This window comes from Quercus lobata, chromosome 6, assembly GCF_001633185.2.
Source record: "Quercus lobata isolate SW786 chromosome 6, ValleyOak3.0 Primary Assembly, whole genome shotgun sequence".
Lineage (NCBI taxonomy): Eukaryota > Viridiplantae > Streptophyta > Magnoliopsida > Fagales > Fagaceae > Quercus > Quercus lobata.
In genome coordinates, this window is record NC_044909.1 from 6302079 (window position 1) to 6374167 (window position 72089).

Sequence of the window (72089 nt, forward strand, 5' to 3'; positions counted from 1 at the left end):
TAGTCCTTTTACTAACTGTCGTTAGTGGTGTTAATTACGTGGCTAACGGAACAATTACTTTGCATTATTTTTAATGATGTGGCATTTTTTTAATTAAAAACTTACCATAACTAATTTCCACGTTATCGGGGGTGTTGTCTCAGTCTAGGGTTTTCTTTGAGCAGTTTCTATTGGAATGCCCTAGAGAAGAGAGGATTCAACGAATTTTATCTATGGGTTCAATGGAGAGGCATAGTAATGGTAATAATCACAACAACATTCACATCAATGGAAATGGAATGGCAATGCCAATGTGGCTGCTTTGGAAATAGAGAAGGCGCGTAGCAAGCATCAATTCCACCATAGCCAACATAAAAGTTTGCAGTTTGCTATGACAACCCCTTTTTCACATCCTTCCAATACTCCATAAAGTAGGAATACAAGGAAGAGATTCCTAATGATCATAATGATATTGCTCACATCCAATCATCATCGTCTGATTATCTTGGTTGCCTGGATCGAACGATGGCATTTGAATCACTGGATCACATATCTGTCTTGTCATCAACATTAGAGTTTAATAATGGGGATGTGATTTCTCGGGATATGGTTGACTTTGGTGAAGATGATTTTTTGATGGAAGATTTCTCTTTGTAAGTCTCATAATGATGATTTTTCTTTTGTCATGTCTATCCCAGTTGTTTCATGTGATTCATTAATGATTTTTCAACTGTTTCAGTTTGCTTTAGATTTGATCTAACATGGAATTAGTTATTTTAAGTTTTTAAATAAAAAAATGTCATATCATTAAAAGTAATGCCAAGTTATTGTTTTGTTAACCACATAATTAACACCACTAACGGCAGTTAATAAAAGGATTAATACAACTCATTTTTTAAACTTGAGGGACCAATTTTGCTCAGTTGAAACTTGAAGGATCAATTGCGCACATAGAGTAAATTTCAGAGATTAATAGTGTTGTTTCACCAATTTTATTAATATAAGACTTAAAAATTGATGTGTGATATTTTCATTATGTTGTTAAAGTGGCACCAATCATGTTCTTGTTATATCAATTTATTAGGTTTTTGTGATAAAATTGTTTGTAATAGATGGTATAATTACATTTTTTTACCTTAAAGAGTTATATGGGTTGAAGAGTTCGAGAGGATTTTTGTTGTTGTTGTTGTTGTTGAGTGTTGACCCTATATACATGCATGCTTTTGATTGAATGCTTGCAATGGCGTTGTTACTCTTATCTGAATATTCAATCTCTCTAGCTGTCCTCTTTTTTCCCATGTGCATGCTTTTGATTGAATGCTTGCAATGGCGTTGTTACTCTTATCTGAATATTCAATCTCTCTATCTGTTCTCTTTGTTCCCATGAGCATGCTTTTGATTGAATTAATGCTTGCAATGGCGTTGTTACTCTTATCTGAATATTCAATCTCTCTAGTTGTCCTCTTTGTTCCCATGTACATACTTTTCCAAAATCTCTCTTTTTGCCTCTCACTGTCTCGGCCTATATTTCTAACCCTTATCTCTGACTCTCACCACAGCCATTGATCAAAGCAATGCATTTATTTGTGTGTGGTTTGTTTTCATCTTTGCTCTTTCTCTTGTCTCCACTTGTGTTTTGTTTGGATTGATTGGTGGTTGATTGTATGGGTCTTGGTGATGTTTCATCCTCTTCTTTTTTTCTTTTTTCACCCAATTCTACAAAATTTTGAACACCATAACCATGGAGAAAATGGGCAAATGCCCCTTTCAAAAAAAAAATCTAGCATTTTGTCCCATTTCTCAAACTAATTAGGGAAATGCCCCTCTTTTGAAACTCGATTTTCTTAAAATCAAGTTATTAAAAAAAAAAAATTCTGGAGCCCTATAGTGGCGTTTTAAGGAGCCTAGAGTGACGTTTTAAGGACCTATAGTGGCGTTTTGTAATTCGAGCTCCATGAAGTCGAGTTACATGCAATTTTTTTTCTTTTTTTTAACCTATAACTCTATTTCATGGAAATCAGATTACAAAATGCCACTATAGGTCCTTAAAATGTCACTATAGGATTCTTAAAAACGTCACTATAGGGCTTAACTCGATTTTGAGAAAATCAAGTTTCAAAGTTTCAAAAGAGGGGCATTTCCCTAATAAATTTGGGATAGAGGGCAAAATACTGGATTGTTTTTTTTTAAAGGGGCAAAAGCCAATTTTTTCCCCATAACCATTGACATAGACAGCAGGGTTGAAACTTGAAACAATCTCTCTCTCTCTCTCTCTCTCTCTCTCTCTCTCTCTCTCTCTCTCTCTCTCTCTCAATATTAATAGGAAAAATTTAACGGATGTCTTTAAAGTATTGGTTTATGAAATCTTTTTAAAAATTCTCTTTACTACTTTTTGTATTTTCCATAAAAATGATATTAATTGTTTTCTAAAATGGTCAGTTAACAAATGCTCTAAGGGCACATGTTAATATGACCCATATTAATATATCTAAATAGTCATGTAATAGATCCTAAAGGAATAAATAGTGATGCAATAAAGTTTGTGCATGAGTAGGGTGCTAATAAAGTACAATGTTAGTGTAAACACAAAATTTTCCAATTGTAGAAAATTAAACAATTGAAAAGAAATATGGTTTGCAATAATAATTCGTATTGATGAATAATGAGTACAATCTCTATTTCAATTCTTTTACAAAAGAATATCCTCTAATTCTATCATCATTAAACTTGACTCAAACAAGGAATTTCCTTGACTTTAATTGGAAGATGGATTGAACGGTCTTCACAACAAATCTCTAGCTTTGAGCTTATTAGAGATTTATTATTTTTCAAGTCTTTGAATGTGAAGGCTTTTAGGTTGAAGTTCTTCGGGGCTTTAGAGGCTTGATTCATTGAGCTTCAAGGATTTGAGGTTTGTTGAATTTTATGGAGGCCTTTTCAGCTTAATTCCAATAGAACTTCAAAGAACCTATTTGAATGTTCTTCGTGTGTTCTTGAGGTAGAATTTCTCCAGAACTTCGATGTCTTAGCAAAATTCCCTGAATGAGAGGAGGTATGCCCTCTATTTATAGTGGTTTCAAAGGATAAGTCCCACTTGGGATTGACTTCCTTGTAGATAATTATCTCTATTTTTATTTATTTATTTTAATAGAGATAATGACTAACTATTATCATTCCAATTTAATTGAGATATTTATCTCTATTTAATTAGAATAATTATCATCAAGATATTTATCTCTATTTAATTAGGACAAATATCATCTTAAATGACACATGTCAACAATTGATTTATCTAATTTAATGACATATTAATTTAAATTTTGTCACTAAATTTTGATGTGGCATTTTATGATTGGCTTAAAATTTTGCCTCCTACAGTTAGGTAAAAAAATAAAATGGTCAGATAATAAAGTTAGTGCATGAGTAGTATAGTTAATATAAAGTAATAAGTCTCTGATGATTGAATAAGAGATTTGGGTTTCAATTCCCACTTGCACCAAAAACTGATTGATGTTGTGTAAGAGTGATTAATATAAACTAATAAATTAAGGGTCATGTTAATGAATGCTCTTAGGGCAATTGTTTTTTGATACATATGGTAATTGTTAATAAACCATAATAAGAAAATTTTGACACCATTTTCATGAGAAATATAAAAAGCTGTCAATAACATTTATTGTTTTATTATTCCTCCAATAAAATGCTTCTAAAAATAGCTCCTAAACTAATTAGATGAAAGCTCATCCATTTAACTTGACATATAAATCAATATCTTATGACTATAAATTCAAGTAATTAATCTAAAATATAGTAAAATAATATGCATGCTTATTAGGCCCCAAATTGACTCTTAATCAAATTGTCCTCCTAGGAAACACGTGAGGCTCATGTGGGGAGCACATGCATATTTTCCATACAACCTGTTTCGCATAATCGTAACAAAAAGACTAACATGGACATTTCTTAAAATTTAAGGGACTTCCAATTTCAAATTAGAGTTAAGAATTACAAGGGATTACTTTGATTTTGATTGAAAATTTAGGGTGATTTTGTTGGTTTTTTGATGTCCTGTGTCACTGGTTTGAACCTTACCTCACCCTCCTCCCACTATCTACCAATAAAAAATAAAAAAATAAAGGTGCATACTATTTTTTTTTTTAATGGAAGATGCATACTATTTAGTTCAATTCAAGATGCATTATTGAGTTAGTGTTTGTTTGATATGAATCATAATATTCTGGATTTTGCATCATTTCAACCAAAATGAACAACCATATAAGACCATTTGCTTGAGATGTGAGTATGAGCCTCACAAGATTCCAATATAGAATTAATGTTTGTTTGATATGGATCAGAACATTCGAGATTTTGCATCCTTTCAACCAAAACAAACCATATCGGCATCTTCTTGAGATGTGAGGTATGAGCCTCACAAGATTCAAATATATATATATATATATATATATAAAAGATAATCTGACAACAAAATAACGTAAAACAATAAATATAAAAGGCCTTACAAACCAAAAGCCACCAAGCCCTGGTGATTATACTTTAGAATTTGTTGGTTTCTTTATTTGGAATTGAGTAGAGAAGGACCAATCAATCAAATGATGGCAATAGGGTGCGGTGCGTCGGTGGCAATAGGGTGTGGTGGGTTGGAGAAATGACATTTCATCTCAAACCTTAAGGGGAAAACCATTTTTCCCCTTTCATATCTGTTTGATCAAACCTTGTTAAATTGATGTTAAAAATGTTGTGCACTAAGTTCATACGTTTTGGTGTTGTATTTTTTAGTTCCTCATTACAAGTAGTCTCTCTCTACAATAAAATTTAAAGAATAAATATTATATATATATATATTCAGTATAAGTTTGATATGAGTTTTGATTATTATTGATGGTGTCACAAAAAACATCCAACTCCTGAACTCGTCCATATGGCCTGTCCAACGGAAGACAAGCTAGGACAAACCAGACAGGTGAAGTGATCGTCCCAAGCGTGTCCATCTTTGGACGGACGAGATCCCATCGGAATCTTATCCATCCTTCATCATTTGGACAAGGACAAGCCGTCCTAGATGGTCTCGTTCGTCTTTAATGAAAGATGGATGAGTTCACTGAATTGAACTACAACTACTATTGAACGAGCTGTCCAACTGAGGTAACTTCCATGGCGGTTATGGAAGTTACCCCCAATTCTTTGGACTCCTCGATATTAGGAACGGTTATTAAACAGATAACCGTTCCACACATACTATATAAGGATTCTTCGATGAAGGGTAAGGCATTCAAACATTTTTATTCAAGAAAATACTCCTTCCTTATAGAGAATTTCAAGTTCACTAACTTCACCATCGGAGGACTTTTGGCCGGTCCTCACCGGTCTCCTCTGATTCAGTGTTCTTGTTTTACAAGATATAGCCCAAAGATCATCATCGTTCGAGACTTGTCAACCTACTGATATCTAAGGAATTATCAGTTGGCGCCGTCTGTGGGAAGAGATTGTTTTACAGTTTACTTCTCTGTGACAAAAGGTTGATGGTTCGGACTAGATCGAGGGCTATTAGCCTAGGCCATCAAGGAAGTAGCAACCCTCATCGCGATCGCCAGTCTGCACCGGTGATGCAGACATCATCTGTCCAACATGCGCAATCTATGGCAGTTGCTATGGCGGAGTTGACTTGCCAAAACTAAGAGTTAAGAATGGAGATTAATATGAGGAGGTAGACATATAAAGAACGTGAAGAAGGAGGACAAACACAGAGTCATGGTGATAGAGAGAATATTGAAATTGGAAGTCAGTTCAGAGGCACCACTTCACGAACGGTACCACACTTGAAAGAAGAAATGGACCAAATGAAGAAAGTCATGGAGGAAATGAAAGAGAATATGAGGAGGGAGAATCCGATAGAAGATTTGGTTCACAGAATCCCCCTTCACGGCTTCCATCAACGGTCACCCTCTACCATCAAAGTTCAAGTTGCCTTCTCTAGATTCGTATGATGGAACACGCGACCCATTTGATCACATAGCCACCTTTAAGACCACCATGCATCTTCAAGGGGTGCCTGACGAAATAATGTGTAGAGCTTTCCCTACCACCCTCAAGGGTCCAGCGCGAGTTTGATTCAGCAAAATACCTCCGAATTCGGTAAGTTCTTTTGAAGAGTTGAGCAAGTTGTTTATTAACAATTTCATTGGGGGACAAAGGCACAAGTGTTCCTCGTCCAGCTTGTTGACCATAGAACAGAGGGAGAACGAGAGCCTTCGGTTATTCAACATCCGTTTCAACAGAGAAGCCCTAAGTGTGGACGAAGCAGATGATAAGCTCCTATTGGCGGCCTTCCATAATGGGGTGAATTCGGATTTGTTTATACATAAACTCTATGAAAAAGAACCTCAGTCCATGGCTGAACTTGTCCATTCGGCTCAAAATTTTATGAATGCAGAAGACGCGATCATTGCTAAGAAGAGGAAGAGGTCTAAAAGAGTGGACGCAAATCCCAGTTGCCATCCCGAGCAAGGCCTTCGTCCAAAGAAGGGACGGATGGAAGAAAGGAAAGACCAAGATAGTAAGAAGCCAAGCTCTTCAGCACGGAACCGGCAATATACCCCTTTGAACATCCCACTTGAGCAGGTCCTTATGCAGATCAAGGATGATCCTTCCTTGAAATGGTTGAAGAAAATGAAGGGAGATCCCAATAATCGCAATAGGAACAAGTATTGTCGCTTCCATAGGGATCATGGTTATGATACAGACGACTGTTTCGATTTAAAGCAGCAAATTGAAAATCTTATAAGGTAAGGGAAGTTGAGGAGTTTCCTTGGACGAGACCACAGGGACGAGAAACAGAAAGGGAAGATGGAAGAATCATCACGACCACCGCTCAGGGAAATAAGAGTCATTATAGGGGGAAGTTCAATAGGCCAGTCGTCTAAGTCCAAGAAAGCATACTTGAAGGTAGTACAGAGTGTCCAACTTTCTGGACGGTCACCGAGAGCAAGGTCCACGGACGAGCAGTCAATCACCTTCACGGACGAAGACGCTGAGAGAATTCTTCACCCCCATGATGATGCTCTCGTCATCTCCTTATTAATTGCTGACTACACAACTAGAAGAATGCTTGTGGACAACGGAAGCTCGGCAGACATTTTATATTATCTAGCTTTTCAGCAGATAAGTTTAGGATGAGACCAGCTCCATCCAGTAAACTCCCCCCTAGTAGGTTTTGGTGGAATGAAGGTGCAACCCGTGGGTACTATTTCCTTATAAGTGGTAGTGGGGGCATACCCACGACAAATCACCAAGGATGTGAACTTCCTTGTGGTAGATTGTCCATCCTCCTACAACGCCATAATTGGAAGACCAACTTTGAATAGTTGGAAGGCTGTTACCTCTACTTACCACTTATCAGTCAAGTTTCCAACAAAACACGGAGTAGGGCAGGTACAAGGGGACCAACTAGCAGCAAGAGAATGTTACCTGGCCATGTTGGTCATGGATGAACAAGTTCAAGCCATGAATATTGAAGAAAAAAGAGTTGTAGCAGAGCCTACTGAAGTATTGGAAGATATTTCCTTGGATGAAGATAACCCTGAGAGGTGTACTAGGGTCGGAGCAGATCTAGAAGAGAAGATTAAGAAGGACCTCGTCTAGTTTTTGAAGAAAAATATTGATGTGTTTGCGTGGAGTCATGAGGATATGCCGGGTATAGACCCTAGTGTCATTACCTACCGTCTGAATGTATATCCTTCCTCCAAGCCTGTGCGGCAAAAGAAGAGGGTGTTTGCCCCTGAGAGAGATGGTGCTATCAAAGACGAGGTTTAAAAGTTGATGGTAGCGAAGTTTATTCGAGAAGTGTACTACCCGGATTGGTTGGCCAATGTAGTAATGGTCAAAAAGGCAAACGGTAAGTGGAGAATGTGCGTAGATTTCACTGACTTGAACAAGGCTTGTCCCAAGGATAGTTATCCGCTGCCACGCATTGACCAGTTGGTAGACTTAACTGCTGGCCACAAGTTGCTTAGCTTCATGGATATTTTTTCTGGATACAATCAGATAAGGATGGACGAGGCAGACCAAGAGAAGACATCCTTTGTCACCAGTCAAGGCTTATTCTATTATAAGGTGATGCCATTTGGCTTAAAGAACGTAGGGGCGACATATCAGAGATTGGTCAACCACATGTTTCGTCTGCAGATTGGGCGGAATGTGGAAGTTTATGTAGATGACATGCTGGTGAAGAGTCAGGACGAGGGAAGGCATCTAGACGACCTACAAGAGACATTTGACACACTAAGACAGTATCACATGAAGCTGAATCCTAGCAAATGTGCTTTTGGAGTATTATCAGGGAAATTACTTGGCTTTATGGTCTCCCACAAGGGAATTGAAGCGAATCCTGATAAAATTCAAGCAATACTGGACATGAAGCCTCTGCAAAATACCAAAGAAATCCAATCCCTTACTAGACGAGTTGCTGCACTCAACAGGTTTGTCTCTAAAGCCACTGACAAATGTTTGCCATTTTTTAAAGTTCTTAAAAAAGCATTCGAATGGACCGACGAGTGTCAGAGAGCTTTCGAAGATTTGAAGGCATACCTCACCATGGCTTCGCTGCTGAGTCTGTCAGTGGTGGGAGAGGAGTTATATTTATACCTAGCAGTAACCTCGCATGCCATGAGCTCAGCATTGATAAGAGAAGAAGATAAAGTACAAAGACCTGTGTACTATACGAGCAAGGCATTGAAGGGAGTGGAAGGACGGTATCCACAAATGGAGAAATTAGCCTTCGCATTGATCATTGTTTCAAGGAAGCTGAGACATTATTTCCAAGAACATGTCATTAATATCATGACAGATCATCTGCTCAAGAAGACAATGAATAGACTGGAAGCTGCAGGACGATTAATCCAGTGGGCTGTAGAGCTCAGTGAGTTTGACATTAGATATCAACCAAGGCATGCCATAAAAGCTCAAGCACTAGCAGATTTCATTGCAGAGTTTACCCCAAGTCATGATGAGTCAGAAGACAGTAAAGGATGGGTCGTCCATGTGGATGGTTCGTCTACACAGCATGCAGGTGGAATTCGTGTGATCTTACAATCCCCAGAAGGAGACAAGCTGAAACGTAAAGTTTGTCTACAGTACCAAGCAACTAACAATGAAGTCGAGTATGAAGCCCTTCTCAAAGGGCTAGAATTGGCTAAGTTTGTGGAAGCCAAGTCTATACTTGTCTTGGGGGATTCTCAGTTGATCATGGGGCAAGTAAATGGGATGTATGAAGCAAAGGAAGAACGGATGAGGAACTACCTTAGTAGGGTGATGCGCCTTATGAAAAAATTTGAAAAAGCTGACTTCGTTCAAATCCCAAGGGAAAAGAACGTGGAAGTTGATACCATAGCAAAAGAAGCCTCAGCGAATGAATCTATGGACGAATCTGATGAAGTTTAGAATATGCCAAGTATAGATATCCCGGAAGTACAACAGGTGGATAGCAGAGGAAATTGGATGACCCCGATTATATCGTACTTGAAAGACGGACGACTACCAGAAGAGAAGGACGAAGCTGGGAAGTTGAGGGTGAGATCGGCTAGGTACGTCCTTATGAACAAAGTGTTATACAAGAGAGGCTTTTGTCAACCTTATCTTAGGTGCTTAGCTCTGGACGAAGCAAACTATGTACTGAAAGAAGTTCATGAAGAAGCATGTGGCAATCACTTAGGAGCCAGGTCACTTGTCCGCAAGGTCGTCCGTGCAGGGTATTACTAGCCAAACATGCAAGCTGATGCTAAAGCATATGTTAAGGTCTGCGACCAATGCCAACGGTTTAGTAACATCCCCAGACAACCATCAGAATACCTCACCCCGATGGTGGCACCGTAGCCCTTTGCACAATGGGGAATAGACATTTTGGGTCCCTTCCCTCTAGGCACAAGGCAGATGAAGTTTCTAGTGGTGGGCATCGATTATTTCACCAAATGGGTGGAAGTTAAACCGTTAGAAAATATCACACAACAAAATGTAAAAAATTTCGTGTGGAAGAATATTGTGTGCAGATTTGGAGTGCCGAAGGTATTGGTGTCTGATAATGGATAACGATTTGACAATGCACTCTTCAGGGACTTTTGCTTACACTTTGGAATTCAGAACCATTATTCCTCGCCTGCACACCCCCAAGCCAACGGCCAAGCTGAAGTTGCAAACCGATCCTTGTTGAAAATCATCAAGACTCGGCTTGAGGGGTCAAATGGAGTATAACTAGATGAGTTACCAGGAGTTTTATGGGCGTACAAGACCACCGTGAGAACCCCTACGGGGGAGACTCATTTCAAGCTAGCCTATGGAAGCGACGCAGTCATACCTGCAGAAGTACATATGGCCAATCACAGGGTGATGATGTATCAAGACAAGGATAATGAGGAGCAACTCCATTTGAACCTCGATTTGATAGACGAGGTAAGGGCAGACGCAGAACACAGGGCAGCAAAATACAAGAACCTCATGGCTAGGCAGTATGATGCGATGGTGAAGCCAAGACATTTCAACATAGGAGATCTCGTCCTGAGAAAGGTCTCTTTATCAACCAAAAACCCAGCACATGGGAAGTTGGGCCCAAATTGGGAAGGACCCTATAGAGTTATCAACTGTAAAAGGCAAGAATCCTACTACTTGGAGGCCCTGGACGGAAGAAAATTGGAACATCCTTGGAATGTGGAGCACCTGAGGAGGTACTATCAGTAAAAGTGAACCTATGGACGAGCTTGGACCTTGTCCGTCTACTTACGTTCTACTTATGTTTGATGTTGTTTATGTTTGATACTACTTATGTTTGATGCTGTTTGTGTTTGAAGTTTGAAACTACTACTTTATTATTTGTTATGGTTGTGTCATGGTTATGGACGAAGTTATGAAGTTTGAACTTATTAAATAAAAAGGCATTAGTGTGCATGTTCTTTATTTGTAAACAATATTTATGTTATGTACAAAATGTTGTGTGAATTTTACATCTCCATGATATTTTCATCCAAGCCAATTCATAAGGGGATTGAAAGATTCAAGACGAATAAATTCTCTGAACGCAGAGATGTAACATCTAAATTTTCCTAAGTAAAACAAGGAAAAAACCATAGGTACACTTGTCCAACTCATGGACGAGGAAAAACCTTATATAGCATTTTTGTCTAAGTTAAGGGCGAGAATCAAAAGCCAACTGAAACAATCCAAACTCTGGACAAGAGAAAATTTAGGCAAAATAAATTGGATGGTATGTAAAATCAGCTTGTAAATCTTAAGACGAATAAGGCTGAATAAAAATTCTACCTGCAAAGACGAGTTAGACTAACAAATAATATGAAGAATATATATTTTCGCCATGGACGAGGCAAAGTTAGAGTTGAATTAAATAGCATAACAGCACTCGTCCATGCATAGAAAATGAGACTTCATTCATTTAAAGGGTGGACGTCCTATGTCCAAAAGCCCTTGTTTAGTCCAAAAAAAACTGAAATGATTGTTTAAAAACCCCATCCTAAAACCATGGATGAGGCTAGTGTACTTTGGTTACATAAGAAGGTCCTAAAACAGAGGACCAAACAAAAACCAAATAAAAGGAAAACAAACAAAGATTGCATTAAGTGTGAAGGTCTCATCCTTAAGCAGAGGGAGCATTGGCATTGGGGTCGTCTTGGGGTGGCTGAGTGCTGGCATCGTCCTTCACATTGACGTCATCAGAGCCGGTCTGAATAAGAGAGCTGGTGGCAGCAGCAAGGTTAAGTTTGATTGAGCTAAAGTTAACTTCAGGGAAGTTCTCAATAGCATCCATTCTAAAATCCTCAAAACCAGCTGCATAATTACGATCCAGGGTGTCCATATACACTTTGGACGACTTGAATTCAGCCACAGCGTCCTCTTTTGCCTTGGATAGACGAGTATTTAGCTCGTCGTTCATCTTTTGCAAATGGTCAATATGGGTATCTTTCTCCAGTGCATCAGTCCTTAGCTCATCGATCAGCTTGTTATGCTCAGTGACTTCCTCCTTAGCTTTTGCAGCAGCCCCATCTCATTTTTTGCAGTCAGCATTCACTTCTTGAATCCTTGTCTCCAACAAGACCCTCGTCTTATCTAGTTCTGTTGCCTGTCTGGACGCTGCCATAAACTTTGACATGGCCTATGAATAGGTAAAGAGCATAGGATGGTTAAATGAAGAAAGGTTGTTAAATGAACAAGGACGAGAAATGACTATTAACATACCTTAAAGAGGTCATGGACGCCAAAATGCTCAAACTCCTTTAAGCCCATGTTATAACACATGTTTATGTCTTCGTCCAAGACAGCCAATTGAAAACGTTCCCAAGCTAGATCTTCATTTTCAATGATGTTCGTAGAGGGCTGGGACGAGCCAAGCGCAGTTGACTTGGACGGAGGAGTCTTGGACGGTGTAGACTCGACCGGAGTGGACGAGTCCACATCAACTATCTGGATGGAAGGCTGAGACTGTGGAGGTTTAGACTTAACCACCTTGGACGAACTGTGCTTCACTCTTTTGTCTCGACGACTGGGGAGCCCTTCTAAATCTATGTTTTTTGGCAAGAACTTTCTTTTATCCCCAGCCGTAGGACGTACTTGAACCTTAGGACGATCCTGGGGCTGAGCCTCAGGACGTTTTCCCTCACCCACAACTTCTTTCCCTTTGTTTTCTTTCATTGTTGACATTCCTAAAATGAGATAATAAGCAGATCAAGAATGTATAACATAGAACTTTCAAAAAAAAAAAAAAAAAAACAAAAAACAAAAAACCCTTAGCCTAAAGCTTACTTTTGCGCACAATAACCTCGTGTGCAATAGCTTCGTCTGACGGCTCAGGACCTAAACCCCACTTGGCAAGATGTCTAAGAGTGACAAGAGAACGAAAGCTCCTATCTGTATGAAGACGAGCCCTGTGGACACGGTCACGATGAAATTTGCTCAAAGACGGACGCTTGGCAGCTACAACACAATGAGTAAACAAAGGTTAGAAATTGTAAACAGATCAAATAGAAAGAGAAGGATAAAAATAAATAAGGGGAAGGGACGTACCTTCTGGACGAAGGTTTCCTAAGTCCCCAGTATAAGGAGGAAAAGGATCCCTGCCAATGTCCACAGGGTTCCCTGCCCAGAAGACAGAGACAAAAATGAATTCCGTCTTCCATTTTCTATCAGACGAAGCTAGGGACTTGATTAACCTATAATCATTCCCCTTAGCAATAAACTAGTAAAAACCCTCAGACTGACTTATTTCAGAAGGCTTATAACAATAAAGGAACTCGTCCACAGTAAGATGACGATCCCCACCAAAAACTTCCCTCCACAAAATTTGCATGGAGATAACTAATCTCCACGCATTAGGATTAAATTGACAGACACCTAAACCTAACTTGACCAACAACTCTCTAGCAAAGGCATTTAATGGAAACCTAAGGCCACCTAGGAAATAAGCTTCATAGACGCCTATTCCAAAACGTGGATCACAACACCACTCTCCACGGACGGGCAGCCTAGGGTTAAACTTGTTCGGAATTTGATACTAAGATTTAAGATTATTTAATCTTTGTTCATTCGTCTTAGAATGAACGCCTACTGCACAACTAAAGACGGTCTCCTCCTCGTCCGTCGGATTGGATGGAGGTACGCTGGATGGGGAGCTAGCTTGAGAGTCAGAAGCTCTTCTAAGTTGTTTCTGGACGACTTCAATAAGGAGCCCAGGGGCCCTAGAAGAATAATTCTCATCTGTACTTCCTCCACTACCATCACTAGCACTGCTAGAACTAGACCTGTCACTACTATCCTCATAATACTCGTCTATAGCCTTATCAAGACTATCAGTGGACGAAGAAGCAACTGACATTTTTGACAAGAAACTCAGAACCTAAAGACAGAGAGAAGAAGAATACCTGGCTCTAGATGGAAGAAGACTTTAGACGCAGAGAAACTCCTAGACAAGGCTCTAGACGATGGATGTTAAGGAAGAAAATCTTTGAAATGAAAAGGGTTAAGGGAGGCATTCCACTATTTATAGGATGCTGACCTGGGCATTTGAAATGACTCTACCAATACGAAAATGACACGTGGTATCTACCTCGGAAAACTAAATTGACGGGATTAGTCGCCAATAAAAAAATAACACGTGGTGCATTGATTTATTAACCAATTATATACATCCAAGGACGTGTCGGCAGCTCACCTAACTCATTGAATGACCCACATGGACAAGGGGGCAACTGATGGTGTCACAAAAAACATCCAACTTCTAAACTCGTCCATATGGCCCGTCCAACAGAAGACAAGCTAGGACAAACCAGACAGGCGAAGTGATCGTCCCAAGCGTCCTAGTTAACCTCGTCAGTCCAAAGACGGACGAGATCCCATGGGAATCTTATCCATCCTTCATCATATGGACAAGGACAAGCCATCCTAAATGGTCTCGTCCGTCTTTAATGAAAGATGGACGCGTTCACCGGATTGAACTACAACTACTATTGAACGAGCCGTCTAACTGAGGTAACTTCCATGGCGGTTATGGAAGTTACCCACAATTCTTCGGACTCCTCGACATTAGGAATGATTATTAAACAGATAACCGTTCCACACATACTATATAAGGATTCTTCGATGAAGGGTAAGGCATTCAGACATTTTTATTTAAGAAAATACTCATTCCTTACAGAGAATTTCAAGTTCACTAACTTCACCATCGGAGGACTTTTGGCCGGTCCCCACCGGTCTCCTTTGATTCAGTGTTCTTGTTTTACAGGATATAGCCCAAAGATCATCATCATTCGAGACTTGTCAACCTATTGATATCCAAGGAATTATCAATTATGATAATTTCTTTTAAGAGAATGAATAATTTATTTAAATAAAAATTATACATATATACATACATATATTTATTTATTTATTTATTTTGCTTAAATGTATAATCAACCTCATGCAATTCATTTAAAAGCAACGACGTTAAAACAAATAAATAACTGCTCTAAAGATTACATTTGTATATTTATAGCCTTTATGTTTATAAAGACTTTCACTTAAATTTAGCTGTACCGAAGTGAACTGAAGTGCTACGTTAATATGGCTCAACAAAACTGTAGTAACAATAAATGCTATGTTTAAAATTTTAGATATTACGAGTTTGAGATTTATATATATTTTTAATAAATTTGGATTTAGAATTGGTACTTTCAACCCAAACATATCTTTTCTCATTATGTAAGTACACAAAAATAGATCGAAGTGGACCAAAATGGACCGAAATGGAACAAAGTGGACTGAATGGACAAAAAAGGATTGAATGAACTGAGTAGGAACAAGGTGGACCGAATAGGACCAAAGTGAACTGAATAGGACCTAATAAGACCAAAGTGGACCGAATAACAATGGATAGATTGAGATTAGGACCAAAGCAAACAGAATGGACCAAACATGACCAAATTAGACTGAAGTGGACCAAATAGGACCAATATGAACTGAATAAGACCAAAGTGGACAAAATGGACTGAATAGAACCAATGTGGACCAAGTAGAACAAAGTGGACAAAATAGACCGAGTAAAACCAAAGTGTAGGGAATGGCCCGAATAGGACTGAAGTGGACCAAAGTGGACAGAATGGACCAAATAGAATGAAATAGAATCAAAGTGGACATAATAAACCGAATAAGACTAGAGTGGACAAAATAGACCGACTAGGACAAAATTGGACAAAATGAACCGAATAGGACCAATTTAGACTGAATAGAACCGAAATGGACAAAATAGGACCAATGTGGACTGAATGGACCGAGTAAGACTGAAGTGGATTGAAGAAGACCAAATGGACCGAAGTGGACATAATAGACCAAATAGAACCAATGTGGACCAAATAAGATTTTTGAATATTTATAATTTTTATTGCATTTTTGGGACTCATATTTCTAATTTATAATGTCTATTTTTTGTTGTTGTATTTTTTAACTCAAAACTAAAGAGTTTTGTCCAAATATAATAAAATTTCATACTTTTCAACCCAAAACTTAAGGAAAAAAATTGAAATTTTGAGCTAAATTTGAAAAGAAAACCTACAAAAAGAATCAACTTAAGACCCAATTAGTTTAAAATGGACTGAAGGAGACCAAAATTGATTGAGTGAACTGAATTGGACTAAGTGGACCGAAGTAGACCTAATTGGATTGAATAGAAATTGTTTAATTTTTAAAGAGAACAAATTATCTTCAACAAATTTAGAGAAATAAATATTATACATTATATTATAATATAAAATAATTATATATTTCCACGTATTGCGTGAGTCTACTACTAGCATACATAAAAATAATTTCAAATGAAATTATAAAGTAGTCCGTGCATCGCTCGAGATATTATCTAGTACTAGTGTGTAACCCCGTGCATATGCACAGGTACATTTAAAAACAATTACAATTACATATTATATATATATAGATATGAGATGGGTTCAAGTTACACCTGATGTAACTTCATAAGAGTTACACATTTTTTGAACCATTGTTTTGTGTTAGATCTAAGGGTGAAAAAAAAAAAGTAATGGTCATGTCACTATTGTTCCCTAGAATTTAGTAATTAAGTCATTAACTCTTCTTATTAAAAAAAGAAAAATAAAAAACAGCATTAACTCTCTACTCTCCATCATTAGCTTCATCTTCTCTCCCTCTCTCACACAGTCTTTGTGTAATACTACCTCCGACCTAGTTTGTTTGTCTTCTATTTCATTTTGGAATGTCCCAAAATATTGTCCTGTTTCTATTAAAAATTATTAGTTTACTAATGTTCTTATTATATCCCTACTTTATTTTCAAAACTATTTGAAAAGAAAACTAACTAATATTTTAAAAAATCAATTTAATTGGGACATCTTTTTAGCTGCCTCATTAAGAATAACTCTTTTTCAAAAAGTTGATAGATTTATTTAAGAGTTTTTGTAAACTTATACATTTTTATAAGGTAGACAAGACAATAAATGATGTTCCCTTAAAAAGTTTGACTTTTAAAACAGGACAAACAAATTGGAACAGAGGGAGTAATTCTCTATGATGAATTAACACAAAGATAACTGGAAGTTTCCCAACTGCTGGGAATCATTTCTCACTCTCCCCATGCATATCTCCTCTCCCATCTTTCGCTCTCTCTTACTACATAGCTAGCCAACATTGGTTCATTCACAGGGTGAGCAAATTCCATATCTCAAAGCATCCTTCATTATCTGTTTTCAAGTACTAACTGATCAAGTGTGCCTGCGAGGTTGGGTCTTGCCTTTTGTGTTCCATGTCAAGGGCGGACTTAAACACTATATGTGTATCTTATAACTTCGCAATTCAGTGTTTGGACTTTGGATAACTAGGATGTGACTAGTGTGGTAAGGTCAATCTTGTTCTACACTTATCCATCCTGTGCTCATACTCAACAAAAATTGAAAAATATATATAACTTCTGACTCCACGCCAATTATTATTTGGATTATTCGTGTTTATATATATTTATTATTGTTTTCTCGTTTCTTGTGAATTCTTTTATGTAATTTTTTTATATATTAATTTTTTATTATACGTATAATAATTTAAGTACTCTTACCTGTTTTATAAGTCAGAATTCATTAAAAAAAAAGATAGAAAATATTTCCAATTTTATTATTGTCTTTTAATGCGCAAAACCTATAAAAATAGAAAGAAGATCAAGAAAAATAACAAAGAAAGACTTTTAAAATAAGGGGACAAAATTATTGTTCTCTTTCTAAAGTAATTAAAAAAAAAAAAAAAAAGGCTAATAAGACTTTAAATTCTTTATGTAATACTTCCTCCATTCCAATTTGTTTGTCCTGTTTGAAAAGTCAAACTTTTGAAGGAAACATTATTTATTGTCTTGTTTGCTTTATAAAAATGTATGAGTTTACAAAACTACACAATGAAATTGATTTATTTATTTATTTAAATATTAGTTAGTTTTCTTTTCAAATAGTTTTGAAAATAAAGTAGGGGTATAATAGGAACATTAGTAAACTAATAATTTTTATTTTTAGAAATAAGACAATATTTTGGGATATCCCAAAATGGAATAGAGGACGACCAAACTGGGATGGAGGCAGTAATATACAAGACCATGTGAGAAAGGGAGAGAAGATGAAGATGATGATGGACAGAGAGTTAATGCTGTTTTTTATTTTTCTATTTTTAATAAGAAGAGTTAAGGACTTAATTACTAATTTCTAGGGAGTAATAATGACATGACCATGAATTTTTTTTTTCACCCTTAGATCTAATAAAAATCAATGGTCCAAAAAAGGTGCAACTCCGCAAGAGTTACACATTTTTTAAGGCATAGATTTATGAGAGATCCAACGGATAAAAACAAGACACCATTATCCATTATAACATTAAATACTTACCTAATTGATTGTCTCCTCATTAAATATTTCTTATGTCTCTTTTTCTCTCTCCTTATTAAGTATTTCTTTCCATTTTCTTTGCAATTTCTCCTATGTTTCTACGATCCAAAATAAAGAAAAAAAAAAAAACCATTCACATTAGCAACTAAAATGAAACAAGACATATAAATTTTGAAACTTTTAAAATTAAGAGAGAAAATTTTAACCTATGTTTTGTTTCATTAAGCCATTCAAGGAGAGGTAGGTAGATACTTGTGTCATAGCTATTGGACATGCTCAGTACGTAGTGCCATCTCCACCATAATCCTTTGTTTTTGACCAATTATATAAATAAAAAAAGGAAAAGAATTAGTAATAATTAAATGTATATGTTTCAGTAAAATATAGGTTCCATATATTTCACTAAACGCAAAGATATTATTGAAGCAATATGGTGATTTGGTGTCACAAACACAGTCTTCACGATAGGGAGAATAAAAATGTACATGCAATTGAAGTAAATGAACATTAGCTATCAAAAGAATTTGGCAAAAGTCCATTCAAATTCAATAATTGCATATAATATTTATATTGAATCTTCTGCAAAAACATAGGGATTTTAACAATGACCTGTGACAGAAGAAGGGAATTGCATCGGCATCACAATTTTTCTAAAAACAAAACATAGGTTATATGTCTTGCTTCATTTCAGTTGCTTCATCCCTGAATATCAACTTCATCGAACTATCAAGGAGAGAGAAAAAGGATTATGGTGGAGATGGCACTACATACTGAGCATGTCCAGTAGCTATGATACAAGTATCTACCCTACCTCTCCTTGAATGGCTTAATGAAACAAAACATAGGTTAAAATTTTCTCTCTTAATTTTAAAAGTTTCAAAATTTATATGTCTTGCTTCATTTCAGTTGCTAATGTGAATGGTTTTTCTTTTTCTTTTTTCTTTCTTATTTTTATTTCGGAACGTAGAAACATAGGAGAAACTGTAAAGAAAATTGAAAGAAAGACTTAATAAGGAGAGAGAAAAAGAGACATAAGAAATATTTAATGAGGAGACTATTAATTAGGTAAGTATTTAATGTTGTAATGGATAATGGTGTTTTCCGTTGGATCTCTCATAAATTTACGACTTAAAAAAAGTGTAACTCTTGTGGAGTTACACTTGAACCCATCTCATATATATATATATATATATATATATATATGATTTGAAATCTAATTGGATCTAAACTCTTTGGTTTTTGCCCTCAATAATTCACTTGTCACAAAAATTAACAAATTAGATGGGACACATGACACAAAATTGAATTTCAATTAAAATTCTGAATTTTAATTGAATTTAGACCTTTTGATTTTTGCACCTAATAATTTATTTTGACACAAAGGTTTAAAAATTAAATGACACATGACACAAAATTAGACTCCAATTTAGAATTTAATTAAATTTTCTCTCTGCTTTAGCTATTAATATATATATATATATATATGTGTGTGTGTGTGTGTGTGTGTGTGTGTGTGTGTGTGTGACTTATAATTTTGAATTTTTTTTAGTTATATGATTATGTTTTTTTTTTTTTTTTTTTTTTTTTTTTTTTTTTTTTTTTATGGTTTATTATATTGGACTCATCGTTTTCTACATTAAATTAACTAATTTGGCATAAAAATTTAAAAATTTAGATTAGATGGAACACGAGGCGCAAAATTAAACTCTAATTGAAATTCAATTTTGACCTAAATTAACTCACTTGGCATAAAATGCTAAAATTTAGATGAGATGAGACATGTGGCGTAAAATTAGACACTAATTGAATTCCAATTTGAAATTTAATTGGATTTTCTCTTTACTTTACCTATTATTATATACTAACTTGTAACTCCATGCGTATGCATAGATACACTTAATAATATACAATAAGATGCATAATATAATTCATATATATAAATATAATTTAAATACTATTGATAATCATTTTTTTTTTTTTATATTTTGTTAACTTTTTAAAAAATTTTGTGAGGATATTATTAGCTATAAAATGTAAATTGTCAATTTTTAAAAAAAAATATTATTGTGAAGCACTTTTTTATTTTATTTTTATGATTCATTTATTCTAGGGACACAGTACAAAATTAGAATTCTAATTTGAAATTCTAATTTGAATTTCTCTCAACTTTACTTATTATATATATATATATATATATATATAGATTAATAAAAAGGGAAAGAAGTGTCATTTTCTTCTGACCTCAAGAGATGTGAGTATTTCAAAAAAAAGTTTAGAAGTAAATGTCATTCTTCCAAACTCAAGGACAGCCAGTGTAGTTTGCTTATTATTATTTTCATTCATTTCTTTTGCTACTCTAAACGACCTGCAAAAGAATTTGAGGAGGTAGGACTAGGAGGGACCAATGACCATCAATTGTGAAACTTAAACAAGCATGAATGCTGATTTGAAATTTCAATGAGGTAGGGGTAGGAGGTACTATTGTATTTTGGAGAGAGAGAGAGAGAGAGTTCAACGCTTTGGAAGCCCTGGCACCAACTCCTATCTCAGCTTCCGCCACTTTTACTCTCTTTCCAATTCACACTCTCTTTCGGTGTGTTGCTTTCTCCAAAGTCTCTGTCTTTTTGGTTATCTTGAAGTGGGTATTTGTGTTTCTACTCAGAAACGAGGTATGAATTTCCTTCATATACTGCTTCTCTACAATAGTAGGGTTATTTTTCAATTACTTTGCTTGCTGTTTCTTTATGGGGTTTCCTTTAAATATGGAAGTCTGAATTTGTATGCTAAATCCTTTCAGTTTACATTGTGCTATAACAATTCAATTGTTTGGTAATCATAGGCTTGAGAGTAAATTTTCGATATCTTGTTGTATTCTAAGCAGTAGTGATGCCTTAAAAAATTATATTTCTTCTGCTGAGATATATAATCTAGTAGTGAATAGAAGCTTCCCTTTTATATTTTTGGATGAATCAAATTTAAGCATTATAAAGTAAAAGTCTTGTTGGGCTTTTTGAGTTCAATCAGTTACGGACAGTACTGCTAACAAGGTGACAAGTTAAACATGCCACCGAGGGCTGCCTAGGCACTTTTTCAGTATTGCATACATGTTTGTAGGCTATGTTATGTAACTCTTCTTTTTGTTTTTACTTTGTTGGGACTAAACAAAGCCGTTATGCCAAAGAATTATATGTACTCTTTCACTGTGTAAGCATGATAGATAACCAATATGCTTTAGCTCAAATGACAAACCAGCGCTAGACATATCTGCACTTACACCTTAAAAAGACTGATCGAGTTGCAATTGCAGCTCCTTGTAATCACTTATAAACCCAATATCCACCTAATAAACACCTAATGTGGAACTCAGCACATGCCCACACAACACACTCAAACAATTTGGGGTATCCGTATGGACTGTATCACAGAACATATCCATTTCAAATGTAGCTTTTGCAGAAAGCCATCCTGCCTCCCCTGATATGGTTGGTTGTTTACTGTTTAATTTCATCTGTGTTCTGATTTTTGCATTAACATTTAAACTTATATCTGTCCCATTTTTCTATTAGTTATTTCCCATGTAATTGGAAAGAAATTCAAGTTCCTAATCCTAAGTAATGCTAAAATTTAACTAGCGATTTTTCTCATACATAAAGGGGACAAAATCTTTTGCATACAGAGGAGGGCAACACATTCCAATCAAGTGTGCCATTTTCGCACTGTATGTGGTTCCTAAAGATTAGTGTTGTTGTGACAACAATTTTATGTTCCAGTTACTTTTGATTGGAAAAAAAAAAGAAGGTTTTTTAAACCGAACTTGACTAACTTCTCACACGTGCTTTTCTTCAGTTTGGGCAGTCTTCCACATGAGAACCCATGATGGGACCAAGTTTGCTGTCACCCAGAGACCTGTTAAACAGGTGAGACGAGATTTCTACACAGAAACAGCTGAAACCTTCATTGAAGAGCAGAAATGTAGATGGGGAAAATGCTTCTAGGTTTCTTTGATGAAAGCCGACTTAGCAATTCGGCCTCTAACCTTCTGGATGCCTTGTTTAGTGATGATTGATTGAAGAGAGTTAACCATGAGATATAATTGGCCTCAAACATTGAGCATAGTGTGGCTTGTGGGTCTATATTGCCTCAACTGTTGAAAAGTAAAATACAACTCATGCATAAGCAGTGACACGAGAAATTTTTTGTAACTAATTGATTGAGAGAAAGTTCTTGTTTGAGGGATTTGTTGCAAATTACAGTGATAATTTGTTGCAGTTGCAATGAGACAATGAGTGACTGAGGACATTAAAATGAACTTTTTATCTATTTTGGTTGGATTACCTCTGTATGTTAACTGTAGTAGTAAGAATCATATTATTCTTATTATTTTCTTTCTAAATAGTTATGACTTATGAGAAATATTTGAATATTCAATCCTCTCCTATTGCTGTCTCTTTTCTCATGTGGTGTTAGTTTAGAGGTCCTCTCTCTCTGTCTCTCTCCCTACCTGCCCTTTTGACTTATTGCATGTTACATGAAAAAGACCTGAATGAAGCCCATTATCCCACAAGTCACTACCAAAAAGTTGCTTTATGCTGACCCCAAAAAATCAACTATTATACATGTCATTAACCTCCTTAAGGCAGCAATCACCCTCAAATTCCGCAACCAACGCACCAGTTTACCATCAACTTTTTTTTTTTTTTTTGAGGAACAGTTTCCCATCAACTTACCAAAACAGAGTTGACTGTAAAGGTTTAATATGTAAGTACAAAACTTAGGCAGAGTTTTTAAGTGTTTAAAGCTTAGGTTTCTTAGTTAAATTGAAATCTTAGGTTTCTTAGTTAAATTGAAATCTGTTTATATTGATCAATTAATTATATAGTTGAATTTAATTATTCTTAGGAGAAGAATAATATCTATTTTACTAGTGAGTTTCAGTTAGTTTAACTGGTAAAGTTTCATGATTGAATAAGAGATCTGGAGTTCAATTTCTATTTACACCAAAAATCGATTGGTATCTTGGTTTGATGATAAAAAGATATTATCAGGAGTGAACGCTATAGGTTGAATTTATATATATATATATATATTTATTTATTTATTTATTTTACTACAATAGTCAATATAGACATGTGGTTGAATTTAATTGCGAAACTTAAGTTTCTACAGTAAAAAAATTGTGCCCAAGTTTTTCCCTCACATGTAAAACTGGAAAACTAATGTGTTCTCCTATGTTCTGATAAAATTTTTGGAGCTTAAATTAGATCTACTTCAAAAAAGTTCTTTAAAGAGTTACATTTCTATCCTAGATTCTTTGAGATCACTTTCAGAATCAGTGTCGGAGACTCAGAAGTCAGAAGTCTTTTATTTCCTTATAATTTCCCTGCTTACTGTACTAGTTGGTGTGGCGGAAAAAAGAGGATCAACCATATGCACCATTTTCAACGCCCACCCCACTGCTTGGAGTAGTAGGAATCTTTGTTTGTCCCTATTAAGGCTGACTACTGTCATTCCTATAGCTACACTTTCTTTTTCTTCTTCAACAGGAACCTAGCCATTCCTACTAAGGCTATCCCTCAAGTTTTCACATGACTACCAATTTCTTTGACATAATGCTTATCTCAAATTGATACTCTCATCTTTCTCAAAAAAAAAAAAAAAAAAAAAATTGATACTCTCAAATTGTTGGTAGTGATATAGTGCTAGAACTTCATAGGATACCGAAATGGTTCTTAAGAATATTTACAATGACCAATCATCTTACTTGTTAAGTAGCCTTAGAAGGAAACTCCGGCACCTCTACTCAAAGATACGGTGGTTGATATGGAAGCGGCCGAGGCCAAAAGTTGTCATCAAGAGGCTTGTAAAGTGGAACTCTAAACTTCAGTCTAAAGTACAACCAGGCACCAAAAGATCTACAATTCATATAAATGGCAAACCGGGTCATTTTGTACCTGAAAGGCCAATTAGAATTGCCACATTCAATGTTGCCATGTTCACCTTGGCACCTGCTGTACCAAAGGCTGCGAAACCAGTTAGCATCAATCACGGGGAGAATATGTTTAAGAGTTCCATGCTGAATGATTTTCAGGCTAAGTCTATGAATTCTCATCCCAAGAGTATCTTGAAGCAATCACCTATACGTGCCACACTGACTAGTCCTGAACGTGTTTCTAAGCAGAAGAAGATCACAAGATCAAAGTTAAAGGTTTCTATTAATCTTCCTGATAATGAGATCTCATTAGCAAACACTAAGTTGCTTAGTTCTGTGGAAGATGAGCAAGAGGAATCATCAAGCATGACTCCAAAAAGAGTCCACAGTAGTGGGATTCCAGCGAGGTCTCCTGTGTGCTTTCCTTCTAGTATGATTATTAGTCAGAGTGATGACTTCCTGGGAAGTGGTAGGACCATCCTGGAAGTACTCAAAGAGTTGGATGCTGATATATTGGCTCTGCAAGATGTGAAGGCAGAGGAAGGGAAAGGCATGAAACCTCTTTCTGATTTGGCAGCTACCTTGGGTATGAATTATGTGTTTGCTGAGAGCTGGGCTCCAGAGTATGGTAATGCTGTCTTCTCCAAATGGCCAATTAAGAGGTGGAAAGTTCAGAAAATTGCTAATGATGATGATTTCAGGTACCCTTTTCCTTCTGCTCACAGACTTATTTTAATTGGAAGCACAATTAGCGTTTAATATTTATTATTACAAGTTTTTAGTATGATTAGAATATGCTATACCCTATACTTAATTTTTACTAGAAAAGGAACCTATATGAATTATAAATCAATATTTTTATACAAACTTTGACAAATGAGAACCAAGGTTAGTGCCAAGGTATTCTAGTAATTTCAAAATATGAGTACAGTATATGCACTGGTTATCTATAGTATCAAACTAGGGAAGGTACAATACCTTCCATGTGAATCAATTAAGCATCTTAAATGCAAAACCCAAATCCTCATCACAAGTAATATGTAACTGGAAAGCTGTTGCCACATCATCCATGCATCCTCTTAACTCTTCTGTGTATAATGTTAAATTCAGGAACTTGCTAAAGGTCACAATTGAATTGCCATGGGGTGGAGAATTTGACTTCTATTGCACCCAACTTGACCATTTAGATGAGAATTGGAGGATGAAGCAGATGAACGCAATAATTCAATCAACTGATTGTCCGCACATATTGGCAGGTGGTCTTAATTCTCTCAATGCATCAGATTACTCATCAGAAAGATGGACAGATATTGTCAAGGTAATGCTTCTACACAAGTAATACTAGGGACACAATTTTTCACAACTTTTGACATCCCTTGTTGTGATTGGAGCAACATTACTTTCACTCAAGTCTACCACTTACACCATCTTTATTTTTTAGTAGTTGTGAAAGTGTGAAAAATATTCAATTAAGTGCTGCTGTATGCTAAAATTATTGTCCTTGTCGGAAACTAAGCCAACATATGTATTGCAGTATTATGAGAAGTTAGGAAAGCCTACTCCAAAGGTAGAGGTGACGAGGTTTTTGAAGGGAAAAGGGTACGCAGATTCACAGGACTTTGCAGGGGAATGTGAGTCAGTGGTCATCCTGGCCAAAGGCCAAAGTAAGTGACCTTCTCTCTCAATATGGCTGACTTGTATACTTAAAAACATTTTTTGCCTAAAGAATTTTCGCTGATTGTGAATATGGTAAGAGCAGATGTGCAGGGTACATGCAAGTATGGAACTCGAGTGGACTACATTTTGGCATCATCAGATTCACCATACAAGTTTGTTCCGGGCACATACTCAGTCATTTCATCCAAAGGTACCTCTGACCACCACATAGTTAAGGTTGACATAAAGAAAGTACGCGAGAGTGCTCAAGAAATTGCCATCAGACGAGGGAGGAAGCTAAATCAAAGGGTTGTGAGAATCACAAACCTCTCTTCTTTAAGACGCATTTGGCGATTAAAGGGTTTCTATTACAATGATTAAATTTCAATATGGTGATGTCTCATTTTGATGGGTATGTGTATGTGTAAATATATTACATTATATTTTACTAACTGCTTGTTTGTGGCATAAATGAAAATTTGAGTGAATGGGCTGTGATTTAAATTGAGTTGTGGATTTGCCCCTCACATGGAGGGAACTTTAACCTTTTTTTATTAAATAAAAAAAGAAAAAGAAAAAAGGGTTCCCAGACTTCTAAGCCCCCCAGCCTCCTAGTTGAGGACCGAGTCTCAGCCATATTGCACAGTTTCAAAATTATGACCTTTTAAAGTTTCCTTGTGTCTTGAGAATCTTGAGATGAGTAAAAATGAAATTAAATATAGAAAAATTGAGACGTTAAAGAGTTGAGTAATTCTAGTACTACATAAATTGCCACAATTATTTTATATGTTAAACTATAATTGACTGCCTGTCACTTTCGCATGGACCCATCACTTTTTCTCCACCATTTAAAATCTGCCACGTGGACATTTGTGGCACAAGTTGTGTTATTTTATGTGCTCTTAGAATTTTTCTAAAGATTTATATAGAGCCAAGAGACTTGTAATTTAATTGACATCTCTTAATGTTTTTAAAATTAACATTTAGAGTTGAAATATCTCCTCTCCCATTTTAACTATCAAATTCTCACCCAAAAAAAGGTTTATATATATATTTTGGGGAAAAGTAAAGAATAAGAATGAGATCAATATCTTCTCAAAAAAAGAAAAAAAGAAAAAGAAAAGATCAATAGGTAGATAATTTGCTTATTGCTTTGACTTTCATTGTTGACTTAGCTTGTAGGGAATGCATGGCTTTTTGGATTGACTTTTGTAGCTTGAACTAGCCCAAGAAAACAGGCATTACCGGGCCAGGTTGGGCCTAAATTGAAATACTTGCCGTTCGGCCGTACCTCATAATTTACACGGCCTAGAATAGTTTTTTTTTGGGCCTACAATAGCTCGGACTCTCATATATTAAACTTTTTCTCTTATCTTTGAGTTATTTGGAAAAAAAATAAAAATAAAAAAAAAATAAATTTGCTCACTAATTAGAGATGATATACAGTGTATCCAACATATGTAATTATTATTTCAAATAAGAAAATGTTCCATGTTTATGGGTTAACCTTTATGTGAGAGGGTGATTACTTATAATATGTTTGACATACAAATGGTTTCTACTGGTTAAGTGATATTGCATATTGAATCTTAATCTATTTCTCAGCATTGCCAAAGCATATATACCAAATTTTTAGCAAAATATTTTATTTTAAAATTGAATTACTAGAACCACTATTAGACATTAAACATGCCCTGACTTCCCATCTGATAGCTTGAGCAAGGTTTTCTCAGTTCTAACATGCATGTCTGACACATCATAGATTCTAACACACCTTTGCATCCTCCCAAGCAAGCTTGCACAAAATTACCCTTAAAACTCACCTTTGCTGCCTCCCAAGCAAAGCTTGCACAGAATTATCCTTAAAACTTTTGCCTTACAAGTTTTGGATAGCCCAGTTCATTACATCACAGTAATTAGGCATTGTTACAAGAAACCATCCTCTATTCCTCTGATTTTCTTCTAGATTCTTTTTGTAAATGAACATTAAAAAAATAAATGGATTAATCAATCTCTAGTTGTCAGCATGTATCTAATTGTTAGTATATACATATATACATTAGTTTGTTAATATCAACCTAACTAACAGGCTTAGTCGCTCAACATACTATTATTTGTTCTGCACTCCTATTACTTATACTGTACACATAATATGTATATATATAAAAAAAAAAAAGTCAATCCTTATATAACGATACACAAAAAAAATATACAAATATTATTCATACATACACTTTTGTCTCTTTGGCTCTCTTGTTTTCCATATGTTTTTATTCTACCCTTATTTTAATACTAATAACAAGCCAATTGACTAAAGGCTAAAGCATGCTTTGGATTAACGGCTTATTTGATCATGACTACCAACAAAAATCAAAACCAACCTATAATAATGAAAGTTACACTTGGAACCCAAGAGAGACCATATATAAATAGAGAGAGGGAGAGAGAGTTCATCAAAGAGAGAGAGAGAGAGAGAGAGAAGTACAAACATATGTGATATTTCAAACCTTTTTTTCCCTATTTCAAACATGAATCCTACGTTCTTACGTCTACCATATGGACAGGGCGGAGGTATGTACAAAGGGTGGGGGGGCCATGAATTTTGAAAATTTTTAAAATATATATACAATTATTTTAAAGTTTTCAAAATTTAGTCTACAAAAATAAGAGTTGGTCCCTCCAAATATATGAATTAGTCCAATAATGCACTTAAAAAAAAAATGGTCTAATAGTTATAGAGATATAACTTATTTTTTGCAATTCTATTTTTTATTGTAAAATGTGCTCTTATATCTGTTAAATATTTGATAAAATTTGGTATCAAACATATTTGAATTTATCTTTTTCAACCTGTTATGTGGTGATTAACAAGTCATTGACTCATTAAAAAAAATTTGTTACTAAAACTGTACATGAAATGTGTCTTTAGTTGCCATATAATGGGTTAGAGTAAGGTAACTTTAAATATGTTTGGAATCTAATTTATTCCTCCAAGTTTTGGATCATTCATATTTTTGAAAATTTCATTAGTTCAATTGAAAGATTTTTTACTTACTTTACTATAAAGTTTGATAATTTGTATTTAAAATGAAACTTTTTAAGAATTTCTCTAAGAAAATGAAAAAATTGAATTTTATTTTATGAAAGATCGCCATAAAAAATAATTTTGATTGAAAATACTAAGGTTTTTTTTTTTTTGGTTGGGTGTGTGTATATATGTAACTTGTCAAATAAAAAAGTGTGTGTATATATATGTGTGTAAATATATGTGTATGTGGAGGTTGTCTTAATAAATATATTAGCGTCGCAACTTGACCCTCGAACAAAAATTCCTGATTAAGCCCCTGTGTATGGAAATGTTCTTCCAGGCCCTTTTGAGACCCAATTTCTTTCACGAATTGAACCAGAACACTCATTGTTAGAAGGGATAAAAGTACAAGTGCAACTTGACTTCAAGGGCTAGCAAACATATACATACATATATATTTGTGTGTAACCTTTATACAGGGAAACATGAATACAAGGCAACAAATTCAGAATAAGAAAAACCAAAGAAACCATGCTCAAACTTGCTAGGAAACAAATACATACATGTATGCGTGTGTAACTTTATACAGGGAATCATGAATATAAGGCAACAAATTCAGAATAAGAAAAAAACCAAAGAAACCACACTCAAACTTGCTTAGACTTTCGTCAATGATACTTCGCTACCACCAGACTTGGAAACCTGTGAAGAGTCAGTACTTGAAGGGTATCCAATTCCATGGCGGTTGTTAGGGAAGAACATGAAAAGCCCACTAGAAACCACGCCAACAGCTGGAGGAAGCACCTTGAGCAAAGTCTTCTCCAACGAATCAGACACCAGATAGAAGCAACCCACAGTTTTTTGGTCCAAAAGCACTAGAACCCCAAACACAGTCAGTGCAAAAAGACCATGAACAAAGTCCCCAAACCGAAGCTTATAGGCCGATAAGTCCACGATCTTAGAGTCTTCCGAGGTCCAAAGGCCCTTCGATGTTACAATCCCATAGTGAGTTTTCCCATCATCTCCAACGTAACTATCAGTGAATGAAGAAAAGAAGCAAGAAAAGCCGCTCACAGCGACAAGAATGGCAGTGAGGTACTTGTAGATGGTTGTAGTGCAGTGGCCATTGTTGGATAGGGCAGGGCTGAGGAATTGGTACAAGAAGACTGTACCAGTTGGGAGGAGCCTAATAAGGTTGCCTAGCCCTGATAGTGTTTTGTCTTTGATTGTTGTCTGAGACGACTGAGAGATTTGCTTGGACTTTGAGGCATCCATTTGGGAATGTTTTGGTGAGTTTCTAGTGTTTGCTTTTTGGTTATGGAAGTTGCAAGTGGCAACTAACTTTTGGGGTATTTATAGAGCAATTGAGCTGATATAGAGACTAGAGAGAGCTTTCATGATTTGGTCTGCTTAGAATTGAAGAGAGAGTTGGGTAGCTAGCGTTGCCTTTACTTGTGGGAATACCTAGGGTGAGGTCATGGGCGGCAAAAAGTATTAGTGTTATGTATACATGCTACATCGCATTCACGTCTATGTAAAGTTTAAGATTACACACTTATATGAGATGAGAAGAATAGTGTTACTTACACTTGTTAATTTGATATATATATATATATATATATATAAAAGATGAAAGGAGCTTTTATATCTCACATCCATTTTTTTTACGTTCACACTTTTAAAATATGTGATCAATGTATTAATTATATGGATATTGTATAAAACTATGGAGAAATGAGTGTAAGAGAGAATTTTCTCAAGATGAAAGTATGTATGTGGTATCTACATATATAGATTACATGTAAGTGTGAATGTGGTGCAGCATGTATAATTGTTTGAGAAGGAAAATTTTTATTTCCCAATTTCAATTGAGTTTAATTTACATTATATTTTGAATAATAATTAAAATTTTATTTAATTTTTTTTGTTACTTTTCAGTTAATATTTTTCAAATTGATTTTATATACAACATTTTCTATCAATCCAAGCTTTTAGAATTTATTCTGTTACACTTATAAACAGTAGTTCAAACCCCTCACACATTAAACCCCCACCACTCAGGTGGTAAAAGTGTCACTTGGAGCTCTATATATCTAGCTATAGCTAAATCAATCTTGGTTGACCAAACATGCAGTTGTAATATTTAATTTTTTGTGGGTGAACCAGTTCAAAGCTTTTTCTAAGTATATACTTTGAAAAAGCGTGTGGGGGAAACCTCTAAAATTTCTTATTTATACCGACCAAAAAAAAAAAAAAAAAAAGTATAAAATAGGTGCCTCTGGCCCATATATACTTCGTACATGCAATTATTAAAGGATGTTGTTTTATTTTAGTGCTTGACGTTAATAAGTACATTAACTCTTATCCAGAAGAAATGGGTGAATTAATGCATGTCCAAGACGCCAAGTGCCGTATGCACGCTGTGTTCAATAACGTTACTTTCTCTCATAACTAGAAATGACTAAAATAGTTCATCAAAGTGGCATCTCTAAATCTGTTTCTTGTTTTATTTATACTTATCTCATGTTCAACATGCTTGTTGGAGATATAGGGTCTGTTTGGATAGAACTTATTTTGCTGAAACTGAAAACTTAAAACTTAAAACACTGTAGCAAATAATTTTTAAATGTGTAAATAGTACCGTGGGACCCATTTTTAATAAAAAAGTTGATAAAAAGTAGAATTTGTGGGTCCGTAAACAGTGTATATATGCACTGTTCACTGTAGAAAGTCAACAATTGCGGTTACTGTTCATTGAACAGTAACCGCAATACTCCAAATGAAAACGCGTGAATAAAGTCGAACCCAAACACACACATAGTGTCAACAAACGTGGAGAGAATTTGAACCATGGAGGGGTTTCCTGAAAATGATAGACTAATATATCTATTAGCAATAAGGTTCAGCTACTATAAGGTAGAAAGTACGTACATTACGGTACGGACTTAGATTAAAAAAAAAAAAAGTAATACATTATACAAATTTGAATTGAACAAGAAAGGTTATTTTCCGTGGTAGTTAGATGGTCTTGATTGATTATAACCTAACTAAGTTCCACCAGGAAAACCTAGCTACTCATGCAGTTCAGCTTAAAATTAAAATTAAAAAAAAAAAGGTTGGTGTTGGTGCTAGAGGTATATATGTCTAGCCTTTGTTTCAGTTTTTTTTTTTTTTTTTTTTTTTTTTTTTTTTTTTAACCTTTGCCAAGAAAGCTTTCTTCCACACTCTTGCATAATCTCATTCATAGGCATGTTTGTACTTTTCAAGAGAATGCTTAATTTTCTCAGTGTGTTTATTTTCTTTGTCCTTTACCTTAGCCCTCCATAGACTTCGTTTCGTTGACGCATATATATGATCACGTGCTTTGACAATCTTTGTGGCTCTTTAGATTGTTTGTATTTTAGTGTTGGATTGTGTTTCTAAAAATGTTAATTTTTTTTTCTTTCGGGCTTATACAGAATATCATAATTTTTCTTATATTTTTATATAAATATTAAATAAAAACTTTAATTCATCACTTTAAAATATTAATATATAAAAAATAAAATAAAACCTAATGTACCACTGCATCATTTGAACAAGTTAGTTGGACGGGGATGGCAAAAAGATAATGTAATTCAGAGTGATTTGATACATTTAGGGGTCTAAGGCGAAAACTAAATTGAAACATTTATATATTTAAATATGACTTTTAAAAAACAATTAAAATATTACTTAAACTTTATTGTCTTGTTTTTTTAGATGCAAATTAAATTACTTATTAAATTTTTGCTATCTTGTTCTACTAACACTTATATATTTTTTAATTGGTATTAATATAATAGGAATAATGCATTTATTTAAAAAGAAAAAAAAAGAAAAGAAAAAGAACTAGCATCCACAAAATTAACTATAATATATTTTCATTGTTATTCTTTTATTTCTACGGTCTTTTCTTTGTTGACTTGTTGTATCCAAATTTTTCTTTAATAGATTGAAACATATTTCACATTAAAAAAAAAATGGTTATATTGTACTGGCAATATAAATTTACATTTTAGACACACGAAAAGTAAAAAATGTAGTTTGCAAATGTGTACAATATTTGCCATTTTTTTATGTGTCTACAATAGAAATTAACATTGCAAGTATAATATAAACATATAAAAGCCCTAAAAAAAAAATGGCAGAATGTGGTGAACCAACTAGCATAATGTAAAAGCTTACTAACTCAAATGTTGTGAAATTTTTTATTTATGCAGCATTGCTCTTATTATTTATTTATTTTTAGAAATGCTACATCCACAATATACAAATCCTAGATGTTATGTTTTTACTAGTTTTAATTTGAACTTACCACTATTTTTTTTTTTTTTTTTTGCTTACTAGTAATAGCCAGTAACAACTTGCTACTTAAGATTTGTTACGAAAGTGTTGTGAAAATATTGTGGATGTAGCATTTATCTTTTTTTCTTTTTTTTTCATTTGATAAAAAATTGATATTCTATTCATTAAATAATATTTCAGCTTAATTAATACTATTACAATGAAAGAAATAATTATATTGGTTAAAATTTGGAGGTCTTTTTTCTACTTAGGGACCTTAGGCGAACACCTCATTTGCCTGTACTATTGAGCCAGACTTGATCAATGTAATGAGTGATAGAAATACAAAAGGGAAATGTGATTTTCTCATATTCAAGTAATTGAAGCTATGAAGCATATGGAAGAAGTCAAGAAATATGTTTAGCAATGCTAAAAAATATATTTAGCAAGACTAAATGAATATATATTTGTCAATGTGAAAATTAATATATTAAGAAATGTCACATGAAGATGTGTAGCAATAAATAAAGAGAGTAAGATAAATAGAAACTTGTCTTAATTACAAGTGAACATAATTCTTTCTCGACGGAAACAATCATGAGGCACATACAATAAGTCAAGCCACAAGAGAAACAATTAGCTACATCAAATTAAGTCATACACACATTTTCTCAAAAAAAGAAAAAGAAAAAATCATAAACATCATGGGACTTTTGAATGCATTACTTTATGAGGAGGAAATTACACAATCTACGCAAAGTATTAGTTAGCATATCTGGATAAATAACCTCTTCAATTCAATAATCCAAAACCAACACTCACTACAAGTCAAGAAATCACACAAACCCGTTTCATTCCCTAAATTTATGGTGAACCCATGAAACCATATCACACTTAGAACGAAGGCCTCCAAAATCTCACAAAAAAGCCTATTTCAATTTACGAAATCCAAACCCAACGTTGACCAAAACTAAAGTGAAATTAATTCTAATTAATCCAATTAAAGACCAATCAAAATTGTGGGTTTTAGTTAACCCAGCAACTCTCCAAAAAAAAAACAAAAAAAAAAAGACCGATCGAAATTAGCCTCCAATAACCGAGTCCAAATCTTCTGCCATGTTGTGTAAGAATTTGCGTCAACTGGAAAATAGAGAGTACTTTCTTTTCTAAAGTAAATGAAGCTAAACTAAATGTGTGATTCTCAAGCTCAACCACCCAGGTTTGTGCTTTTGACATAAATGACTTCTAAATCAAACCAAACAAAGGCATCAAGAACAGAGCTCTCAAAAGTTATAAGAAAGGTTATAATACAAAATTTTCAACATTCTCTCAAACCTCAAAGAATTTTTGCTGTTTTTGATAGTTGATTCAATGCACTGGTTTTTATGGGTGGGGCGCAATACTATCTCAATTGGCTAAAATTGAGATTTAAAAATTAAATTTCAATTTCTCAGCTTCTTAATTAAAAATTGGGTAAATTACAATAACCAACCCCGAGGGTTTGGAGCAATACCAAAAACATCCAAAGGTTTTTTAAAATGACCAATTTGGTCCTTAAACACTAACATCGTTTGTGCTTTGTCTATTAAACTAATTTGTTTCATTTTTTTAGATTACCCTGTTCTCTCTCTCTCTCTCTCTCTACATTCTTTCTTGCCTTCACGCTAGTAAAATCTCCATCTCTCCCTCAAGCCCAAGCTCAAGCCATAAGGTTTCAGACCACTGCCACTGAAACGGTTTCAAAGCCGGCTAACCCTCAAAACTCATGCCATATGTCGCTGTTTAAATCTATGAGCCTAGATCTGGATCTAAGAGGATGATGGTTGGATTGCGATCTAGGAAGATGGTGGACGGTGGTTTCTGGGTGTGATGCATGGTGGTTGGTAGTTATAAGGTCATTGTCCAATGTAAATTTCCATCATGGGTATGAGTTTTTTTCTTAAAAAAAAAAAAAAAAAAAAAAATTGATCTGGGTTTGTTTGGGTTTGAGGTGTGAATCATATGATGTGGATGGTTGGTGATAGGCCAAAAACGAATTAACCTTTTGTGATGAATTAATTGATTAATTAGCCAAGTTTATTAATTAATCAAATTAACATGCAAAGCGCGTAGTAGCACTAACAAATCACTAATAAACTAATTATGCAGCGGAAAATAAATAACACGATGATTTGTTTATGAATGGGGAAAATCTAACGGCAAAAACCCCACCGGGTGATTTTCAGGTCACCATTCCCAAAATTCCACTATTATTACAACAAGTGGTTACAAGTAAAGGAATCCCAAGTACCTTACCAACTTACAGTTGAACCCTTATCCCAATACCCAATTGGACTTGTTCTATAATGACAGTTTCTCCTTTCGATGCACAGCTCCTAAGTACGTGACTAACCAATTGTGCGGATCCCAGTATGCGACTTCAATTACCAACTAAGAAGGTTGTTGACTGCAAAGTTCTTCAGTTCATCCACATGATGAAGATCAAGAAGATACTTGGTCACAAAACCCTACGGTGCACATATATAGCAACTTCTTTAAGAAAAAGAGATGAACTAGGGCAAGAATTTCGTCTCCGGTCATAATTTGCTTGAACAGAGTTTGCTCAATACTTGTGCAACTTGTGAATTGTTTGACGGCCCTTAAAACAATCATTTTATATGTTTAGGGTTAGGAGAAAAGAAGGCCCAAAGACACATTCACAGATTCCAAGAAAAACAGAACATAATTTTTGTTTCTTTAAACCTCGACAAATAGAAGCTATCGAGCATCTGTCGAGCTCGCTGTTGAGCCACGAGGCTGAAACAGCTTCTTAAACCTCGACATATGCTAGCTATCGAGTTTTAGTAACTCTGCACTTTTCGCTTGTTTTCTTGGACAGACTCGAAGGCTTCAATACTTGATCTTGAAACATAGTTTCTTGAAGTATTTAGACATATCCTAAATCTACCTAAATACAAGTAAAGTGCGTTTTGTCAAAGGATATACCAATTACATAAAATAGTTACATATGTTCTTAACAAGTGAATCATATATGTCCTAACAGTTGGAATCGTTTGGGTTTGAGGAGGATGAGTAGGTAGTGATAGGTGGTGTTGTGGTGAACGGTGGTTGTTGGGTCACACAATGCTCACCGTTGTGGGTCTGAGTTTTGTTTTGATTGATTGATTTATTTATTTGGGTCTATTTGAGGTGTGATGTTTGATAATTGGTTCGTTGAGCTGATCATGTTTGACTGTCTTGTGTGATGTTGAAATTAATTGGGTTGATCTTGGTCTAATTTTTTGATGCAGTGAGATTTTTGTGTTTTTTTTCTTTTTGGGATAATTACACTTTACCAACCTGTGGTTTGCCTCCAATTTGACTTGCCTACCCGTGGTTTCAATTTTGACACTTTACCCACTCGAGGTTCAATCCGTTACCCACTCGAGGTTCAATCCGTTACTACTCCATAACCCACCTCCTTGTCTACCGTTACTCTAACACGTTTTCTTTCAAAATCAAAACACAAAACAGATCAAAAAGTTAGGATTTTTTATTACTTAATAACTTCTATGAGAACATATGTCCAGAAAAATCAAACCTAAATCAACCACTATAAATATCATATTTTCCTTCTCATATGCTCAATTGGCTCCTTAACATGCATTGTCAATTTAGATATCTGACTTTCTCCTTTAAGTTGAAAAACACACTCTCAGTTTCTGCTCCGGAAGAAATCTCCACATCTTTCGTTTCATGTGCATGGGAGGACACTGGTGTTTTTGAAGAAATTAGCTCAATTTCAGGTTCATGGGTGGAGGCAGTCTCATGATCTTCAAATTTTGCTAATTTTGAAACTCCAAAAACATAGAGTTCTCTAAGAGACTCCAATCTAATGATGGTGCGTGGAAGATACAAAAGATTTTTGCAATGGCTCAAATCCACTACTGTAAGACCAGTCAAATGCTCAATTGACGAAGGTGGCTCCTTTATTGCAGTCCCATTTAAATAAAGCTCACTTTATGTCCGGGGAAAATCCAGAAATGCCAAAACGAAGCCAATGACTTCTTCCTATTGTTCAAAACGTTGGTACAGAGACTCTCTATGGAGAAACTAGAAATATGGGCAGTGGTGTCTTGGGGAATTTGGAATGCACGGAATAGAGTATATTTTGAGAGAGTTCGACCCCATCCCAAAGCCATCTTGGCAAGGGTTGTTGGGTTCTTGCAGGAATACCAAAACCTCAACAACGCACAAAGGAACAGTGGAGAGAGCTAATCAGATGTCTCATGTTGAAGCTCATTTCTTAGGCTTGTTGTGATATTTGTAATTAGGGGTTAAAACTTCCCCTATTTCGGATGTGCCTAAATAGGGCTTATATACTTATTTTGTATACTGCTTTCTTCATTCAAAAATATTTCTATTCTATTACCTCAAAAAAAAAAAAAAAAAAAAAAAAAAAAAACTGTTGCATGTTTTCTGCAAAGTCTGGAATCACCTTGACATTGGAGCAACCAGAAAGAATAAGAATCTCAAGAGATTCTGTTTCAATCTTGCTGGGAAGACTTCTAAGACGAATGCAATCTTTCAGATCCATAAAAATAAGCCTTTTGAGGACAGCAATGGATGAGTGAACCTCAATCAAATTTGTACAACCTTCAAATATATTTTCTGCAAATTTGGAATCCCTATGAGATTTAGGGTGTTTCTTAGATTTTGGGAATGACTGAGTTTGATGATTATTAAATTGTTCAAAATCTGTTTGGAAAAGCAAGTTAGAATAATTAGCTTCACTATAAAACGCATCACCAAATCCACTAATCCAGCAAATAAAATAATACAATAATGAAATCAATTGGATACAGAAATTAACCTAGAAAAAAAAAGGGTACATAAAGAGTAAGACAATTGGAGAAATATAATTTGCACGGAGCTATGATTATTCCGGTGTTGAGATCTCGCTGGAGACAAGTGCAGTGCATTGATGCGATGTTGAGATTGGTGTTCAGATATGAATTTTTAAAATTTTTTAACACTAAAATAAAATTAAAATCTGATGTGTTGATTTTAAAGAGTTGTGACATGCTAATCTTAAAGTTTAATGATTTTTTGTAGATGTTTCATTAAGTCAGTGATAGGTTGATCTGGGTTTTTTTTTTTTTTGGGGGGGGTTATGTTCATCATGTTCAAGATTTGTATGAAGGGAAAGAGAGACAAATACCACTTTTTGATCTTCTTTCTCTTGCATTTTTGTGCTATTTTTTGTTTTGGGAGGAGAGAGACATAAAATTTGTACAAAAATACCTATTTACCCTTAATTTTAACAGAGGTGGGTTACGACACACTCACGGTGAGAATCACAGGTAGGTAAAGTGTCAAAATTAAAACCACGGGTCGGTACATAGAATTAGAGGCAAACCACAGGTGGGCAAAGTGTAATTATCCCTTTCTTTTTTGAATGTTCTGTAAAAAAAATTTCCAAATGAAATTGTGTATGGTTTTGGAAAATGGATACACTGGTTTAGTGAGATTTTTTTGAATGTTTCTTAAATACATGGCCGTGTATATCCTTTGGATGGTTTGGGCTTGAGAATGAGTGAGAGAGAGGGTTTATGTTTAGGGTGAAGAGAGTGAAGAAATGGAATGAATAAATGAGCTGAAAATTTGTTTAGGAGAGAGTGAACAAACGAAATTACACGGCGTTAGTATTTAAGGACCAAATTGCTCATTTTTTTAAAACATTTGGTTGTGCTTGGTATTACATTGTGTTAGAGTGAACAAACGGAATTACACGGCGTTAGTGTTTAAGGACCAAATTGGTCATTTTTTTTAAAACCTTTTTTTTTTAATTTAAGGGTTGAGGTTGAAAGTTAATTTTTTAAGTTTCAATCTTAATTATTGAGAACTATTACAACCCGTATAATACCCTAGGTATTGCATGAGTTCTCAACTTATTTCTTCTGCATAGCCTAGAAACACTCCATTTTCCTGCAAAAGATTCTATAAATATTAAATTACTATTACCGCTATTACTCTATTAGACGCTAAACATGCCCTGACCTCCTATTTTATAGCTAAAACAAGGTCTTCCTCAGTTATGACATGTCCTTTATTGGAAAATTAATAAATAAATAAACAGGCCTGAGGAGGACCAAGGAGGGCTACCAAGCATACATGCATGCACAGACTAACCCTTAAAAGAGCAATGTTATGACCACAATTTTAGCTACAATTTATTCATTAGGCAAGTTGGGAGTAGTAGAGTGGTTGACTCATATGGATCTACCATTTTTATCACATCACTTACAACTCATCACATAAGCAAATTATGACAAAAATTGTAATTCTAACAATTTTTCTTAAAACTGTTAAATAGTCCAAATCACTACATCTCAATATACATAGGCCTAGTGACAAGATCCATCCCATGCTTTTCCTCTAGATTCTTTTTGTAAATGTACATTAAAAAATTAACGGCTTTTGCTTCCACGTAAGCTCCGCAGAGCGAATTCGCAACATAGTTATCCTTTGTAGCCTGGAGTAATCTATCTCTAGTTGTCAACATGTTTCTAATAGTCTTTTTTTTTTTGGTAAACAACATGTTTCTAATCTATATATATATATATATATATATATATATAAAACCGAAACTTTTGGAGCTTCCACAATTTTTCACATCAGTATTAATTAAATTAAAAAAATAATAATAATAAGCAACCAAAATTTTTTTCCACAAACGTGAAAAGCAAACCCGATACCCACACTGACCGTAGTCAAATTTTTCCACAAAGCCAACTCTGAATCCTTTTTCTCTATTTCTCTACCCTTCTCCCCAAAACCCAACTCTGAAAAGAATACCTAACACCATCTTCTTCTCCTCTCTCTTCTCTAAAACCAATACTTCCCTAAAACCTTCTCTTCTCGCCTCCCTTGGAACCCAAATTTAATAATCAACCGTCTCTCTCTAACCTTCTTCTCTCTAGGCTGCCTCACAATACCTCTTCAAGAACAAACCATCTTGGATCAATGGGAAAGTCCCTCTCTAGTTTCCGCACATCCAAGTGAGTATTGCCCTAAAATTTCTCAGTTCGATTTCTGATAGTGGTTTTTGTTGTTATATTATTGCAATTTTAATGTGGTTTCCTTCCCTTTGTAAATTTGGATTCTTTTTTTCTCTTTTAGGTTTCTGTGTAGGCACTGATTTGTGAGCCCTTTGATTTACAGATAAATTCAAAATTCGATAGGTATGATTTTTTTATGATTCATTTATGGTGGATTTGTGCATTAACATTAGAGTTTGGGAATTTCTCTGCAAATTTAAAATTTTTCGTTGAGAATGAATTTGGGTCTAATTTCTCTGCAATTTTACTGATTTTGATTTTCGGATTTGTGAAGGGTTTTTGCTCATCGGACCTCACCTCGACCCAAAGCCCTAAACCAAAGGTTTCTCTCTCTATCTCTCTCTCTCTGTTTGTTTTTCTATTTTCTTTGTTTAAGTTTTGTTTGGTTAGAAAGTAGTGTTTTACACGCTTTGATTTTTTTTTTTTCGTAGAAGATCGGAGTGAAAAGTGAAAGAGTAGTTCCTCGGTTGAGCTAACCAGGTCAGTTTTCCGATTGTGCTTTCTCTGTTTGGTTGCTGAGAAAGAAACAAATAAGAAGGATTGTTGTTTTTCCTTTTTGACGTAAGAAATAAGAATGAGCTGAATACAGTTGTTTGGTTTAGTTTACTGTAGTCTCTAGGCTCTCGCTTTTATTATTTTTTGTTTTTTTGTTTGGGGAGGAAGAAGCAAAAAAAATTCAAACTTTCACGCTCTCATATATATTTTCACTGTTTTTTTTTTTTTTTTTTTGTTTAATAATCTCTAATTCACAATTTTAGGCTTTGTGAATTAGAGGGGTTGATGTAGTACAAAGATGCAGAGACAATAGAGTGTGCAACTGAATGGCCTATCTTAATTGATTCCCTTACTCCTTGCAATATACTCCTAGGGTTGGCCACAACCTTCACTTGCAATGTTGAGGCTGAATTACTTGAAATAGAGATCATGTCTATTGGTGAAATAGAGAAGCAGAAACAAAGCAAAAAAAAGCACTATTATAACAGTTAGCCTTTTCTGTTGTGCACCGCCACTGTTGTATAAGCATATAAATCTCCTTGAAGCCAACACTTTATGGCTTTTCATGCTTAGCAATTCTTCTTTTGATGTAAATAATGAAGATCTCAGCCCAAAATTATCTTTCATTCATTCTTTGTTTTCAACATAATTGCTAATGAATCCTCATCCTTCAATGATAATGAATTGGAGATAACTATATGATTTGCTATAGAATGTTGAACACCCATATATCCCCTAAATGTATTTCGAAAGGGTTTAGAACAAGTCACACTTTTTTACTTCACATTGTATCTGAGCTAAAAAGTGATCAAGCCATACTTGGTCCAATGAAGAAATAATGTTGGAAGGCTTGCTTCTAATAGGAGGCATCAATATGTTTCTAATTTGTATATTCCATTATTCTAAATATTCTTTAGGTACTAGAAATATTGCTTCCCTCTATTACAACACCTCTAGATTAACCAAGTTCTATTTCTTGGTTATATATGCTAAGTGTTTGACAAAAGGCCTCTAAGAGCAATTGGTTTTACTTGACATTTTTGCACTTATGTTAGTTTACAAGCCTATACAGGTACTGGGATTATAGTATAGATGAACTATCATAAACTATTTGATGATGACCCACTAAGTTCTGTATTTATGTTTATTTACTTTTATGTATCGCAATAATCATAAATATCTTAGACATTGTACCTGAGGTGTGTATTTTTGCATTATGCAGACTGGGGATATGCTGTCTTGGTTTTAAATAGTGGAAATATAATTATTTGGACCATCTAATGTGTTCATTCCCACACCTTTTGATTTATGTTTGGATTGTGCATTCTTGGTTTTATGCTACATTCTAATTTTAGAAATTTTCTTGAAATTAATAATTTTTTATTTTTTATTCCAATTTGTGGGTTATTGGTTTATAAATTGATATAAATCATGTCAGATGTCAAAAATCATGTACAAATTAGTCCTCAAATCAGTTGGTTACATCCTAAACGTAATTCCTCATTATTCAAGTTGGCTTGGGCTGCCTATGTATATATTTGGATTTAGAAAAATGCAAGGGTGTTTAGTGGCAAAGTATTATTAGAGGAGGCTATGCTATATCTGTTCAATTGTAAAGTGTTTAGTTTGTCATGGGTGTAATTTTTTGGGTGGATTCAAGTTGTAGTAATTTTAATACTATTTTATCAAAAAGTTGTTCTCTTCCCAAGTTTCTGTTTTCTTTGTATATTAAGTCATGTTTTCCTCTTTATGATGTTAGGCATAAAGAAAATGCAAGTTAAATTCTACTGCAAGTCTCTAATAGAGCTGTTTGGAAGTAATCTTTAAGTTATGATATGATGAGTGGAATCCTATTTTACATTCAAAGATGTTTTTCTGCCACTCTTCATGCGCATCATTTGATCAACTTGAACTAAAATTCTTGCTTGCTTAATATTGATTTTTATTGACTACAACCATAAAATAAAGGACAACATGGTCCAGCCTAGAAGGTTGCCATTGTAGCTCTTTTAATTCCCCCCCCCCCCAAAAAAAAAAATTGAAATATCTATGATAAGAGAAGTTAGACAATATATGTGATTGATGATAGTATTAACAACTATGTATGATATATGGTACCTCCATGTATAATATATTTATGATTGTGTTTGCAAGGATCGTGGAGCTTATGTTTGCATCAATTATAAGATGGAGGATTTTGTTAAAAGGGTGAAGAAAGAAACAAGTGGAAAGTGTATTTTTTTTTCTAATATTAAAACCTCACTTTTCTTCAACTGTGGATTAGTGAAACTAAAGAATATGATTATTATTTTGTTAAGTGGACCTTTTCATAAGGAGATCTTTTTTATTGTTTGTTATTGTCAAGGAAGATTATAAGTTATTTTCTTTTTCAAGGCATATTAGCTATACTTTTGGGAGTATACCATGGAAAAGAAAGAACACTGCTAAGGGCCTAAAAACAACTTTTTGTTGCTGTTTAGGGCCATGTTTAACTTTATCTTGAGATGAAAAATGAGACTACATCATACAAAAATACAATCCCTCTGTACATTCAGCAATATAGAGATACAACTGTATACAGTAATGGAGATTTTCATTTATGAGAAGTGGAAGTACACAAGCATAAACAAATTATTTTCGTATTTATTTGTATGTGAGTTTTTGTTGTTATATTGTTGCAATTTTAATGTGAAAATTGTTATATGAACCTATGAAATAACCCTCAAGTTACTATTAACCTTGATTTATTTGTTCATATATACTATACAGATAACATATATAATATTATATCATGTTAATATGAAATTAATAGATATTTTTTAATTTATTAGTACTTAATAAAGAAAACAAATATGTATAATAATTAAAATAAAATTGTCAAATTTTCCCGTGCATAGCACGGGTTACGACTAATAGTCTCTAGTTGTCAACATGTTTCTAATAACAAGCTGTCATAGCATTTTAATATTATGTAATTAAAATTGTTAAATATGACAAAAAATATATATATATATATATATATATGTCAGTTAATATAGAAGATAAGAAATTAGTGCAATATTTAATATATGTGAAAAAAGAGGTAAAAGGATGCTAGTATTGATTTCTTTGTCCCTAGAATTTTTTTTAATGGATTTCTTTTATACTTTTGTTCATTTTGATACACCGATAATTAAAGTTACAGCAGGAGCCCAACCCATATATAAATAGAGAAAAGGAGAGAAAAGTACTAACATGTGTGATATTTCAAACCATTTTCTTTCACTATCAAACATGATTTCTACGTACGTCCACTATAAGGAAATATCCTTCCCGGCCCTTTGAGACCTAATTTCTTTCACGAATTGAACCAGAAAGAAGGGAAAAAAGTACACGCAGTGCAACTTGGCATAAAAGGGCCAACGAACATATATACATACGCGTATATACAACACGGAAACATGAATATAGGGCAACAAATTCAGAATAAGAAAAAACCCAAAGAAACCACACTCAAACTTGCTTAGGCTTTCGTCAAGGATACTTCGCTACCACCAGACTTGGAAACCTGTGAAGAGTCAGTACTTGAAGGGTATCCAATTCCATGGCGGTTGTTGGGGAAGAACATGAAAAGCCCACTAGAAACCACGCCAACAGCTGGAGGAAGCACCTTGAACAAAGTCTTCTCCGACGAATCAGACACCGGATAGAAGCAACCCACAGTTTTTTGGTCCAAAAGCACTAGAACCCCAAACACAGTCAGTGCAAAAAGACCATGAACAAAGTCCCTAAACCAAAGCTTATAGACCGACAAGTCCACGTTCTTAGAGTCTTCCGAGGTCCAAAGGCCCTTCGATGTTACAACTCCATAGTGAGTTTTCCCATCATCTCCAACGTAACTATCAGTGAATAAAGAAAAGAAGCAAGAAAAGCCGCACACAGCGACAAGAATGGCTGTGAGGTACTTGTAGATGGTTGTAGTACAGTGGCCATTGTTGGATAGGACAGGGCTGAGGAATTGGTACAAGAAGACTGTACCAGTTGGGAGGAGCCTATTGAGGTTGCCTAGCCCTGATAGTGTTTTGTCTTTGATTGTTGTCTGAGACAACTGAGAGAATTGCTTGGACTTTGAGGCACCCATTTGGGAATGTTTTGGTGTGGGATATATTATAAGGGATGGGTTTAAGAATAGTGTTTGTTTTTTGGGTTATGGAAGTTGTAAGTAGCAATTAACTTTTGGGGTATTTATAGAGCAATTAAGCTGATATAGAGACTAGAGAGAGCTTTCATGATTTGGTCTGCCTAAACTTGAAGAGAGAGTTGGGTAGCTAGGTTTGCCTTTACTTGTGGGAATACCTAGGGTGAGTTCATGGGCGGCAAAAAGTATTGTGTTATGGATACATGCTAAATCGCATTCAAGTCTATGTAAAGTTTACAATTACACACTTTCATTTATTTATTTATTGCTGAAGATTACACACTTATATGACATGAGAAGAATAGTGTTACATACACTTAGTTGATTTGTAATATATAAGATGAAAGGGGCTTTTATCTCTCACATCCACTTTTTTCATGTCTACACTTTTAAAATATGTATAATTAGTGCATTAATTATGGATATTGTATAAACAAATGGATGTAAAATGAGTATAAGAGATTATTTTCTCAGGATGAAAATATGTATGTGGTATTTACACTAGACATGGCAAATCGACGGGTTGAGTCAAATTTAAGTTGGGTCGATCGGGTTGCAGGTCAAATGGGTTACAGGTTAAAAATGGGTCATTTTAAGTGGGTTAAAAATCAGTTTGGGTCAATCGGGTTGTGGGTCGAGTTGACCCGTATTTTTCATGACTTTTTTTTTTTAATAAAGAAAAATAACATGTATTTGCCATTTGGAAAGTCATGTAACAAATTATTTGATATAAAATGCATTACTTTGAATTCACTACTTATATCAAGAATGAACTCAGTTAAACTTATTAATACTTATTCAATAATTTTAAAATTATACAAATCCCAACATTGCGAACTAAAACAAAATAATACAAAGATAAGTAAAACAAAAACACAAGTTTTATGTCTACACAATATCAACATCTCAAAATATAAAAGAAAATTACAAATGACTTATTGGATAACTTATTTGACAAAGAATAAAAACATATAAGAAATTTACAATCTTGAAAATTAATTTTATAATTTATTATCAATAGTAGTTGGCACCCTATTTCAATTTGAAAATATACATTAAAGTTTGATTATTTACTTATTTATATATGGTCTCTTTATGAATATCATTTCATTGTTAAACAACACACACTCTAGAAAATATCATAATTTATTTTGAAAAGTCGTTTATTTTGGACATAAATTAATTAAAAAAAATAGGTCTAAGCATTTATAATTTATGTTAATTTGATACTTTGGCTTCACTATTTTCACATTTATGAATGTTTCTCACACGTCTACAATTTTAAATTTATATTTTTAACTTTACTGTAACCAAATTATCTTGACATGTACTTTATTATTTAATATTTAAAAATCTTTACTCATTACAGAATGCTCAACCTTTCATCTTCAATTCATTTGCATGCAGTTATGTAAATGTCTCAATTGTTTTCTTAATGCTCATAACAAACGATTAAACCAATATTGTCTTAATTTTATTATTTTTTTACAAAAAAAAAAGTTTTAAAAATGGCTCGGGTCGTAGGTTGGGTTGACCCACAAAAAACACAAGTCGGGTCACGGGTCAATGCATTTTTGTTTCAGGCCAAAAAATCAGGTTTGAGTTGGGTCGGGTCGGGTTGGAAAATTCTAACCTATTTTGCCATGTCTAATTTACACATATAGATTACAAGTAAGTATGAATGCGGTAGGTGTTGCATGTATAATTGTTATAAGAAAGGAAAATTTTTAATTCCCAATATCAATTGTGTTTAATTTGCATTATATTTAGTTAATATTTTTCAAATTAATTTTATATTCAACATTGTCTCTCAGTATCGAAGCTTTTAGAATTTATTCTGTTACACTTATAAACAGTACTTCAAACATATAATCCCCACCACTCAGGTGGTGAAAGTGTCACTTGGAGCTCTCTAGCTAAATCAATATTGATTGACCAAGCATGCAGTTATTTTATATAAATTTTATTTAAAGAATGATATCCAAAGCTTTGTCTAAGCATATACGTACCTTCATAAAGCGTGTGGGGGAAACCTATGTAATTTCTTCTTTATACTAACAAAAAATATATATTAAAAAATAGGCGCCTCTGGCCCATACTTCGTACACGAAATTTTTAAAATTTATATATATGTTGTTTTAGTACACATTAATTACCTTACCCTCATATTCTTATAGGTGCAAATTGATTAGGACAGTCTATTCAATTTACGTAATGCTCTATTTCGTTATTTTCCTGGTCAAATAATCAACATTAATTTTCATACTTAATTAGTTGTATGAAGTGTTCATTATCCAGAAGAAATGGGTGGTGAATTTATGCATGTCCAGGACGCCAAGTGCCATTATATATGTTATGTTCAATAATCGTTGCTTTCTCTCATAAGTCATATCTACAAATGACTAAAATAGTTCATCAAATTGGCGTCTAATCTATTTCTTGTTTTATTTAGACTTATCTCATGTTCAACATGCTTGTCAGAGATATATTTTCTACAAATGTGGAGAGAATTTGAACCATGGAGGGGTTTCCTGAAAATGATAGACAAATATATCTATTAGCAATAAGGTTGATCAGCTACAATATTGTGCTAGTCCAATTATGTTGTTTAAGCCAAACAATTCTATTTTGGACAAGAGTTGCTGTGATTTGAATTTGACTTTTTAAATATGATGCTATACGGTAGCATGCAAGTACATATATACATTACGGACTTTGCCAAAAAAAAAAAAAAAAATACAACGTACATTATATATACATATTTAAGTTGAACAAGAAAGGTTATTTTCTATGTTAATTAGATGGATTAGATTGATTACCTAAGTAAGTTCCACCAGGAAAACCTAGCTAACCATGCAGCACAACTTCATAGTTCAAACTACAAATTAAAGAGTTGAAGCTAGAGGTATGTCCACAAAGTTTTTTTACCTTTGCCAAGAAAGCTTTCTTCCACACTCTTGCATGATCTCATTCATAGGCAAGTTTGTACTTTTCAAGAGAATACTATAAACAGCAAAGCCTGTCCAATTTCCAACCACCACTGGAGTTTTCTTTTATCTTTTCCCAACATCTAGCAAGTCAATAATCACTTGGAAATTTAAGACATCTGCTTAATTAGTACGAACAATTTGCGAAAGATGCATGACATGCATGATGACTATATTGTTGTATGCAAGATATATTTCTTTTGATGATGGAAATGTTGAAAATTCAGGCACCGATCCCATGATATGATCATTCAGTGATAAATTCAACATCTCCAGTGAGTTTTTTGCACACCAAGACAAGTTATTGATAAGCTCAAATAGTTGTCCACTTAGCTTATTGTCCGACAGGGACAATGAACTTAAAGTACAAATATTTCCCAAGGATTTTGGTATGCTACCTTCAAGTTGGCAGTAAGAGATCAAGAGCAGTAAGAGATTTCAAATAGTTGAAACGGGTATGAATTGAGAGAGAGGTTGGAGGAAGATCACATGAACTCAAGCTCAATTTTGTTAAATAAGGGAGACGATTACTTGATATGCCAAGAATGTATTGACTCCTTTGGTAACTTAATAAATTAATTTAGCCAAATGAAATTAATTAGATTCAATCACCTGCAATAAGCATGGTAGCACAAACAAATCATCAACTAAGTTAAATGCAGCGGAAAATAAATTTGATACAGGTAATTTGTTTACGAATGAGAAAAATCACCAAGGCAAAATCCAACCGGATGAATTTAAGGTCACCACTTCCGAGAATCCACTATTATCAAAATAAACAGTTACAAGTAAAAAGAATCTCAGTATCTAAGACCAACTTACAGTTGAATCCTTACTCCAATACCCAATTGGACTTGCAATGTAGTGACAATCTCTCATTTCAATACATGACTCCAAGTACGTGATTAACCAATCGATGCATGGATCCAAATACATGATTAACACACCAACTTGAGAAAGATGTTGGTTGCAAATTTTTTCAATTCATCTAAATAATGAAGATCAAGAAGCTCCTTAGTTACAAAACCTTTGGCGCAAAGATGCAGCAACTTCTATAAGGAATATGATGAACTAGGGCAAATTCTGTCTTCAGTTACAATTTGCATGCACAATCAATTTGCATTTAGTTGCATCACTTTGCATCACATTTGACGGCCTTTAAAATAATCCTTATATATGTCTAGGTTTGTGAGAAAAGAAACTCTACACAAATACACTTGGATATGCGTAAAAACAGATTTGGAAATCTGAATTTCGTAATTCTTGATAGATACTGTTTTTGTCAAGCAGCTGTTGAGCACAAGCATTAAACCTCGATAGATATTATCTGTTGAGCTATCTGTCAAGATTTAATAAACAACATTTCTTCACTTGTTTCTTGGATAGATTTGCATGACTTCAATACTAGACTTGAACTTTTGTTCCTTAAAGTAATAAACTCATCATAGATCTATCCAATTACAAGTGCGTTTTGTCAAAAGATTAGCCAATATTACATAACACATGTCTCTAACAATATCCACATATGTCCTAACAACTGAATTTAGTCCAAGTTGTTTTAAAGAAGACAAATGAGGGAGCCACTGAAGGTTTCTAACACAATTGAAATTATTTTCACTGAGAACTATAGACTCCAAATTCGAAAGGTGTCCAAACTGAGCCTCAAAGAAATAGAGGTATTTTAAGTTAAAGAACCAATAAATTCTAGGATTTGACTCACTGAAATCATTTTAACTGAGGTTCAAAGAACTCAAATGATGCAAGTCAAGTAGTGAAGAACTAATGTTACCTTGCAAAGCCTGTGTTTTTTCAGAATCACCCCAGATCAAGCTCAAGTACGTGGCCTGTTTGCTTGCTGCAATGAACTCATTTCCACTTGCAGCAATTCTCTCTTTTCATCTTGGCTCCGGCCCCATGAAGAGAGTCTATCATAATCATCAACAAGGCCTTTTTTGAACTCAAAGAGTGCTTGTCTCTCCCTTTCAATGCACCAGAATTAGCATCTTCAACCACTGAAATAAATCCAATGGCTAGTTTCAAGTGCAATAAAAGCATCAATAATGCAAGGATAAGTTTTAATTAGGGATCTTCTGTCCATAATTACTGTTATTGCTAATGAAAATAACAATTGATATTGAGATCAAGATGCAACCAAGATTCCAGGCTGCAATAGGAAAACATGCAATGCTGCAAGTATATGGGTTTTTTTTGGCTGCCAAGCATCAGCCATTTATAATGGGAAAATTTATTCATGGCACTCAGTGTACAACGTGATTTTACTCTCTTCTCTCGCCTATCATGTATTCAATTAGTAGAACAAACTATTTACGTTATAGGAGGAAGTACTATGTCATTCTTTTTGAAAATACTAAATAATTACTCTTATAAAGTCATTGCAAAAAAAGAAATAATAATAATAATTAAAAACCAAAAACCAATGACATTGTTATTAAAAGAATAAATAAATAGCCCGTTAATCTATGTCTATATATATCTAAAAACTTATGTTTAACATTTATTATTGTTACGCTTGTTGAAGCATCTCATCCACCACAATATCATTTTTTATTCACCTTTAATTTTTTTTGACAATAATAAATATATAAAAATATATTGGCTTTAAAAATTCATCTTAGGTAGTTTTAATTTTACATATTCATCTACTTTATTTTTAATACTATAACTAAATAATAAATTAATGAAAAATTAAAAAAACAATTGTCTATACATATTCATCTTGAACAATTTTAACTTTACATATAATTTTTCTTTTACATGTTCTAATTTAATTTAAATGTTTATAACTGAAAAACGAAATCACTAAAGAATAAAATTTTTAAAATAAAAAGTCTATAAAAAGGTATTAACAAGTCTTGCTTAATATTTGATAGTAGAAAAGATACAAATTGACAACCACCCTATAGGAGGAGTTTGAATCAAGTGCATTATAGATCTCTTGCGGGAGGTTTGTACCCCCATTGTCCTATTATTAACTAATTCATATGTATTCCTTGATGCAAGTATTTTTTATCATTTATTTACAACATTAAATTCTTTTAATGAATGGTGTTTGTTGTTAACCTAATTTGAGAGAAAATCATATTATAATATGTCATATTTTGTATTATTGTAAGGTTTTAGTTTATTTCAAAAATAATAGGATAGTTTAGACAATAATGAAGAACAATTTGTGCAGTTGAAAGAGATTGTTTTTGTGCAATTTCCTTTCACTTTTTGTAAATATTTTATTTAAAAAATTAGCAGTAAATTGATATGTCTTTGTTATATGATGTTCCTAGATATTTGAGTAATTGTTTTAAGCGTTTACGTATATTTTATATTACTTTTCATCTTTCCTATCTCATTGGTGTATTTTTTTTTAATAGATTTTTAAGAAAACAAATTAAATTTTGTGTTTAAATTTATTTATCTCTTCATTATTTACATATTAGATTAGGTTATGACTTATGACAATATTTACACAATACTTCCTGTAGGGACACGATTTTTAACGACCCAAGGATGACGTTGGGCTCGTGTGCAAAGGGCCCGAACAATATGATTTGTAGAGAGTGGGTTTGGAAAGGCCTGACCTTAGATGTCAGACGACGGTTTATTCGTGATTTACATGGAAGCCCATACGAAGGTGGGTTTGGCCTGTATAGCTAAGCCTTACATGGATATGGTTTGAAAGGTTTGTCTCATCAGACTTAGTTCGAGGAGCCTCTCATTCTCGCCATTCTTCTTTTTTATGGGGTCCCCCCCTTTTTTTCTTAGCTCTCTTTCCCTTTTATACTAGTATTTCCTTCCCGTTCTTCATCTACGTGTCAGTTTCTCCTTATTTGGGGCAATTACTCGTCCTATCAATCTTCACGTCAGAGTGGTTAGGAAAAGCTGGATAGCATGGTATGAGGTATGGGCTTGTCAGGTGCTGGGCTCCACGTTATGGTGTTGGCAGCTTTCTTGCTTGTACTGCTCTTGTACTGAGTTTTTCCTTTTCTTCAGGCATTTTGTGAGGTATTGAGTGTGAGATCGTCCTCGGTTACATTCTTGGGCCATTAAAGGGTTCTCATCATACCTTCTCGGCAGGAGAGCTCCTCGGCTTGGGCTTTGGGCCCTTAATATGAAGTGGGCCGGGATTTCAAATTTCAGGCCCCACAATAGCCCCTCGAAATCCTGCTTCCCGACTTTTCAGTTGGGGAGGAAGGTTTTGGTGATGCTGAGCCCACCTCGTGACTTGTTCAAGTTCCATGCCTTATTGCTGCTGGTGTTCTTCCATTTGCATGGGAGATGTGCCTAATTAAGAGGCATTACTTTATTCTTCATCCGCGCAGTGTCCTTTGATGTTTCAGTACTCGAGGCGCGCCTTCACGAGGACCTTTAAATCTTGGGGTGGCGGATAGTGTTGGAAATTGTACCGGAGCTGCCTTGTCTGCAGCGTTTCTTGGGAATCTGCTAAAATTAAATTAAATGACACTTCCTTACCCTTTATATAAGTAGGATAGGTGGTTATTCTCCTGGCACACAAACCCTTTAACTCTCTTCGAAATCATAACCCTTTGTCCTTATCCAGTTCCCGCCTCCAGTGTCGTCTTCCCTTAGTGCAATATGTTTGAGGCCTGGGTGGAGATGAAGGAACTTCACCCGCCACAGAGGCACCGGACCCTTCCAAGACTTAAGGTGATGTGGTCTGGGCAGGGGACGCACAGATTTAAGGTATCCTCCCGCTTGGATATGGTGGGAACGGTACCCCCACCTCTTTCAGTCAAAATCTGAAGCAGGTTCTGGTCATACCAGATTTTTGGTATGTCAGAAGAAAGGTTTTCCGCCATTAGCACCATCTGCTATACCGCAGGCGTGGTCCCGTGGAGGCCCATCAAATTCCGGCTGCCTGCACCTTTTCTTCAACGGTGCTGGCCCCAAGTTGGGTTCTCTGCACCTCTTCTTCGGCGGTGTTAACTTCGGGTTGGGCTCCCGGCACCTTTTCTTCAACTGTGGCGGCCGCAGGTTGGGTTCCCTGCACCTTTTCTTCAGCGGCGCCAACCCGGAGTCAAGCTCTCTGCACCTTTTCTTCAACGGTGCAAGTCCCAAGTTGGGCTCTTTTGCTGCCTGAGTTGAAGGCATGTAAAAGTATTGCGGAATGGATTCCCTAGACGAAATTTTGAAGTGGCAGCGCATCTCTCCCCTGCACCTATTCTTCGGCTTTTTCTTAATTCCCTTGTATTTTCTTTTTTGTTTTATGTAGTTAGTTTCAATATGAGCTTATTTGAGCTTTTTCGATGTACAATGTACTGTTTCTTTGTCTTAATAAAAGATAAATTTATTTCTTTTTAAATATTTTTCCTTTCTGTAACAATTATTTTGTGCATGGGTGTGCTACATGTGTGCTTTCCTTTGATGATACTTAGAGCAGGAAACCTTGAAACAGAAACCTACTAATTCTAGTTTACTGACATTAACAAGCATAATAATGATAATTTCTAGTGAATTAAAACTCATAAAAGTAACCGGGATAATGGCTGAGTGCTTCGTAAGACATGCAAGGCGATCGTCTGAGAACGATAAAACTCTACGTAATTTGTCCGAGAGGGTAGCCGAGTAATGAGGGACTTCGACTGCGTGTTTTTGGCAACATATTGCCCTATATTGCATCAATCCTCTAGGTATTGAGGATCCGAGGATAGACAGGGGAATTCTTCTCTGATAGATTCTAAGGTCCATGTAACGTCCAAGTCGTGCCCAAACCCCATGTTGTCTCTTCTAAGAATTTGGTTTCCCCACAGGCTTGAGTCCGAGGACCATGCAAGGCCTTAGTTCTGTCCAAAACTTGTACTTTTTCTTTTAAGTACTTGGTTTCCCCATAGGCTTGAGTCCGAGGACCATGCAAGGCCTTGGTTCTGTCTAAAACTTGCAGTTTTTCTTTTAAGTACTTGGTTTTCCCATAGGCTTGAGTCCGAGGACCATGCAAGGCCTTGGTTCTGTCCAAAACTTATGATTTTTCTTTTCTGTACTTGGTTTCCCCATAGGCTTGAGTCCGAGGACCATGCAAGGCCTTGGTTCTGTCCAGGTACTTGGTTTCCCCATAGGCTTGAAGTCCGAGGACCATGCAAGGCCTTGGTTCTGTCCAAAACTTGTAGTTTTTCTTCTGTACTTGGTTTCCCCATAGGCTTGAGTCCGAGGACCATGCAAGGCCTTGGTTCTGTCCAAAACTTATGATTTTTTCTTTTCTGTACTTGGTTTCCCCATAGGCTTGAGTCCGAGGACCATGCAAGGCCTTGGTTCTGTCCAAAACTTATGATTTTTCTTTTCTGTACTTGGTTTCCCCATAGGCTTGAGTCCGAGGACCATGCAAGGCCTTGGTTCTGTCCAAAACTTATGATTTTTCTTTTAAGTACTTGGTTTCCCCATAGGCTTGAGTCCGAGGACCATGTAAGGCCTTGGTTCTGTCCAAAACTTATGATTTTTCTTTTAAGTACTTGGTTTCCCCATAAGTTTGAGTCCGAGGACCATGCAAGGCCTTGGTTCTGTCCAAAACTTATGATTTTTCTTTTCTGTACTTGGTTTCCCCATAGGCTTGAGTCCGAGGACCATGCAAGGCCTTGGTTCTGTCCAAAACTTATGATTTTTCTTTTAAGTACTTGGTTTCCCCATAGGTTTGAGTCCGAGGACCATGCAAGGCCTTGGTTCTGTCCAAAACTTATGATTTTTCTTTTCTGTACTTGGTTTCCCCATAGGCTTGAGTCCGAAGACCATGCAAGGCCTTGGTTCTGTCCAAAACTTATAATTTTTCTTTTCTATACTTGGTTTCCCCATAAGCTTGAGTCCGAGGACCATGCAAGGCCTTGGTTCTGTCCAAAACTTGTAGTTTTTCTTCTGTACTTGGTTTCCCCATAGGCTTAAGTTCGAGGACCATGCAAGGCCTTGGTTCTGTCCAAAACTTATGATTTTTCTTTTTTGTACTTGGTTTCCCCATAGGCTTGAGTCCGAGGACCATGCAAGGCCTTGGTTCTGTCCAAAACTTGTAGTTTTTCTTTTAAGTAGTTTTTCCTCTATATTTATTTTCTTTTTCTTTTTTTGAAGGTTAGCCCCTAGACTCGGGCGGGGAGAGTTATCTTGAGGCCGGAAGCCCCAAGGACTCCCCGTACCATTGGCACTGCGAGACGTAGCCCCTAGCTGAAGTTTATGTCGGAGCAACAACTGCATGTCACTGGAGATGGAGGAAACTTCACGAACTTCTGCCTGATAAAGGCTTGACTCCACCGCCATCTGCGCCAACGCGCAAGCCTTCCCACAGACGGCGCCAATTGTAGGGACACGATTTTTAACGACCCAAGGATGACGTTGGGTTCGTGTGCAAAGGGCCCAAACAATATGATTTGTAGAGAGTGGGTTTGGAAAGGCCTGACCTTGGACGTCAGACGGCGGTTTATTCGTGATTTACATGGAAGCCCATACGAAGGTGGGTTTGGCCTGTATAGCTAAGCCTTACATGGATATGGTTTGAAAGGTTTGTCTCCTCGGACTTAGTCCGAGAAGCCTCTCATTCTCGCCATTCTTCTTTTTTATGGGGTCCCCCCCTTTTTTTCTTAGCTCTCTTTCCCTTTTATACTAGTATTTCCTTCCCGTTCTTCATCTACGTGTCAGTTTCTCCTTATTTGGGGCAATTACTCGTCCTATCAATCTTCACATCAGAGTGGTTGGGAAAAGCTGGATAGCATGGTATGAGATATGGGCTTGTCAGGTGCTGGGCTCCACGTTATGGTGTTGGCAGCTTTCTTGCTTGTACTGCTCTTGTATTGAGTTTGTCCTTTTCTTCAAGCATTTTGTGAGGTGTTGAGTGTGAGATCGTCCTCGGTTACATTCTTGGGCCATTAAAGGGTTCTCATCATACCTTCTCGACAGGAGGGCTCCTCGACTTGGGCTTTGGGCCCTTAATGTGAAGTGGGCCGAGATTTCAAATTTCAGGCCCCACACTTCCTTTTTTTTTTTCAAAAATTTTCCTCTACCTTTTTCTCCTTTGAAATTGTACTCTTGGATTAGATTTTAACCATTATGTATAAAGCTATAACTGGCACTTTTGCTTGGGATTAGCCACCTATTTATATTGTGTGACTTCAAAACTCTATTAAAAAGTTTGAATTTCATTATGTATTGGATATTTGGTTAGATCACATAACATTTAATATGTTTTACAGATTTGGGAAAAAAGAGTTTGACTTTTATGTGAGTTCTATTTTCCCTTTTCTTTTGAATATACTTTAGTTTTGTTGAATTTTATTAATTTTTAAGATATGTTTTTTCGGTGTTTTGGATTGTAGGATAGAAAAAATTGGGTTTGCGAAAATTTTTTTAAAACTAAAAGAATAATCTTGAAATTCTATTTACTTTTTAATAATTCCCAAAATGTTATAATTAAGTTTTATTAAAAAATGAATATTTTCACTAACTTACTTTTTGAATTCCTCAGAAAAATTCTATTGTTTTCATTTATGTAAGACATAAATTATATATATATATATATATATATATTACATTTGTAATTTTTCTCATGATAAATGAAAATATGATTATGCAATACATTACTCTTTATTAAATTAGTCCAAATTGAAAAAATATAAATTTAATGAGATCATTCTAAAAAAATTATCACACGTAATGTGTGGGTTCGCAACTAATGAAAATAACAAGTGAGTTCGTCTAAATTGGCAAGCTCAGATGCCTTCAATCCATGGTGGAGCCTCCTGTTATACCCATTACGTGCAATTACCCACTATTGAAACTTCTAAGTAATATATATAAAAATTGAGAGATTTAAAAATATTTTACAATTATGCGCGCACACACACACAAAACCCAACCTGTTTGAAAAATTGGACAAAGTTTGATTCTATATTGGTTTGGAATTATTTTTTTGAATCCACTACATGATGATTTATAAAATTATCTGTGTATTTTTTAAATAGGTTATATAATTCATTTAAAAAATCATGTGACCAAAACTACATATAACTAATCTCTCCAATCACCATATAAAGAACTCCAAACCCATTTGAAACTAAACTTTTTTCATAAAATGGAGTGTATATAGGTCTCTTGAAGTGCATTTGGCTTCTATTAAGTACATTTGAACACATATGAACACCCCCATTTACTAGAGGATAAAAATTAGTTCATATATCCTATTATACACACACACACAGAGACTCAAACTACACGTATATTGTAATTAAAAGTCACAGTTTTCAAGGTACACCCTTTACTCAAAATTGTCTCCTTATCGATCTAGTATATTGTTAGTACTCAAAAGCACTAGAAAGATGCCTCTCTCTTCTAGTAGGATTGGCTATGAGTAGTTCTATGACTATAAATTATTCTACAACCTTTTTGCTACAACTCTTACATGGCACACTATAAATGGTTAACCATCACTTACACATAGATCTACCATTTTTTTCACCTATCACACTCTGTCACGTCACAATTGTAGTAAAAAATTGTGAAAATTTTTGTGGTCCCAAACTTTTCCTTTGGCTACAGACTAGCAGTGGCAAATTTTACCCAAATCTATTAACCCCCCCCCCCCCACCAAAAATAGCCACCTAATTTAGATAAGTCTTAACCCAACCCAATTAAACATTTGGGTTAAATGGGTAAAATCCAATAAGTAATATAATTGAGTCTTAATGGCTAAATCCATTGGGTATCCACTAACCCATGTGCCGCATTTTAATACATTAAAAGAGAAGAAAAGATAAAACCCTAACTTAACCCAGCCCCAAACCTAGCTGTCAAACACTTCTGTTCTTCTTTCTCATTAATTTTCTTGGGCTTCTTCACATTTTGTTAGCCACCAAACGTCTCTCTCTCTCTCTCTCTCTCTCTCTCTCTCTCTCTCTCATTTTTTCAACCAAGAGACTTTCAAAATCTCCAAGCCCTTGGGTTCCATGTCTCAATTTATAAGTTTTTTTTTAAAACCCACTTGAAATAAGTTTAATTATGATCATCTTAACAATATTTTGATCTTTTTAAATACAAAAAAAAAAAAAAAAAATGCCTAACAACAATCCAATTTTATCTAAAATTTGGGAAAAATAATAAGCCCAACAACAAAGTAATTTTTTTTTCCATCTAAAATCATTTTAGAAAGCCCATTTAGATCGTAATAAATTTTAAATAAACTATTGAAAAATTCATAGTTTACATTGTACTATCATTGTAATATTTACATTGTTTCTAAACAAATGTGTACAAAATTGTATAGTTTTTGAAAATGAGTTAAGTATAATTATTTATAATATAAATCTTATATTGATAGTACAATGTAAACATATAATTGTCATAAGCTAATAAAAAAAAAGTATTTTAAACAGTAATAATTAAAATTCACTTAACAACAACAATTAACATGTTCATTATATTAAGAAAAATGTCATATAAACCTATAGTTTATTTTTTATTCTATTACTAGAATGTACTTTAGACAAATTTGTAATAAGAAAACCATTTAGACCATAAGATTCAAATTTTACCTAAGATGTATCTTCTTATTGAATCCCCAGAAAAAAATCCTAGAGCCGCCACTGATTTGTAAGTATATATATAAATCTAATAATGAGCTATATGGGTGGGTTGGATCCCGTCCAAATTATAATGGGTTTGGTGGGTAATGAAATTTAATTTATATTTATATGAGTCATAAATAGATAAATGGGTGATTGTGTATCTAATCTATTTATGACCCAATCCGCCTAGTTGCCACACCTATATGATTTTCTTTTAAATTCTTTCTGTAAATGAACATTAAAAAATAAACGGCTTCTACTTCCACTTAAGCTCCGCAGAATTCACAACTACTTATCCTTTATAGCCTGGAGTAATCTATCTCTAGTTGTCAACATGTTTCTAATAACAGTCTCTAGTTGTCAATATGTTTTAATAACAAGCTGTTGTAGCATTTTAATATTATGTAATTAAAATTGTTAAATATGATAATATAAATATAAAGATAGGTGAGTTAATATAGAAGATAAGGAATTAGTAAAATATTTAAAACCACATTGAAAATGAGAGAAATTCTTGTATTGTTTTTAAGTACGGCGATTAATTGGCTAGCTGAAATGTATTTGAGTAGAGATTGAGCTAGATATGTGCTCAAGAGGGTGGGGAAGGAAGGCTTGTTGATTTCTTTGTGTGTGTGGTGTGTCCCTGGCATTTTTTTTTTTTTTTATGGATTTCTTTTATGCGTTTGTTTAATTTTATATACCTATAATTAAAGTTACACTAGGAGCCCAACCCATATATAAACAGAGAGAACGAGAAGGAGAGAAAAGTACAAATATATGTGATATTTCAAACCCCTTTTTTTTCACTACCAAACATGATTTCTACGTACATCTACTATAAGGAAATATCCTTCCCGGCCTACATACGCGTAAATACAACAGGGAAACATGAATTTAAGGCAACAAATTCAGAATAAGAAAAAACCAAAGAAACCACACTCAAAACTTGCTTAGGCTTTCGTCAATGATACTTCGCTACCACCAAACTTGGAAACCTGTGAAGAGTCAGTACTTGAAGGGTATCCAATTCTATGACGTTTGTTAGGGAAGAGCATGAAAAGCCCACTCAAAACCATACAAACAGCTGGAGGAAACACCTTGAGCAAAGTCTTCTCCGACGAATCAGACACCGCATAGAAGCAGCCCACAGTTTTTGGGTCCAAAAGCACCAGAACCCCAAACATAGACAGCGCAAAAAGGCCATGAACAAAGTCCCCAATCCGAAGCTTGTAAGCCAACAAGTCCACGTTCTTAGAGTCCGTCGAGGGCCAAAGACCCTTCGATGTTACAACCCCATAGTGAGTTTTCCCATCATCTCCAACATAACTATCAGTGAATGAAGAAAAGAAGCAAGACAAGCCAGACGCAGGGACAAGAATGGCGGTGAGGTACTTGTAGATGGTTGTAGCACAGTGGCCATTGTTGGATAGGACAGGGCTGAGGAATTGGTACAAGAAGACTGTACCTGTTGGAAGGAGCCTAATGAGATTGCCTAGTCCTGATAATGTTTTGTCTTTGATTGTTGTCTGAGACGACTGAGAGCTTTGCTTGGACTTTGAGGCACCCATTTGGGAACGCTTTGGTGTTTGTTTTTGGGTTATGGGACTTGTAAGTAGCAACTAAGTTTTGGGGTATTTACAGAGCAAGCAAGCTGATATAGAGAGAGCTTTCATGATTTGGTCTGCCTAAAATTGAAGAGAGGCTTGGGTAGCTAGCTTTACCTTTACTTGTTGGAATACCTAGGGTGAGTTCATGGGCGGCAAAAAGTATTGTGTTATGGATATATACATTCTACATCACATTCACGTCTATGTGAAGTTTACTATTACACTTTTTTTTTTTGCTGAAGATTACACACTAACATGAGATGAGAAGAATAGTGTTACATACGCTTGTTAGTTTGTAATATATAAGATGAAAGGGGCTTTTATTTCTCACAAACACTTTTACATGTCCACACTTTTAAAATATGTAATCAGTGCATTAATTATGGATTTTGTATAAAGTTATGGATGTAAAATGAGTATAAGAGAATATTTTCTCAAGATGAAAGTATGTATGTGGTATCTACACATATGGATTACAAGTATGAATGTCATGTAGCATGTATACTTGTTTAAGATGGAAAATTTTTCTTATAAAAAAAAAATAAGCATGGAAAATTTTTAATTCCCAATTTCAATTTGCTGTAGGACTATATTTACTATTTAATTTTTGTCATTTATTAATTTTGATACTTTTGTGTAATTTTCATTATTTTAGATTTATGGCATTTATTTCCTTGTTTTTAGATGTTTTTAATTTTTTTTAGGTCAAATTTAGTTCCTATTATGGTTAGGTATTAATTAGGGTTTATTTTAAATTACATTTTTTTGTCTTTCAAATCTGTAAATCATTTTTAGTATTATCGAAATTAATAAAAATTCAGACCAGCTTTTATTTATTATTTTTCTAGTGGATTCTAGAACTCTTTCTCTTTATAGATTCAAGGATGACCCTTGTATATTCAAGGTTAGTTTAAAAGTAAATGTGTTTTGTTTCTTATTTTCTAGAAGGAGAAGTGTTCTACTTCTTAACGTTTCTGCATCCTGCATCATAATTGAGTTTAAGTTACATTATATTTTGTATAATAATTAAATTTTTATTTGTGTTTCGTTACTTTTAGTTAAATTTTTCAAATTGATTTTATATTCAACATTTCTATCAAATCAAGCTTTCAGAATTTATTCTGTTACACTTGTAAACAGTACTTCAAAGTTCAAACACTAGCCCCCACACACATTAATAAAAGAGTGACTTGGAGCTCTCTAGCTAAATCAATCTTGATTGACCAAACATGCAGTTATTTTATTTAATTTTTTGGGTTAACCAGTCCAAAGCTTTGTCTGAGCATATACTTTCATAAAGCGTGTGGGGAAACCTATATAATTTCTTCCTTATACTAACAAAAAGATATGGTAAAAAATAGATGCCTCTCGCCCATTTCTATACATTTATTCCAATTTCAAAGGATTGCTTGAAAATTTTAGTACACATTAATTACCTGATCCTCATATTCTTAATTCTTATAAGTGCAAATTGATGAGGACAGTCTATTCAATTTACGTAATGCTCTATTTCTTTATTTTCCTGGTCAACTAATCAACATTTACATACTTTATTGTATGAAGTTTTAATTATCTAGAAGAAATGGATGAAATATTAATGCATGTCCAAGACGCCAAGTACCATATGTTGTGTCCAATAAACGTTGCTTTCTCGATCTCATATCTACAAATTAATGACTAAATAGTTCATCAAAGTGGCATCTAATCTGTTTCTTGTTTTATTTAGACTTATCTCATGTTCAACATGCTTGTTGGAGATATAGGGTCAACAAACGCGGAGAGACCTTGAACCATGGTGGTGTTTCCTGAAAGAGATAGACAAATATATCCATAAGCAATAAGGTACAGCTACAACATTATGTTAGTCCAATTATGTTGTTTAAGCATACATCGCTATTTTCGACAAGAGCAGCTATGATTTGAATTTGACTTTGAATATGATGCTATAAGGTAGAAAGTACGTACATTACGGACTTAGCCAAAAAAAACTTACATTATACATATTTGAATTGAACAAGAAAGGTTATTTTCTATGGTGGTTAGATGGTGTAGATTGATTACCTAAGTAAGTTCCAGCGGGAAAACCTAGCTACTCATGCAGTTCAACTTCAAACTATAAAGAGTTGGTGCTAGAGGTATGTCTAGCCTTTGTTTCAGTTTTTTTGCCTTTGCCAAGAAAGTTTTCTTCCACACTCTGTCACAATCTCATTCATAGGCAAGTCTGTACTTTTCAAGAGAATGCTATTAATAGCAAAGCCTGTCCAATTTCCAACCACGACTGGAGTTTTCATTATCTTTTTCCCTACATCTAGCAAGTAAACAATCACTTGGGAATTTATGACAATAAGACATCTGCTTAATCAGTACGAAAAATTTCCAAAAGATGCATGACATGATGAGCCAGAAAATATGAGAAGCATACCGAAATAATTAATCAAACAAGTTGCAGATGGAAACAACAATAAGTCTGATCTTGGGATTTTGTCCTTTCCAATCAGGTTTCTATTCTTTTATCGAATGGGAAGCACATATGTTTTATGCATTGAGCTTAACTTGTTTATCACTACTATGCATTGTGTTACTTGTTTCATGGTTTGACTCTAGTTGAGTGTGTGTAACCATGTTTATAGGACATGTTATTATTCAGTCAATTGGTAGTTATTCTTACATGCATGCTTAACATATTTGGATGATCAATCTCATGTTTGATTTGTCATTGTAGATATTTGATGGCTGTTGGTGTATGGTCAAGTATGGGTTGTACCGCTCTATTGATATACTTGATCGATATTTGTTTTTTAAACACTGCCTGTGTCTCATGTATTTAATGTGTCTGTTTAATGTTTTCAGAAAACACAGGTACGTTTGTCGAGTGCATCGACTTAATCTCTTTAGTCTAGGTGTAAAGAGATTAAAGAGTGTTTTGTCAAGAAATTACCCATGGGGGAGTTTGTTAGGATCCTTAAATGTTGGCTAAAAAATTTATTTGTAATTGTTTGGTTTTGATTTAGTAATGTAATTAGTGGTATTGAGGCTGGGTTAAAGCTTCTGTTACTTTACAAGAAAGTCAATCTCGGTTGTGCAAAGTTTAGTCTTGGTTGTGCGAAAGTTGAGGTCTTGGTTGTGCAAACTCAAGCTTGGTCGTGCGAGATCCAAACATAAACTCTTGGTAACTCTCAGTCAACCGAGACCCTATTACAAAAAATTTCGAGATTTGCTTTAAGAGCTGGCTTTGTGACAACCTCTGGCTCAAACTCTACACATATATAAACCCTATGTTGACCCTAATCTCTAGAGAAGGAAGAAGAGTATCAAAATACAAAGAAAAACCCATAGAACCCGTTCTTATCTTCTAACCAAGAGATCTATTTTGCAGTTGGTGATTTGACTTGTAGTGATGGATCATTGTAAAGACGGAAATTGGATCAACAGTTGCAGCAAGAGCAAGAAGCCCAGATACAATGCCTAATTACTTGTATTGGAGGTCTTGTAAGTTAGCCTGTATCGCAAATTTTCATAGTGGATTTAACAAGCTATGCTAGACCGTAGAGTGTTTTTCCTTGTTAGATTCTAACTTTGTGATTAATCCCTACTTGGACTATAAATTACAAATTTATTAAAATTGGTAGCAAGTCATTGTGAAACTATATATGTGATGAATAGTTTGGAGCATATCTTCCTCCATCTTTGGTTCGTACCTCGACAGCATTGTCTAGCAAGCTTTTGCCCTCTTATCTTTCGAATTTTTGCTGCTTCTCTTTTTTTTTGGTGTCAGTGTGTCACCAACCTATATGTGGCATAGATAATAATAATAATAATAATAATAATAATAATAATAATATGACATTTTAGCTGAGGACTAGGCGATGAAGCTATTGAAGTTGGTTAAATTTTCTTTCCATCAAATTTGTGGTTGGCTCATATTTTAGATCTCCCTGCAGCACACTTTCTATATAGCATCTATTATCTTTATATCGAAAGTGCAACGCCGTGTAAAGACAATGCAACTACTGTCAAAAGGGTTGAAATATGATGGATCTATATTGTGTAAATTATTGGCTACTATTGACTTCCTGCCTACGCTTCTACTTCCCGGCCCCTTGTTTCCAATTCTCTCTCCTCATTTTTTCTGTCTTCTTAATACCGTCCACATTTTTGGAACGTTGAAAATGGTTTCAATTTATTTTAGTCTGATCTGTGGGGGAGAGGGAAATTTATTATTATTGTTATTATTAATTTATAATTTGACAGGTAGGGGAAGGAAGGAGGATATGAGTTGGAGAATAACCGTGGAAGCATGTTATGGTGTTATTTAAGTAATTCTTGAATGAGATCGAATTTTAACAAATCCATCGTTGGATTACATTATCTTTTTGCATTCTGCATGCTTGCAAAATTTTTAGATAATTAAATATAAATAGTCATGTCATCAATCAACCAATCAATTTTTTGTAGTTTAAAATAATAAATTAAAGATGAGTTTATGGATCGAATGGTAAATAACAACTAATTAACATAAATATTTGTATGCATGTTAAGAACATATAGAATATATAATCCAAGAGTTCGAATTTGGTAAAGATTTGGTGTAAAACCCATATTTCATATCATCCAATAAGAGATTGTCACATTAGTATTTTACTTAAAATTCAATACATCTTACTACACGCAACAATATCTCAATAAACTCCTAACTTGGTTTGATTTATATATGGGCATTAGAATTAATTGAGTATGGTTGTACTTATTCTTAAATATGTGGTAAGATAATATGGCATGTTGGGATTTGAAGGATAAAACATATGTTTTATACCACATGTAATGACCTAAGGAAAAACGCTAGTTACATCTACACTATACCTCAAAAGAACTAGTCACTATTGAGACTCCTTGTAATTGTTAATAAAGCCCAGATCTACCCAGTAAATACCTGATGTGGGACTCATCACACATCCACATATATCACATAATCGATCAAATTAGGGCATCACAACCACCCTCACTTAAATCTCTAACGTTCTCGTTAGGGCCCACTTTGTGGGGTAGTGTCTCTGAGCCCACATGGGGTTATTGGGTCGGTTCTGATATCATATGTAACGACCTAAGGAAAAACGCTAGTCACATCTACGCTATACCTCAAAATGACTAATCACTATTGAGGCTTCTTGTAGTTGTTAATAAAGTCCAGATCTACCTAGTAAATACCCGATGTAGGACTCATCACACACATCACATAATCAATCAAATTAGGGCATCACAATCACTTCCACTTAAATCCTTAACGTCCTCGTTAGGGCCCATTTTGTGGGGTAATGTCTCTCAGCCTACATGGGGTTACTAGACCGGTTTTGATACCATATATAACGACCTAAGGAAAAGCGCTAGCCACATTTGCGTTATACCTCAAAAGGACTAGTCACTATTGAGGTTCCTTGTAGTTGTTAATAAAGTTCAGATCTACCCAACAAACACCCGATGTGGGACTCATCACACACCCACACACATCACATAATCAATCAAATTGGGGCATCATAATCACTCCCACTTAAATCCCTAATGTCCTCATTAGGGCCCACTTTGTAGGGTAGTGTCTCTAAACCCATATGGGGTTACCGGGCCGGTTCTGATATCATCTGTAACGACCTCACCCCACTTGTGTAGATATTGTCCGCTTTGGAATCTCGTGAGACCCCAAAATGGACAATATCTACACAGGTGGGGTGGGGTCATTACATATGTTATCAGAGTCATACCCTAGCCGAAAGTGTGGGCCCCATACGCGAGGACGTGTGTGCCCGTAAGGGGGTGGATTGTAGTGATCCAAAAGGGGGGTCTTGCATTCCATGGAATCCCACATCACCTAGAGAAGCACATGGAAATGTGTTTATAAGGGGTGACCTCCTTTTAATATGTAGAGGCCTTTTCCCCCCACTGCTGTGTGCTTTGGGGAAGAACAAAACCGTAAGGGGTATGAAACCTCAAAGCCGACAATATCTATACAAGTGAGGTGGGGTCGTTACAATCCACCCCCCTTTATTTCCTGAGGGGTATGAGACCTCAAAGTGGACAATATGTACATAGGTGGGGTGGGGTCATTACAGACAGTATCAGAGTCATGCCCTATCCGGAAGTATGGGCCCCATAGACAAGGACGCGTGTGCCCATAAGTGGGGTGGATTGTAGTGACCCAAAAGGGGGGTCTTGCATTTTATAGAATCCCACATCGCCTAGGGAAGCACATGAGAATGTGTTTATAAGGAATGACCTTCCTTTAATGTGTAGAGGCTTTTTCCCCTATTCCTGTGTACTTTGGGGGAGAACAAAACTATGAGGGGTTTGAGACCCCAAAGCAGACAATATCTACACAGATGGGGTAAGGTCATTACAGAAGTATTGTGATGTCCTAATTTGATTGGTTGATTGTGTGATGTGTGTGAGTGTGTAATGAGTTCCACATCGAGCATTTACTAGGTAGATCCGGGTTTTATTAACTACCACTACAAGAAAATGTATTTTTAGTGACGAAAAAATTCGTCACTAAAACTATTTTTAAGAAAATTCAGACACATATAGTGACGAAAATTTTTGTCACTAAAACCATTTCTTACAAAATTCCGCTGCATTTAGTGACGAAATATTTCGTCACTAAAACAATTTTTTGTTGCCATATTTGTGACAAAAAAATTCGTCACTAAAACTTATTTTCTATTTTTATTATTTTCATAGCGTTGATATTAACCTGTAACCTGTCATTATATTATTAAAACCTCACATTTGATTAACATATTTATTTCAACAAAACATTTATAAAAAATCGATCCATACATTCCACAAGTTAAAATTAAAGTAAGTATCTAATTCAAACTCCTTCCAAACAATAAGTGTTTGCAACACATACAATAATTGTTTGCAACACATACAATAACTTAAGATGTTTTATAACAATACAAAAAATGTGGCATAATATAATTAGAACTAACGGAAGATGTCCTCATATGTCTTCAAATAATGCCTAAAGCCACCAATAAGAAATCTGCACAAATATAAATCTTCAGTTAAATATAAATCTTTAGTCAAATATAATTCTATATAGTGCCAACAGAAAATTCACTTCTATATCTTCAGTATCATAAACTAAAGATTGAATAATCTATCACGTGACAAATATTAGTTTCAAATGATACATAAAAAATGAAGTGTTTTAATTTAAAGATAAAGTACTAACCAATAAGTGATTTAGCTTGAAGATGAACCACCTCCATAGGTAAAAGCATCATCATAACCCTTGCTCCTCAAAAAATTAAGAATATTGTTTTGGACCTCATCTTGCTTAGCTCGCGCCTCTTGCTCCTTAGCTCGCTCCTCTTCGTCCCTAGCTCTTGCCTCTTGGACCTCAATTATCTCACTTTCTAACCGATGAATATACTCCACTGAGAAATTAAATGAGGCAGTGGTTACTAGAGAAGAGGAAGGTCTCATGCCAAGTCCTTTTACAATACCGGATTTCTTCTTAAAAATCAAATTTGAGATCTCCTCTTGTGTAAGGGGAATTGCATTAGGATCTTGACAATGATCCTCTTGCACTTTGAGAATAGTTTCCTACCATTTGAAAGAGAAAAAAACAAGCAATCATAACATTAATAATACATATGCTATAGCTTTACAAACATGATAAACATGGAATAATAGGGATGGAATGATACACATACATATGTCGCTTCATCCTCAAGCTGTATCCACCTATTTGTATTTGGATTGAAATGAACATCTTTGTAGATTTTTGCCAATTCAGGAACTTGACCGCCATTATTATTTGTCTAATTAAGTAACATTCGAGTGTTAGTTATTTATAGTTAATTAATCACAACATGTAATACACTTAAGGCTTAAGAAAATGAAAAAACACACCTCCTCATCAACCCTAACAGCAAGTGCCTTTGTCTCGCATCTATGTTTGCCTAAAGTTTTGCTCCTATTTTCAGAGTTAATTCTTGATTTTTCCTAATAAAGAATATTCAAGATATTTATTAGATCATGACTAAAACAATATATATTTACTTCATCTAAGTATTAATCTAATCATTTGACAACATAATATAGTAAATATTAGATAATAATAATATACGTATAAATAATTTACCAGCCAATCCTTATTGGTCCATCTCCCTTTAATGAGTCCAGTCCACTGCGCAAGTGTGGCATTCTTTGGCAGGTGGGTTTTTGCATAGTCAGCACCATGAGATTGTACGAGCTTTTTATAAATCTAATACAACTTGTTAGAGCCGCTACTCAATAATCTTTCACATTTTGTATTTATTACTTTAGTTACTAAGTTGGAATCTCCTTCTAGCTCAAACTGATCCTGTAAATTAAAGTATATATGTATTATAAAATTATTATTATAGGAATTTAATATGCTTAGTGACAACAAAGACGAGTTAGACGTTATCAATATAAATTTACCTCGATACTTTGAAGCACCACATTTCTAGTAGCAACATCAACACTTTTCTAAATTTTTACATTGTAACTTGACAAATTACTTCGCACTTGTACACCAATTTGATTGACAAGCTTGCACGCATTCTTCCCAATAGGAGTATCATACTCTGCAGCTATACGTACTAGAAATTTACCACTTTTTTCAACAAGTGTCCATACTGCTACACCACGTGTTGTTCCACGGATATTTCTGCTAGTAGATCCTATTTAAAAATTATCAATGTTATAAAATAATATATTTTATGTACATTAAGTATAATCTCAATAGTAAAGACAATGTGCAGTTGTAATTAAGTATGTTTTATGTAATTATCAGTCGTGCTAGTTAATGCGTCGATAGCCTCTGCACTAGAAGAACTTTGGACAGGAGGATTTGCTTCAAAAGGTGTTTCCGTAGATTGAACCGTAGATTGGACCACCGGGATAGATGCCTCACCTCGCAAGCGTGTAAGTCATCCTAGTGCCATCTATAACTAACAAACATAGATATAATGGAACAACAAAGTCATTATAAATAATAGAACGACAAAGTTATTATCTATTGTACCCTATGGAACATCTATTGTACCTTATGAATTAAAGAGTTAGATGACTCAACATCATTCTCATCGTCACCAATAGGTGGTACATAATCATCATCTACCACAATACTAACTCTACTTCTTTTCCTTTTTGCACAATTAGACTGAGTGGAATCCTTTAGAGAAGTTGAGATGTGCTTCAATTCCAAAGCATCAATTATCTCTTAGTTTTGCCTCATTCTATCCAATCTTGCCATCTCATACCTCGGTATATTATGAGTGTATTTGGCCTTTTTGGGCATTTTTTGAAACTATGTATTGACATGAAAGATAAGTATAATTGCTACTAACTTAACATTATAGTTCACATCATTATCCATATCAAGTAATTCACAAGTGCAAAATTTGAATACAATTGCTATTAACTCAACACAACAAATGACCACATTAATATTCATATCAAGTTTAAGATATGCACAAAACATCTCAATAACAATTGCAATGTAGACAAGCATAAATCTTTAAAACAAGCATAAATCTTTAAGACAAGCACATAACATTTAAGACAATTGTTATAACTCTACATATCATAATCCATATCAAGATCAACATCAGGTATGTCATGCTCTTCATTTTGATTAGCATCTCTTGAAGTTCCACCTTTAGGAACAACCTCAGTTTCAACATCACCCATACAATACTCAATAATATTGTCTTCAACATTGATAGGGACAACATCAACAATTGCTTCTTGTTGGAATGTGTCACTATCTTCTGTATTATCATTGGATTCTCCGTCCCTAACTTCCGAGACATCAAACATTCCCTTATGTTGGATGTATTGCACAATTTTCCAAGGGTCACGCAATTTTGTATCTTGAAGGTAGAAAACCTATTTCGCTTGACTAGGAAGTATAAAAGGATCATTTTGATACCATCAACTTGTAACATCAATGCTTGTGCAGTGTGCATCGGTTCGTATCATTCTCCTTTGACCATTGGTACCAGTATTATACCATTCACACTGAAACAAAACAACTTTATAGCGAAACATATACTCTAATTCCCAAATTTTGCACACATGACCATAGAAGTTGTGCATTTCTCCCTCATGATCTCCTTCGGTACATACACCACTGTTTTGGGTTACACGACGATTGTCTAGGTCCCTTGTATGGAACTTTACACCATTGACCATACAAACTATGTACTCCTTCACATACGGTTTAGGACCATTTGCTAATGATCATAACTGTTTAGTAACTTCTGATAAATCGTTAACTTTCAGTCTATTCATCTATAATGACATACAACAAGTGATATTAATTAGTAATAAGCAATGACGAATACAATTAAATGTTTAAATTTATTAGTGCGTGATTAAATTTCAAATGTCTTATACATTCTTTAAATCACTTAGGAAACTCTTGTCGTTGGATTTGAGTTATGGCTTCTCTAGTAGGATTATGCAATGTGCTTTTGTGTTTGCTGTTAAAAATAAGATGATTTATTTTCAGCTAAGCATTATAGATAATATTCAAAACTTGATTAAACAATATATGCATATGAAATCACATACTTTAAATAAGGCTCTATCTTAGGACTATTGTACAACAAGTACCAATGAGCAGTATCAAGCAATGCACGAAAGAAGTCGCCATCATTTCGCCTACCACCTGTAGGTCGGGCAGTCTGTGAAAAAACTATCAATCCTTCGCTAGATTCACCAAAATCTTCATTTCTTTCTCTTCAATTATGAACAGTTTCGATCCCATCAATATACAAAGACCAGTTGTTAATACATTCTTTAAGAATGTAAGCATCTGCAATCGAACCTTCTGGTCGAGCTCAGTTGGAAACGTATCTTTTCAATTTTCTAAGATACCTACAAGGAAAAAAGACGCACAGAATGTGATTTTATACCACGTGGGAAATATGCAATTGATGAATGCATCAAAAGATCTAATTACCTTTCAATTGGATACATCCACCAATATTGTACCGGGCCTCCTAGAATTGCTTCTCGAGGCAAGTGAACAACAAGGTGGACCATAACATCAAAGAATGCTGGAGACAAGAACCTCTCAAGCTTGCATAGTATAAGAACTATACGTTCTTCTAGTTTCTCCAATTCACTCCGCTTTAGGGTCCTTAAGCATAAGTCTTGGAAAAAGTTGCCTAACTCAAACAATACAATACTAATGTCTTTATCTGCAAACCCTCGCAACCCAATTAGAAGAATTCGTTGTAGTAGCACATGACAGTCGTGGCTTTTCAAACCAGATAATCTACCATTTTTTGCATTCATTGACCTTGATATGTTGGCTGCATAGCCATCCGGATACTTGACTGATTTCAAAAAGTCATAAAAATCATCTCTCTCATTGGGGCTTAATGAAAAGAATGTCTGAGGCTTGTCATATGATCCATCAAGACGTTGTTTCAAATGCAACGTATGTCTGAAGTTCATATTTTGCAAGTCTATCCGTGCCTTGTCAGTGTCCTTATTTTTTTCCTCAATACCCAACAAAGTACCATAAGTACTCTTACTAATGTTTTTCTCCACATGCATGACATCAATGTTGTGCTTAAGCTTCTTATTTTTCCAGTATGAAAGCTTGTACAAAATACTTACCTTTGACCAATTTGGCTCTCCAATGAGTTGTCTCTTCTTGTTACTTGGATGCTTTCCTAAAATTATATTTGGCATTCTATCTAGCTGCTCTTGTATCTTTCCCACTTGTAACTCTAAAGATCTCTTCCGTTTCTCCGGTAAACCATTATGCAATCGACTATGTCTCCAA

The 72089-nt window shown here is 34.8% G+C and overlaps 4 protein-coding genes across 4 annotated transcripts; 1 reads left to right on the forward strand and 3 right to left on the reverse strand.

Moving 5' to 3' along the window:
* Positions 1–23956: 23956 nt before the first annotated feature.
* LOC115950721 lies at positions 23957–26467 on the forward strand. The gene is made up of 4 exons (XM_031067957.1): positions 23957–25046; positions 25456–25663; positions 25880–26009; positions 26105–26467. Exons 1-4 carry the CDS (start codon positions 24139–24141, stop codon positions 26380–26382), a joined length of 1524 nt encoding a protein of 507 aa, XP_030923817.1. The 5' UTR covers positions 23957–24138; the 3' UTR covers positions 26383–26467.
* A 2993-nt stretch (positions 26468–29460) lies between these two features.
* LOC115950520 (protein DMP2-like) lies at positions 29461–30350 on the reverse strand. The gene has a single exon (XM_031067709.1). The coding sequence runs from the start codon at positions 30302–30304 to the stop codon at positions 29687–29689; it is 618 nt and encodes a 205-aa protein (XP_030923569.1). The 5' UTR covers positions 30305–30350; the 3' UTR covers positions 29461–29686.
* A 14081-nt stretch (positions 30351–44431) lies between these two features.
* On the reverse strand, positions 44432–45049 carry LOC115949729 (protein DMP2-like). Its single transcript, XM_031067018.1, has one exon. It carries the CDS (start codon positions 45047–45049, stop codon positions 44432–44434), a length of 618 nt encoding a protein of 205 aa, XP_030922878.1.
* A 14556-nt stretch (positions 45050–59605) lies between these two features.
* LOC115949730 (protein DMP2-like) lies at positions 59606–60223 on the reverse strand. The gene has a single exon (XM_031067019.1). It carries the CDS (start codon positions 60221–60223, stop codon positions 59606–59608), a length of 618 nt encoding a protein of 205 aa, XP_030922879.1.
* Between the last annotated feature and the right edge of the window lie 11866 nt (positions 60224–72089).

Coding starts and splice junctions, on each gene's coding strand:
- LOC115950721 (XM_031067957.1), top strand. CDS start 24,139: ATGGTTCTTAAGAATATTTACAATGACCAATCATCTTACTTGTTAAGT. Junction 25,664..25,879: donor GATGGACAGATATTGTCAAG/GTAATGCTTCTA, acceptor TATGTATTGCAG/TATTATGAGAAGTTAGGAAA. Junction 26,010..26,104: donor CATCCTGGCCAAAGGCCAAA/GTAAGTGACCTT, acceptor TGGTAAGAGCAG/ATGTGCAGGGTACATGCAAG.
- LOC115949730 (XM_031067019.1), bottom strand. CDS start 60,223: ATGGGTGCCTCAAAGTCCAAGCAAAGCTCTCAGTCGTCTCAGACAACA.
- LOC115949729 (XM_031067018.1), bottom strand. CDS start 45,049: ATGGGTGCCTCAAAGTCCAAGCAATTCTCTCAGTTGTCTCAGACAACA.
- LOC115950520 (XM_031067709.1), bottom strand. CDS start 30,304: ATGGATGCCTCAAAGTCCAAGCAAATCTCTCAGTCGTCTCAGACAACA.